The 65,503-nt window shown below is 41.2% G+C and overlaps 2 protein-coding genes across 2 annotated transcripts; both read left to right on the top strand.

The window, feature by feature from the left end:
- Positions 1-4,448: 4,448 nt before the first annotated feature.
- GLB1 (galactosidase beta 1) lies at positions 4,449-52,714 on the top strand. The gene is made up of 16 exons (XM_054191432.1): positions 4,449-4,571; positions 16,218-16,387; positions 25,869-26,019; positions 26,315-26,375; positions 27,214-27,308; positions 28,580-28,760; positions 30,024-30,082; positions 30,977-31,098; positions 31,195-31,235; positions 31,721-31,833; positions 35,238-35,312; positions 40,377-40,466; positions 42,391-42,504; positions 43,682-43,813; positions 47,318-47,557; positions 51,311-52,714. The coding sequence occupies exons 1-16, from the start codon at positions 4,518-4,520 to the stop codon at positions 51,569-51,571; spliced, it is 1,959 nt and encodes a 652-aa protein (XP_054047407.1). The 5' UTR covers positions 4,449-4,517; the 3' UTR covers positions 51,572-52,714.
- Positions 4,458-14,647, top strand: TMPPE (transmembrane protein with metallophosphoesterase domain). Its single transcript, XM_054191433.1, has 2 exons — positions 4,458-4,571; positions 7,436-14,647. The coding sequence occupies exon 2, from the start codon at positions 7,525-7,527 to the stop codon at positions 8,842-8,844; it is 1,320 nt and encodes a 439-aa protein (XP_054047408.1). The 5' UTR covers positions 4,458-4,571; positions 7,436-7,524; the 3' UTR covers positions 8,845-14,647.
- Positions 52,715-65,503: the final 12,789 nt, after the last annotated feature.

Here is a 65,503-nt window from a genome sequence, read left to right on the forward strand (position 1 = left end):
CATTTTCATCTAATGAAAGCATTCTAGATGATGGAGATCTCAGGACACCTTGTCTCTCTTCGTACCATACTTGTTGCCACGATGCCGCATGACCAGGAAGAAAATAGGAGATAGGTTTAGCTCTTAGTGGTCAGAGAGCAGATTGTCTCCAGGACATTTCCTTGGCCTGAGTTGACAGGCACGTTATCTTTATTGGAAAATGTTCTGATATGACTGTGCTTGTGAATACTTAGCCTGGTGCAACTATGACTCCCTGAAGGAGATTAATTTAAGGGCGTGTCTGCCTGTATCAGCTTGGTATAGTTGATAGATTATAGAGGTATAATCCTTCTTCCTTTTTCATCAGATTGCATTCTTTCTTCTTTTCTTGGGTACAGCTTTAGGTTACCCATTTTCTAAAGGCTTGGCTAATTTTTCTGGAGTCAAGTTATTTAATAAATCACTCAGGCCAATTACTATTTGAGTGAATTAACTTTGGTTCTTCATGAACTTCTTCCGGAATACAAATCTCGGTGGGAGTCATTGGGAATAAAGGAGAAGAAGATATTGCAGAAATACCAGGAGGAGCTGTGACTTAAAACCCCACTGGTAACACTGGCAGTGAGAGCTGAATTTGCCTGCCTCTTCGCCGTATGTCAATAATAACAACATTTATAAGGCCTATGTATTCAGTGCTACACTTTTGTTTCACAGCTAGAGTTTTCTCTAGCAAGTACGGAGTAAGCTTTTGGAGAAGCTGTAGGCTTCTGTCTGTTTACACAATCAGATTGCACAGGAAACTGCATCCTCAGACCAAACAATGTACATATGGTAAACCTTCGCTTTGTCTCTTACATAATCCTACTTCACCCATCAAGAAGACCCACGGTCCAACAGTGGGCCCTTGGAAGGTGTACATGGAACAACCATCGTGCTCGTGCTATCAATCAAAAGGCACATGGAAACGGAACAAGTCTTTGACTCTCGTTCTCTTTCTTTAACAAATGCATATGGACTGTTTTTCAAGTCTATGCAAGAAAAAGATCTTCCTGTACATTTCCAAACTGCACATAAAAGTCTTTGCTCTATAGGTGAAACATTTCTTGTACTGTAAGTTAATCAACAGGAAGAGCTGTACACTTCCAAGTATTAAACTTCAGCGGGAAAGTCAGCTAATGAAAACACCTATCATCAAGAAATCCCTCAAAATACCTAAGTCCACATCCTAGTAATACTACAGAGAGAACAGAGGTGGAAACACAGAACCTGAAAGGAGCCTTCTCGGGCAAACCAGGAAAATTCCTATTACGCCAGGCAGGCTAGCTGTATGATCTCTTGATCTTAAACTCCCTAAATTCATTCAGAATTACTGCCATTTGAAAGCTGCTTTGGAACTTTGCTTTTCTGCAATTAGTAGTTTCTCGCAACCAATCTGCAGCACGTCCACAGATGGTTCATATCCACTTGTTCTTGGGCCAACAGTCTTTTAGATTAAATGGTTGGTTTTTCCTCCTAATTTTTCACTTTCCGACAGCCTGCGCGTCAGCCTGACTGTAATGCAGTGGTTCAATGAATCCTCCAAACACCATGGCAAGCAAAAAGAGACGTCTCAGAGTGCCACTTTTCAAGAGACTCTTTTCCACCCCCTTGCTGGTATTCTCCTTGTGCCTGTGTCGCAGCGTCTTCTGCAGATGTCCACTTGGGAAATGGAACCCGTGAACCAACTGGCTCAAAACCAACCCATCAAAACAAGGCTTACTTTTTGGAAGCCTCATTTTGTTAGCCTGTCTAGCCAAGCTCTTCTAAGTCCTCCTCCTCCTTCTGCTCAAAACCAGACTGCCCAAGGACTGTCTCATCCAATCCTGGAAGCAACAGAGAGCATCTGAATACATTTTTCTGAAAGGTGGATCAGAAGTTTTATACATCAATAAATATATTCGTATTAGGCTATAGGACTAGATTTGTTGCCTCCTTCCCTGCAGATCACACCATTTTGGTGACTTGCTTATAGTTACTTTATTTCTTGTACCGAGAAAGCAGATCTATCATTTACTCTGACAAAAGATGCAGGTTCCACCTGTAGTGAATGCACGTAGGACTCAGTCTACTTAGTTTCATGTTGCTGATTAATTCTTTCCTTCACAAATCCTCTAGAGCCTCCCATACTACTGATGTCAAACCTGTTAGGCTACAGCTGCACAGCTCCCTGCCTCCAGTTCTTTTAGGAAACCTTTTCTGTAGTTCAGTAGGAAATCTGCTAAGTCAGAGGCAGAAGATGTCAAAAGTTCTTGCTCTGAGAGAGGGCTTCAGTTTTGTGGGTCGGATCTTTTTAAATTCTGAAACAAGTTCTTCTGACTCGTTTGATCCAGCCTCCTGAACTCAGTCTTTGTTTCCTCCTCCCATCTTTACATTAATAATCAACATCATCATTTTTGCTGAAAAAGGAGACAAAGGATTTGTTTGAAGGTAATCTGCATACGACTCAAACCCAGAAATCTCCCTGTCTGCCTCTTGACCTCCCTCCTCCCGTTCTTTTTGTATTTATGAGGCTGACGACTGCTCTAGTTAGATTTCCCTTAGTACGCCCGGCTGTTTGTGGTTCTAACAACTGTCGTTCTGTTCCTTACGTACTTCCTGTGACACAGCTACCCTGTCCCCTCACTCACCCACCTTCCTCTCCAGCCTCTTGAGTTCCTTAAAGAAGACTTTGGTTCAGAGATCTTCCACCCCCACCCCCCCTTTGGTCATTATAAGGACCAAGATAATTCTATCAATGTAATCAATCAATATAATGATTTAATACTGTCCTATTAAGCAAGCAAAGTGTGTTTGAATACCCATTGTTTTATCGGCTCCAATAGAATTGTGTATACACAAAAAGGCTTGCAAAAATCCTTCTTCCAACAGCCCTCTTATGAATGGCACAGCAAACGAGGAAAAAAAATATGTTCCTGCAGCGTTCTAGCCTATTCCGTCAGAAACTCGTTTATGTAATAGTAGCAGAGAAGTGTGCAAGGAAACTAGATTGACAGCCTCTTCTCCCCACTCTTGCAGCATGTAGATGAGTGGTCCTTTGATGTATTCGCACTAAATGACACCAGTGGGGATCACATGCTGAAATTCATTTTCTAGGAACTTCTCACCAGCTATGGTGTGATCAACTGTTTCAAGGACAGCAGTTAGAAGATGAGTCTCTTCTTCTGTCCTTGGTTTCGTTGAACCTCCCTCTCATCCTGAAATAGCTTATAGAAGTGCACATATTAAAACTACCAGCAAGAATCACAAGCACGTATGCACAGGCACTCTTAAGTTTGCATCCATAAAAGGTACCCTGTCATTTCAGAAAGAAACCTGAGAGACAACTACACCAAAGACAGACTTCAGTTCTAACATGAGCTCTTGCGGCTGTGCCGCTCTAAGTGTCCCAGCGCTGGAACTCTGCCAGCTGCCCTTCCTGGCTGTCCCAAAACTATGTGCTTCCAGTCAGCCCACAGGGTGCTAAACGCAAAGGGAAATCTCAGCTGCACTTTCGTCAAATGCCTGGTTTCTTTTGTGGTTTCTTTTGTGCTTTATGCTCTAGCTCTGTTTGTTGGTGGGCTGACAGGTCTCTCATTTTTTGCTTACTCCTTAAAAAAAGTTTTTGTAGAAACACATTCCTAAGTGAACTCGGTGGCTATGAGAAAGCTCCCTCCAGAGGAGCAAGCAGCAGCACAGAAACATCTACTCCCGGGATCTAAGACGTGGCAAAATGTCACTGTTGAACCCACCTGAATAAACACACGGTCACTCTCAAAAATGACGTAAAGCGTTTCCCCCTGCCTTCTTCCTATATTCTAAGTGCTGTTGGCGGGGTGGGGGGTGGGGGAAATGACATTCCTTTCATGAGAAAACCACCAGCAGGAGAAGGTTGTACGCAGCAGTTTGTAGCAGTCTGTACCTCTAGCAGGCCCATTCAGAACTCCCCAAGCGAGTGGCAAGAGCTGAGAGCTGGACTACAATCTGATCAGACAGACAACATCAACAACTGACACTAAAGGCAAACCCACCAGAGTGCACTGCTCCGACCTACTGCAAATGTGACTGAAAAGCAGTTTAAAGGGAGAGGGAGGGGTTTCTCCCATTTCCCTCTCACATCCCTCCCTGACAGGTATTCAACTGTATCAGAAACAGTAAAGTATTTTTTGGTTTTTGCTGCGATCCATACGTTGCAAACTTTCTACGTACCACAAGGGGTGAACGAACAGTTAAAAGTAAGGCAAGAAATGGAAACAGTTGTGGTGATGTCATTTTGGTATCCATTTACGGCTTTGAGAATGAGAGGAGTTCCCATCCACTCTGTTACTTACTCAAAAGAAATATTTCCCTGTTTGACACCTTCCTTCCTGCCTGCGCGCCGAGGCGGCGGCCAGCGGGAGCCGCGGCACCACGGGAGGCGGCGGGGCGGGGCGGAGCGGGGCGGGCCCGGCCGTCAGCTGACACCGCCCTGTCACGGGACGGCGGGTTGAGGAGAGTCCGTTTCGCTGCTGCCGCTTTCGGTCATGGTGCGGCTCCTGTTCCCGCTGGCCGCCTTGTCGGCGCTTCTCCGGGCAGCGGTGAGTCCCCTCGCCCCACCCCGCCCCCGGTAGCTCCGGGCACCCGGCCCTGTGGCTGTTGGGGCGGCCCCGAGCTCGGAGGGGGAGCTGGCGGGCGGGCCTGGCAGCCGGCTGGTAGGGGCCCTCCTCCCACCCCCCGGCGAGGGAGAGGGTTAACTTCGGGCCGTTTTTAATTCCTGAGCAAGTTGTGGTTCGTGGGTAGCGGGGCTGGGCCTGCGGCAGCGCCGAGGCGGGGAGCTGGCGGGACAGGTGCGGCGGCGGGGCTGGGGGGGGAAAGGCCGGCTGCTTCTCTTGGGCAGGCCGCCGCGCTGGGCCCTCGGCCTCGCCGTTTTGTACCGGGGAAGGAAGGGCTGGCGGTGCTTGCTCTCGCCCACCGGGCGGTGGGTGAGCTCTGCCGCCGCCTTCCGTGGGTGGTCGCCCGGCGTCGATGCCTGCGGGACGTGCGGTGCTGGCAGCTGTACTCCTGCCGCCGGTTAGACCCTGCTGCCAGAAATAATAGCTTACAAGGCAATACTAGTATATCATTAAGCAACCCATATGAGGGGGCATCGAGCTGCAGTTACCTGATACCCACACTCTATTAGCAGATCCCATGGGAAAACTGGCTCTTCCTGTGGTGTGTGTAAGGAGGGAAAGGAAGGAGATTTTCCTGTTCTGCCCAGGTTCAGCATTGACTGTCTTGTGGCTGCTTTGGCCAGTGGCACATGCCATACCACTGCCTAACCAGGGGCCTGGGCAAAATCCTTAGTCTTTGCAGTTGTCGTGGAACCGTGCCTTGTTGCTTATGCCATGAGTTTGAAGCAGCGTGTCAGTATTATCTTGATAGGTGGTTGCAATTGAATCGTGCACAGGTGGTTACAGCTGTGTGAAAAGTAGCACAGCCTCATGGGAGACCTTTGTCAAAGGGAAGTTTGGATGACAGTAAGGGGCAAGGTTATGGATGAGGCAAAATTCTGAAGGTGGCGAGTAAAAAGGAATGGAGAACCAATAGTCACCAAATTTGGTAGTATTAGAAGAGGGACACTTTGTGGATTTAGTAGATCAGTTTAAAACAGATAAAATACTTTAAAAGTACGTAGTGAAGTTCGGGAATTTGCTGCTACGGGAGCTTGTGGAGCAGGCAGTATTTAACAGATTCCAAAAAAGGATTAGCCAAATTAAAACACACCAGGTTCATAAACAACATCCGAAAATGAGTGGGCAGGGATTTGCCTTCTAATATTGCTGATGTAACAGCTTTGTCCTCTGGAGGAGTGTGAAGGAAGCAGATCACAGACAGCAGCCAGGGTCATGTCGTTTCTTTAAACAGCATTTCTTATTGCTGTTGTCCATACAGAATATGGCCTGACATCTAGAGGAACTGTGGACTCAAACCAGTAGGGCATTTCTTATACTCTTATCTTCCTAGCTTTGTTTGCTTTTTGTAGAGGCGTGTGTGTAAAATAGCACTGTTTTTTAAGAGTAGTGTTATAACAGCTGAGAGGGCTCGAGGCACGATTTCTCTATCAACCCACAGTTCCCTGACCAAGCAGTAACAGAGGAGGTCTTCTTAAGATTTGGTCTAGTCCTCAAAATATAGCAGGGTCCTATAATCACAGAGTTGCTAATGTTCTTTTAAATTAGCTTGAGAAAATATATGCTGCAGATAAGCAACCTGGCAGACTCGGATTTCTAGACTTCTGAGCTCAAGCTCATTGCAGAGCCCTGCAAGGCTGCTTTCATGCCCTAGTTCTGAGATATTTTTGTCTGTAATAATTGCTTACTTTTTTTCTAGTTAAGTGTGGACTGAGACAGGAAGTGTTTTGAAGACCATGCAGTGACATATGCTTACTTTAAATAAGGTAGTTTGTTGTCTCAAACTTGATCTCTATTGTATGTTATGAAAGACCATCTGAACTTTTCTCAGCTATAGTTAAAATAAAACAGTAGGTTTATTTTAAATAGTAATGTGCATACTGGGCACGAGTATGAACACTATGAACTCTGAGCAAAACAGGGAATTCTGGTATGATTCAAGCATAAGCGATGCTTGCTTATTTATTTTCAATCTGGGAGCAGAGATGCATTAGACTTAGTGCTGTCTTTACTTTTAAAGGAGTGCAGTGTGTGATGTTTTTCAACTTAATTGCATCCTGGTAGACCAGGATATGCTGAAATAGCTGTCGAGTCTTGGGAACTGTACATGCAGTGGAAGTGAGTAGCAAAACACAATGTGTGTTTCACTGGTTCTACTAATTTTGAGGGCTTTGGGGAAGTCTTATTCACAACTGTAGGCAAGGATATCTGCCAGTATCATCTGCAGTTCCTGGGATTGCAGTTGCATCTGGTAGTTTATTCCAGTGGGGATTTCACTGCCACTGCAGTTGCTTGTTAATAGAACCTGTTGCATTCAGTAAGAATGATTAGGGTGATACTTGCCTTTGAAATGAAGCCACCTGCTTGGGAAGAAGAACAGAAAACACGTGTGTTAAGTTGACAGTAGAAGCAGCTTAGTTACAGAACACGTACGGGGTTTACAAATACTATAATGGTTGTTTCCAGCACTCGTTGTATCATTGTTGTGATCTATTGCCATCTACTATAAAGAAGAGTTAATGAGGAAATAGCACATTAAAAAAAAAAAGGGCGTGTGGGAGGAATCATTGAGGAAGGCAGGCAGGGAGCTTGGAAGTGGACTGCCAGAATCCAGTATTTTCAGTTGTCTGATTTATTCCACATCATGAAATCTCCTCCCTGTCTTAGTGATTCTGCATGATTCGGTGGCCTGGGTAGTATATACAGACTAACAGCCCTCTGTTGGAGTCTGGGAAAAAGGGAATGTGTTGTAGTATTTTAAAACGGCTGATACTGGTTCCTGGTTGCAGGCTTCGTTGACCCAAGGCATCTCTTCATAACCACATTGTTGCCTACTGGAGACTTCTGCAGAACAGAAGGGAACGATCAGGAAGCAAAGATGATCTCCTTCAAGCAACTGCCTCTTGAAGCAAAGGCTGCAGTGGTTGCAGGATTGGTTTTCTTCTCCATGATGCTGTCGCGGAGTTATCTGGCAGAACAATTCGAGCTCAGGACGCGGCGTTGGCTTTTAAGGCTGCAGATGGCACTATTTGCTAACGCGCTCATGTTGATAGGATCTCTTCATGTTTGGAGAAGCACAGTCACCACGTTCTCCAGGTCTTCAGCTGCCAGCTCATTCTATTTCATTCCATGGAAAATAGCTGTGTTCATGTTTCTAGCTTTGGCTCACTCAAGCTTCTTTACGCTGCTATTTCTTGTCGCAGAAGAGCCCTATTTCTTTTCTTTAGCTGCTTACACTTGCCTGGGGGCCTATATCATTCTTATCTTCTTCCTCTTCACTCTAGGCTCTGTAGAGCAGGCTTACAAGTTCTTGGCTGGGAGAGGCACTAAGGCAGGTACTGGCAACAAGAACAGCAGAACGGCTATGAAACCAGTTTTGGCAGTTATGCTGACTGTTGTGCTGACTATTGTCGGGCTATTAAATGCTTCCCGGCCTCCCACTGTGAATTCAGTGGAGGTTCCAGTTCACAAGCTGCCCTCATCAATGAATAATCTGAAAGTGGTGTTGCTTTCAGATATCCATCTGGGGCCTACAGTTGGGAAGACGAAACTTGCCATGATCGTGAGAATGGTTAAGGCTTTGAAACCAGATATCACCGTGATTGTTGGGGACCTGACTGACTCTGAGGCAGAGGTCATACGACCTGCTGTCGAGCCTCTTGGAGAACTTAACTCCCCTTTGGGGACTTACTTTGTCACAGGAAACCATGAGTACTACACATCAGATGTTAGCAACTGGTTTGAGTTGTTAAAATCATTTAACATTCGGCCGCTCCATAATGAGAATGTGAAGATTGTTTCACCGAAGAGCACTGATGACTGGTTCTGCCTGGCTGGCGTTGATGATATTGAAGCAGATGTGTTGCGCTACTCGGGGCATGGCATGGATTTAAAAAAAGCTCTCAGAGATTGTAGCAGTGAGCATGCAATAGTGCTGTTAGCTCATCAACCGGTTGCTGCAAAGTGGGCCCTTCAGGAGAGACCAGACATAAATTTAATTCTCTCTGGTCATACTCATGGAGGGCAAATCTTCCCACTACACGCTGGGGCTTATTTTCTGAATCCTTTCTTTGTTGGCTTGTACAAAGTTGGGCAGAACACCTTTGTCTACGTTAGCCCGGGGACGATGTACTTTGGAATACCCATGAGGCTGGGCAGCAGAGCTGAAATAACGGAGATAATTCTACGTTCTCCTTGAGGACCTTTCCATTTGGCAGACTTCTGCCATCCTTTTTGGTCAGTATACTGGCTCTTCTGCTCTGAAGGCAAATCCTTTTTCAGGGAAGCCAGAGAAGATGTGTTAGGGTGGACTTCAGCAGGTTCTGTTAAGTTTGAGCAGAAAACACTAACTCTGTCTTGGGCCTATGAAACAAATTGGGGCTGTTAAAATACTGAAGAAATTAATTATTTGAGTTCATTATTATTGAGGTTCTGCACTTAAAGATAACACTGATGTCATGGAGATAATGTGTGTCCTGTGCATGTTTAATAGTATCTGTGTCCTGCAGCTACTTCCTGTTCCACTGTTTATTACCCATCAGGCACTGCCTTATCAGATCTCAGGCAGGTGAAGTTCTGATCTCTTGCAGTGAAATCGCACACGCATGTTTTGTGGAAGGGACTACAGAACTGAGTAAGCAAACTCTAAAAGCCTTATGCTAGAAATCTTAAGGGAAGGGAGCAGTTTTGATTTGTTTTTTGGTTTTGTTTTTTTTAATTGAGGCTGGGTGTCTTTATCCTGCTATCTGTCTGCAGCATGCACTAGAGCTTCCAGTCTGAGCTGCTTACTGGTACAGTAAGGTGCCAGGCATCATTCCTGAAATTCATTTTTTTCCAGTTAAAAAGCTGGGGAGATTAATATAAAAGGGTGAAAGTAGCTGTCTTTCTGCTGGCATTTCCCCCCAAATAACTGGGCATCTAGTAATTACTTACTGAAAATACCTCTAATAAAAGCAAATGAGAAAGAAAACTCGTAATTAACATAACTTATGTTGCTGTCTGAGCATACAGTACCTGCTGATGTAAAGCACAAAATCCAAAGCTGAAATACTCAGGCTCTTTTCATTCTGTATTTTTTTTAGTTAATGCTTAAATTCTCTTCTGTGACTTTTCTTTTAAAAAAGTAAGGAGATGCTATTTGAAAACAATGTAGATCGGTTAATGCTTGAATTTTGTTCAAGGTTTTAATATTTCAAGTAAACAGTGTCCTTTTGAAGAAGACTAAACTCTGCAGCGGGTGACTTTCCTTAATAGCATTTGTGCATCTATGTCCTGGTTGTCTTGTAGGCATGTAACAGAATAACTGCTGCAGGATAATGAGGGATGGAGAAGTTCTCCCTGTCTTTCCTAGAAGGGCTTAACATAAATGAATATCATTCTGGGAAGTCTGAGAGATTAGAAAATATTAATAAAAGCATTTTTACTTCCATGTCATGTAAGAAAGCCAGGATGTAAATTAATGTGCGTATATTGTTCAGATTGATGGAGTTACTTCTGTATATCTTCCTCTCTCCTCCCCTTCCATCTCAGTGCAGCTGTATGAAACTCCATGAACAATACAAGTCTGGGGATCCTGCCTCTGACTCTGAGGTCTCCAGCTGTAGCTTGCTCTGCCTTTCTGCTCACCAGTACCTGGTGTTCTCTTGGGCAGACCTGCGTGGCATGGGGCAGAAGAGATCAGTGCTTACATGGGAGGCTGAGGATGGCAAGACCAGAACTGCAGTGTTCAGTCTTTTCCTGCCTTCCTGTGTGTTCCTGAACCGGGCACACTTCTGTTTTATTCTTCATCTCCTGCTCTTGCTTTGCAGGAGGTGTGTGGGGTTGTATTTGAAGAGTACCATTGACTTTGTAAAGTTGAGATTTTTCTGGACGTGAAATTTTGAAGTTTCACTTCATCCATTCCCTTCAGCCCTTCCCCCAGGCAGAATTTCCAACTGCTAAGCTGTTTTTGTATCCTGTTCCTCTGTACAAACATCTTGCTTTTTTTAGTCTCAGGAATATTGAGAAATACTGTAAATGCATAATATGCGCTGGAAGGTTGGTGGAAAAGGTGGAGAAGTCAGTCCTCTTTTAGTCTGAGAACTGAGCACCTGACCAGCCAGGCTTTTCATGTGCTGGACTAGATAATTTCTGTTTTCCAGCATCTATAATTTTGGAAACTTTTTTTTATGCTTGTGCAATAATATCCACTTAAGTATCCTAAAGTTTCCATGTGTATTTAACACTGCCTGAATGGGGTCCTTCTGAGGTTCTTTCCCATCGGTGGCTTAGTGTTGAATGGTTTTACGTAGAGAAAATCTTGATAGCCTTGATACCCTCTGTTTACTTAATCAGCATGCCTTCAGTTAAAAACTGTGTCCTGGGTTTAATAGTGCAGAGTATTCTTTCTAGGCCAGTGGTCCAGGAGGGTAGCTTGTCATTTGTTATGCTGAAGGTTATTAACTGTGTTAAGAAGACTAATTGTTTAGCTAGTTTCCTAATCAGGAGGCTTTTGTGGGACTGGTTTTAGATGGTGTTGGTTTCCCGGCAAGTTGCTGGTATTCTTTTTTTCTTTTTTTCCTCTTACTGTTTTTATTTATCTCCTCATTCTGTCTAACTGTGTGCAAAGATCTAGCTGAAGTGGTCCTTCAGTTGCAGGGGGGCACAGATGAATTCTTCATTACTTTGTATGTGCTCAACTTTGAATATCTTTGTGTATTCTTTTAGGAACAGATACACATCCTTTAGGAGTGGTCATATTATCATTTCATAAATTTATTGAGTTCTTTCAATGTAACTTAGTTCTTGGTTTTTTGATTGATGATTCATTTTCACTTAAAATGTTTTCTTTCTGTGCCAAAACACTTCAAAGCCTTTTGTTATTTTGCTTTTTGAAAAAAACTATGAATGGAAGGTATCCTAGATCAGCTTCCTTTTTGATAGTATGAGGAATGAACCTTTTCTAAAATCTCTCTAAGACAGAATCCCTGATTGTCCTTTAAGGCTTTTCCTATACTTTTTCCAATTTGACTTGAATGTGCATGATTTAGACCTGCGTTCAGTATTCCAGATGAAAAAAAATAGCTGTGCTGCTTATTTTGTATTTTTTAAATATTTTTTGTATTTTTTTTTGTCTGTGGGGAATGTATTTGATCTGGAGAACTTAACTAAATGAATATATATTTCTTCCTATAAAAGGCCAGTTAATTGGAGAGGGGGAGTTTATCACAACGGAATAGAATAGCATCATCACTTTGTGAAAGTTATATTTATTACAGTATATAATCAGTATAGAGTGGATTTGAAAATATGTAAACTGTGGTATAACAAATGCTTTAAATGTTGGGATTTAATAAAACTTTATTCACTTATCAAGAAAGATGCCTCTAATGACGTTTTATTTTGTACCAATATTTATTGTAGCAGTACATGATGAATAGTTTTAACACACTAGTTCTATTTACCAACAAAAAGCTACTGACAATAAATCTGATTAGTTTTGGAAAATCTTACACGCATGCTGCTCAGTGAGACATGGTGGAAAGTGGGAAAGGTAAGGCCACTACTAAATTTACCTAGTGCCTACTAAGGGGACAAAGTGCAGGCTGAAGAGATGAGGATGTGATGCTGAGAAAAGAAGCACTGCAAGGGCAGAGAAAGGATACTAAGAGCGTTTTGTTCTGTTTTTTTTTGAAGAAGCAAAAGAAAACAAGAGTGGTTTGTGGTTCTCAATTTTGATACTTAAGCTTTGGTGTAGAGGAAGAGGAGTTGTCTGTTTGAATGGTCTACGTAAGAGATGCTAGAAGTCTTCATGGATGGAGAGGTTCATTGAGGATTTGTATCCATCTTTCTTTGCTTTCGAAATAAGAAAAAAACCCTGTTTTGTAAACTTGGAGAATGAGAGATCCTAGCCTCTGTTCAAGTTTTGTGTGCTGAAGCTATGATTATTTTTTTTCCTATGTTGAGACACATACATGTTATAAAATGTTGAAAGAGCATTAAGGTTGTAAAAATAAATTCTTACTTGATTTAAGAAAGGACAAATTCTTTAGTTCTTCCCTTTTCCCTGTGAGTATGTAAGATGCAACATTATACCATTGCCAGCTGGGCATTAATATGATGTGGTGTGAATGAACTGGCATCCTGAACAGCGTGCAGTTAGTTTGTGTCTGTTGAATCTGCTTCCCAAACTAGCAGACCCACTACCCCGTCTTCTAGGGAGATGCATGGAATTCATTCCCGCTGCGTATTCACAACCATGAGTACACAATATTGGCAGAGCCAGGCATAAATTCATGAGGACAACTGTTTTGCTTTTGTTGCGAGCCCTGATCTGCAAGGAACGGGTAGAGTCATGCACTGACAATAAAAGAATGTTGAATAATTGACGATGAAGGGAAGTCTGTTTACAATGGGCAATGGATGAGGTGAATCAGAGTAAGTACATGGGAAGCTTCCGCCCTCTTCTTGCCCCTGTAATAATACTGTATCAGGAAGTGTATGTGTAAGGAAGGTTATTTACGGTTATGGTCACAGCTTTAAAAGTGTGGCCTTTAAATGGTAACTGTTTCAATGATGATCGCTTTCGTAATTAATATCTTAAAACAATGAAAAGAAATTCTTGTTTCTCTGCCAGAGGTGTCTGACCCTTGAGGTTGGAGCTATCTAAACAGTTGATTCAATGTTCACCATCTCTCAAAACTTAATCTGCCGTAAATGGAGCAAGTGTCTTTTCCATAGGCCTCTTGACATGGTTAGTCTAAATAAGGGGGTTAAAATTCTCTTTCAGAGGGAAACAACAGCAATTTATTCACTCCCCTTTATTTCTAGGGGTAATGGACTTTTAATATGCCTTTTTTCCTAATGCTTTTCTCTGTCTCTTTTTTTTTTTTTTTTTTTTTTTTAAGTATTGCAGAGTTGTGTTGCTGCACCTGGGTTATGGGTTTCACTTAGTCAGGATCACTTTGAAGCACTCGGTTCTGTGTTAATGCTGCAGCTTGTCACAGTGCCCTAGAGTTGAAAACATTCGAAGAATGTGAAACGTCTGCATGGTGTTCTTTAGGGTGAATGATTTCCTTAGGGGATTGATACACACAGTACAATTCTATCGTAGTGCAGCATGCCCAGGAATCAAGATGCAGGTTATAAATTAAAGATCAGCAAAATGTCACTCTAGATTTGAATTAAAAGGAACATGAGCAGATGGTAGATACCTGTGCATCGTCTGCAGCGCTTTACTTGAGGTTTAACAGCCTGGAGTTACTACAACAACATAATTTCCCATGTAGAATCCCAACCTTTGAGTTATTTTTGTTCCAGAGCAGTTGGGTTGTATTTCTCAGATCTATAAGGGCCTGATTTTGTGGACACCTGGCACATCCATATCTTTGTTTAGTCAAGATTTTTTTCAATTTTCATGGAACTCTTTGTTAAGTAATGTAAAGAATGGGTCCATGTTTGTGGGATCAGGACTTACATAGCTTCCCCTATGCAATGCTTTGCAGACCCTTGCAGTTCTTGTTTCCTTGCCAGCTCAGGGCTGTATCTTCTCCCATCTATTGTTACATGTCCACCACACAGACAGTTTCACTTGTCCACTGTTGGCAGTTTTGGATTGTTTTGTGCATTTAAGACATTTTCCACAACTTTATTGTAGGCTTTCTGTGAAGAAATGCCTTTGTCATTGCAGTTGCAACACACTAGTCTTTCTCCTCCTTGGAGTTTGTAGTCTTCAGATGTTTATAGAGTGTTATCTCAGTTGCTCCATTTAATGGAAGTCTAGGCATGTTTACTCAGCAATTTCATCCTCTAGTTTTCAGGAGTGGTTTTTTTCCTTTGTACTATTGTTCTTTTGTCCTGTGACACACTGCACTGTCTCTTTTTTGCTGTCTTGTTGCACTAAGAGTATGATCTTGATTGGCAGTTGTGTCCAATTGTTGGCCAGGCATCTTGGTACTTGCAGCTTTATGGTTATACATGCCTGCTGTATTTCACTTTTTCTATTCTTTTGTCTTTACCGGTAGCTGTAGACACTACTGTAACAACACTGTTCAGCATGAATAGAAAGAAGTGGTTTCATGGGAAGGTTCTTCAAAACTATGTGTGATCTGTTGGTTCCTACTTAACCTTTGGGCAGATTTCCCCAGGTGGTGGATGGCTCTTGTGTAGTGGAGGTCACCTGAGGTTATATGGTGGCCTACATCTTTCTTACTTTTCTAATGTTGTCACTTTTGTTTCATGGAATCAATTTCCTAATTACTATGCTTCATTCTAAATATGGGTCAGGCCGAGGCTCACCTTTTCAAGAAGGTGGCCAGTGTCCTTCAACAGATTTTAATTTACACTACTGAAGGGTGTCGCTTTCATTTGGACTAGTGTAATGTCTAATGAATCATGGCAGTTGTTTGCTTGACTCCTGACTTATTTTCTGACAGGCATGGAGAACTAACCAATTATAATTGCTGACTTGGGATGTTACTTCATAAATCCCTACTGAGTTTTTATTGAAGGTTTTAGGTTTGGGGGTTTTTTTGTATGTGTGCGCTCAGTAATGAATCTAATAAAACACAAATGCAATGTCCTACAACATGAAGACAACCAACCAACTATTCAGTGGTGTGTGGAGGACGAAAGTAGTGCTGGTGACAGAGATGCCAAAGATATATGAGAAATGTAAGATGTTAAAAAATTATAAGTTAAAGGTTCTTAAAGGCATAGGACCATGCACTTAAAAAAATAAAATATTCTTTTTTCCTTGTTTTTGACAAGCAAAAGAAGTACTGCTATGGGTCATAGTACTTCAAATCTTACTAAGATCATAGGCTCACTTGAGACTAATCCCATGCTCTTGCAGTTAAGGTATTTTTCTTATGGCTAGGAAATGCATATTCTTATTCTTCATTTAGCTGCTTCTTGTTTGGGGTTCACGGGTTGGGTGTGCTTAGCTGCAAAAGTATTGAAAGTAGGACTTTCTCCAAAAATTACTAATCTTTAGTGACTTACATAAATGTATGCAGTTTGCTAGACTAATCTATCAAACAGTTTTATACCTACTAGAAATTGGGCTTTGAAACCTGCATGTGTCAGTGCTCTGGAGCATTTAGAATGTGGTATTTGTTCCTCAGGAGCTCCCAGCTGGCTTTTGCTTCTAGACTTGAGCATGACATTAAGTTGTTAAGGGTTAAAAACGGTTGTGTTTTTCAATAGTTTAGTAAGTTGAAGCATTGAGTGCAAAGCATTGACGCTCATGGTATCTCCCCTAATTAATTCCTCATCATTTGCACTGGTGTAAGGATCTGCAACATGTATCACTGTAGAAAGATGGTACTGTTGTTAAAAGTGGAGAATGCATGTGGCATATTTTGGTGTAGTAGCGAATCCTGTTGAGTGTTTGGCAGAGAGATGTATTGTAGTCCTTTGGTGTGTTGTGCTGAGGTGGGCTATATGTAGCTAGTGGAGGGCCATTCACCATCAGTTATTTTAACACCACTTTACCTTCTATTGTGGACAACCCACAGATGTTGTATAGACTGTTCTCCATGTCTTTCAAGGCAGAAAAGATTCTATTGTCTACTTTTTTATTTTTTTGTACAGAGTATACCCCAGAGGAGTTTTGGGATTGATTATGACTGTGGCTGCTTTGTCAAGGATGGGGAACCTTTCCGTTACATCTCAGGTAGCATTCACTACTCACGAGTGCCCCGGTATTACTGGAAAGACCGCTTGTTGAAGATGAAAATGGCAGGACTTGATGCCATTCAAACGTAAGTAGCTGTTGACTTTCAAAGTGATTTGATGTATGAGAGGTAGTTAAGTGTAATGCTAACATTGGTTTATTAATTTTTAAGTAATAGGTGAGAAAGCTCCAGAGAAGTGAATGGTAGTACAGGATGACCTCTAACACTGTAAACTGGGACAACTGGGCAGGTTATAGCTAACAGTCCACTTCCCTGCTGATAGGCAACAGCTCTTGCTTCACGGCCAGGAGTACAAATATGACCTAAAATAAATTGTTGGACTGTGAACTTTGGCAACTACAGAACAGTTGTATGTGCTCTGCCTCTGCCAAGGGCATTGTATTCTCTGATCAAAAAGCAGATGAGGTGAGAGGGGACAGTAACTTCTTAATACAGCCTGGGTTGTATTGCCCTGATGCTTTTAAAATATTGGCAAAGGCTGCAGTAATATTTAAAACTATTTCACCAGGAGAGTTTAAATTTAGAAAAATGGTGGGGAAGTAGGTGTACTTTTTAAAAAAAAAAAAAAAAAAAAAAAAAAAAAGAAGACAGTTTAACCAGCTTTCAGTTGGGCGTACCAAACTTTTAGTCCATCTTTCTTGTCTTTCCTACCTGGTTGTGTACTTATTACAACAGGTGAAGCACAGATTGAAAAAAATGCAGCTTACTCTTGTTTTTGCCAAAGCTTCCTTGACAAGGCAAGAGGAATGGTAAAAAAGTGGTAGAATGGTAGAAAAGTTGAGGAGGAACTTCTTTACTTTGAGGGTGGCAGAGCACTGGAACAGGCTGCCCAGAGAGGTGGTGGAGTCTCCGTCTCTGGAGACATTCAAAACCCGCCTGGACGCGTTCCTGTGCGGCCTGCTCTAGGTGACCCTGCTCTGGCAGGGGGTTGGACTAGATGATCTCCAGAGGTCCCTTCCAACCCTATGATTCGATGAAAAGTGTAAGGCACAGTCTTTTCAAGCAGTGGTTGTAAGTCCCAGACATTTTTGTTTTTCTTTCCTAAATCATTATGACTGCCAGGCAATGTTGGTTCTGGCAGTGCAGCGCTTGTATAACAGGGTGCTTTCCTCAGTGGGAGTGTTGCATCATCTCTTCTTCCCCTCCCTTGAAATCTGTATTATGTTTGACCTGCAAGTTGCAGGGTTGCCCTGTACACTCGAGGATGTGATTAGTAAGGGTTAGTATGTGAAGAACAGGTGGCAGGGAAAGAAGAAAGAAAAGAAGTTGTTTTTTTTTTTTTTTTTTCCCAAATTTAGGGTTCTCTGTTTTTTTGGATGTCTTAAAACCCGTCCTCGTGTTGTGATGTGGTGACTTTTTGGTGGGTGGTTTTTGTTGCTTTCTAATAAACCAAGCAAGTTCTGTCTTCCCTCATTTAAGAATAAGGGGATTAAGTAACATCTGCTCAGGACAGAGTTGCTGGAATTGCCCATGTAATTATTTTTTGCTGCAATAAAAGTAATCTCAAATGGACCTGAAAATTATACCTATTGATGTCTGTCTTGAAGATGAGCCTGGGTCCTGGTGGTGGCTCTGTGACTCCTATGATTCGTAGTGTCTCATACTTCCCTTATGTCTCTTGATTTATTTTCCTCCTCCTCCCAACACCTATATATCTTCAGTGCCCTCTGAAGGGCTGAAAATTTCCAGCTTTTTCAAGCAGTCCCTTCCTTTTTGATTTGAAATTGCCTGTTTATGTATCTGCTGCATCACTGGTCTTTTGAGACAAGAATCTTTTCTTTCTCATTCCCCCCATCACTGTTGTTTAATGTCAAAATTGCTGCAGGGCTGGAGTTGTTTTCTGGGGTTTTTTTTTGTTTGGTTTTTTTTTTTTTCCCCCTGTTGCTTCCTCCTTCTTCCTTTGTGATCTCCCACTAACAAAGTTTTTTTTTCCCCTCTTTATTTTCTTTTTTTTTTCCCCCCACTTGTTGAGATCTATTACTCTGCTTTACTGTTCTCTCTGTGTTGAGGTCTCTTACTCTGTGCTTTAATGTTCTGCATTAGTGTCTTTCTGCTGTGCAGGAAGGAGTGGAGATTGTCTCGCGTTGCTGGTGTTAACTGGTCTGTGTTGGTCTTGGGAGAGCTGAATTGTTTCTGTTTCAGCACAGAAGGTATGGTACAGATAGCAAGTGTTGCCATGTGGTTATGTGACCTATGGCCTTAGGTGTTGTTGCTGGATCAGTGATGACAGGTAACAGGTTTTTTGCAACCTCCTTTTCTTTTAGTAGAGCAGACTGGGATTCTTTAACTTTCTCCCCCATCATTGCTTACCTTTGGATTTTTTCCGCTATGGTGAAAGATAGCTCCTAAATGTGTATCTTGTAAGCAGAAAGTGCCCTTGTGCCTTGCATTTTCTACAAGAATGAAATCCATGCGTCTTTCCATTTGACACTGCTCTCTCTCTCTCTCTCTCTCTCTCAATGCTAAAAAATAAAAACAAACCACCCACAAAAACCCTTTTGTTTTTCTTTGGAGTTTGCAGATAATCAAGCCTTACTGCTCTTGATTATTTGAGAAAAAGCAATAAATTTTCATGTTACCCCAAATAACTCTGTGGTGATTTTTGCGTGGTTTTGGTAAAAATGGAAATTGGTCTAGATGGTTATTTAGTCATGTTTTTGTTTTCTCTTCTTCTGTCTACTCTTTCCTGGATCAGTAGAACTATTAGCAAGGAACTGAGGTACCAGTTGTGTGAAGTCATTTTGGAATGGGCAGCAGTACTGCCAGACCTTCTGGCAGAATGTGAGAGTTGAGCTCTGAACCTTTGGGCCACTAGTGAAGACTGTGATTCTGCTGCTTGGCGTTTTTCACCACGAGACAGGGAGGGGTCTTGCCGTAATTTGAAATATAGGAGCCTGCCTTGTTCATATCAAGATGCTCCCAGTGAGGCTTACCACTTCAAGGGAAACAGGATCCTTTTATTACAGGATGGTCCTCATAAATACCTTGTGGGCAAAGCAAGCCAGACCTGCTCTCCTTCCTGTTCTCTGCAACCTCATTTCCAAAAGATTCCCTATGCCTTGATGCATCGTTCAACTAATAACTGAGTCAGCAGCTCATCTGGGACTTTTGAATGGGTGAAGTCAGTTAATGTGTATATAACCATCTGCACCTGGAAACATCTTAAGCAATAACGGAATATAAGAAAACAGGTGACAAGAAGCTTGACCTTACATTAGAGCTTAAAATATAAAGGCCCGAACATTCCAGATAGCCGGTTGAAATTTGATGTTGTGGTTGGTGTGACATCCCAGAAGATGGTGGAGGCGTACCTAGGAGCTCCACTCCTGACCTCTGCAGGTAGCAAGTAGAGGTATCTGGTCACACAAAGGTAACTATGCTTGTTTTCAGTTCCTGAACTGTGTCTACCAAACAGAAACAAATGCTATCAAAGACACATGAGAAGGACTGAAAGTTCGTGGTTTGTTTTGGGTTTTTTGGTATGGCGGAGATAAATAAGTAACCACTAGATGGGGCTAAATATTTACAGGATTGCAGATTGGTGGAGAAGCTTCCTGGAAGAATCGTCAACCTTACAGGCTCATAGAGAGTAAGAAGAATGATGAGTATTTTATTTGTTTTCCTGTAGTTGATTAATGAGCAGAAAACTGTAAACCAGTAGAAACTCCCTCTAAGAAAGAGCTGCTTTTTAGAGTATCTATTAATTAAACAATAAGCACAATTTACTTTTTCTAAAGACTCATAAATGTGTAATAAAACTAGCATGTAGAAATGGTGCTTTAATGTTTATTAAATTAGTACAAGCTATTGAATGTTACACTATTTTATGGTTTGAAGACGCCACAACAATTTATTGTCATTTATTCTACCACTGGATGACCCCTCCCCATGCAGGGAAGGGGAATCAGGGGAAAAAACAAAGAAACCCGAGAGCTGAAATATAAACAGATTTAATAGGACAAGACTAAATAATTAACACTAATAATACTAAAGAACCAGTATTGATCCCAATAACAATATAAAATATACAAGGATCATACTCAGCCAATTCTATCAGTAGGAAGCTGTGCACTCCCAGCAGTGGACAGCAAATTGTCGGACACTGTGAGTGCTACGGCTTCGGGAGGAAGGGAAGGGCTCAGGGGTCTGGCACTGGGGCGAGGAGTTTTCAGGATCGCAGCCATCATGGAAGAGGGAAGAATCCTCAGCAAACTTTCTACTTTATATCAAATGTGACATTGGTGGTATGAAATAATCCTGTTGGCCAGCTTGGGTCAAGTGCCTGAGTCTTGCTGCTTCTCATCCCTGCACCTGGCTAGGCTCAAAAACACTGAGACTTCGAAACCTGCATATCATAGCTGGCTATAAAGTAAGTATTTTTACAGATTCAGACACTAGAGTCTTCTAAAAATGCAGTTTTCCCTAGCATTAGAAGATAAATTAATCCTGTGTTGCTCAAACCGGGACACACTATTAAAAAAAACTCAACCCTGGTATTACAGAGTATTATCTTGTATATTAAGGTAGTTAACGTGGGTTTTTTTGCCTGTCAACATCTCTCTGAAATAGTAGAGGAAAAATGAATTTTAAAGAAAAGGAGGGTTTGGGATAAAGCTTAGAAATTGCGTGTAAATGGACAGTAAATTACCTATGAAAAATACCAAGATGTAGTGAAGCTATGCAGGGTGAAAATTAGAAGGGCCAAAGCTCAAGCTCTGCTCTCAAGCAGAACTCATCTTGGCCACCACGGTTAAGGATAACAAGAAGAGGTTCTTTCAGTATATCAATAGAAAAAGGAAGATTAGGGAAAATGTAGGCCCACTAACAAATGAGATGGGCACCTTAGTGGTGGAAGACACAGAGAAGGCAGAGCTACTGAATGCCTTCTTTGATTCAGTCTTCACTGCTAAAGCTGTCCCTCATGAATCCCAGGCCCTGGAGGCAAGGGGGAAGGTCTGGAGAGAGGAAGAGTTTTCCCCAGTAGAGCAAGATTGGGTTAGAGACCACTTGGCCAAACTGGACATCCATAAGTCCATGGGCCCTGACGAGATGCACCCGCGAGTGGTGAGAGAGCTGGCAGATGTTATTGCTTGGCCACTCTCCATCATCTTTGAAAGGTCATGGAGGACAGGAGAGGTGCCTGAGGGCTGGAGGAAGGCCAATATCGCTCCAGTCTTCAAAAAGGGCAGGAAGGAGGACCCAGGGAACTACAGACCGGTTAATCTCACCTCCCTCCCTGGGAAGGTAATGGAGCAACTCGTTCTGGATGTCATATCCAAGCATGTTCAAGTGCAGGAAGTTATTGGAAGTGGTCAACATGGATTTACCAAGGGTAAATCATGCTTGGCCAATCTCATAGCCTTCTATGATGTTATACCTGGTTGGCTGGATGAGGGCAGAGCAGCAGATGTCATCTACCTTGACTTCAGCAAGGCTTTTGACACTGTCTCTCATAACATCCTCCTTAGGAAACTGAGGAAGTGTGGACTAGACAAGGGGACAGTCAGGTGGATCGGGAGCTGGCTGTGTGACAGGACTCAGAGGGCTGTGATTAATGGAGCAGGGTCGAGTTGGAAGCCTGTAACCAGTGGTGTCCTCCAGGGGTCAATACTTGGACCAGTATTGTTTAACATATTCATCAACGACCTGGACGAGGGAAGAGAGTGTATGCTCAGCAAGTTCACTGATGATACCAAACTGGGTGGGGTGGCTGACACCCCAGAGGGCTGTGCTGCCATCCAGTGTGACCTAAACAGGGTGGAGAGCTGGGCAGAGAAGAACCTAATGAGGCTGAACAAGGACAAGTGTAGGGTCCTGCACCTGGGGAGGAAGAATGTCAGGCACCAGTATAGGTTAGGGGTGGACCTGCTGGAAGACAGCTCTGAAGAAAAGGATCTGAGGGGTCTTGGTAGACAGTAAATTATCCATGAGCAAGCAATGTGCCCCTGTTGCCAAGAAGGCCAATGGAATTCTGGGCTGCATAGGGAAGAGTGTGGCCAGGAGGTCAAGGGAGGTCATTCTCCCCCTCTACTCTGCACTGGTGAGGCCACAACTGGGATACTGTGTCCAGTTCTGGGCTCCCCAGTTCAAGAGAGACAGGGAACTACTGGAGAGAGTCCAGCGTAGGGCAACAAAGATGATTGAGGGATTGGAGCACCTCCCTTATGAGGAAAGGCTGAAAGAGCTGGGACTCTTTAGCCTGGAGAAGAGAAGGCTGAGGGGAGACCTTATTAATGTTTACAAGTATCTAAAGGGTGGGTTTAAGGAGGGTGGAGCCAGACTCTTCTCAGTGGTTCCCAGTAACAGGACAAGGGGTAACGGGCACAAGCTGGAACACAGGAAGTTCTGAACAAATATGAGAAAAAACTTCTTTACAGTGAGGGTGACAGAGCACTGAACAGGCTGCCCAGGGAGGCTGTGGAGTCCCCTTCTCTGGAGATTTTCAAGACCCGCCTGGATGCAGTCCTGAGTAATGTGCTCTAGGCAATCCTGCTTTGGCAGGGGAGTTGGACTAGATGATCTCTGGAGGTCCCTTCCAACTCTGAAATTCTGTGATTCTGTGAAATGCTATTACTCAAATACAGAAAAAATATCACATTTCAAGTTTGAAAAAGGAATGTGGCATTCCTTTATAAATTCATTATTCTGTAGTTAAAGCAGTATGACATTAACAGCTGATTATAAATTTGTACAATGGTATATAGGAATTATACTTGTGAATAATAACAATTTCAAAGTAAAATGATTTAATTTGAGGCCATTGTGAGCTGTAGAAAAGATATTAGGGGATTAAAGTGTATTAGTAACAATTTTTAGACCAGTATTTAAAATACACTTATATCATGATTCATTCTGTAAGAAAGCATTTCACATAAAATTTTTTTCTTCACTTTCTTCCCTTCTCTGCGAAAACTTGCTTTTTTTTTTCCACAGCCATGTGGGGAAGCATGGGTCATAAATTAGATCTGTTTCTGGAAGAATTTTTCTGTCTTGAGTGTAAGGGAGCTGGAGAAACCCTTTTGTCCTCACCTCAGACAGTATTAAGCATATTTAGATCTTCAGACTTGGTTCTAGAACAAATTCATAAAACTCTCTAATGAGTATATTTTCATAAGTAACAGGTTACGAGGTGTAGTTAAATTGCAGCTAAGAATGCTTGTCTCATATTAACCTGTCGTTTACTTACCGGTTATAAATAACTTGTTCAGTAGCCTAAAGAGAAAGGAGTATTAGCATTTGTTGCTGAGTATAAGCAGTTTCTGTAGTAGTATTTTAGGCAGTGAGAAACTGTTATGAAGTTAATCCAGTCATCTTTATTTAGCTCAAACAGGTGCAGCTGCCTGCTAGAAGCATTTTTCAGTGAATGAGTTGCTACATCAACATGCCTTTTAATTCCTCCCAGAAAGAGCTTTGTCTCTTACTGCAGTGTCATGTTGGTGATTCATAGTCAGATGGTACTTTTCAGTGGAACCTGCAGATCCTTTTCCTATTAATACCACTTCCATATGTTGTCTTTCTCATTTTGTATTTTTTTGCCTTTTCCTGTGCTAGAGAGAATTAAAATGTGGTAACTCTTAATTCCTTGTTGATATCAGACCATGTTGTTCATTAGTTTTTTCGTTTTTCCTAATCTTTTAGGCAAGTTTTCCTGTGAACAAATGGAGTTAGGTTTATCTGTCCTTGACAAATTCATAGTCACATTATATATATAACTTAGAAGAATTCTGTATTTCTAAGCAGTAGTTTTGAAAATAATTTAGCTATTATGGTTTAGAGCAAACTAAAATTATTCTGCAGTGATAATCTGGATAATGGTACATGGAAAAGGGAAAGCAAGCACAATACGATACTCTGGTATTGGCTTCTCTGAGGTAGGTTGGCAATTTGTTTTAAATAGTTTTCTGTTTTCTCTACTTTGATCTTAAATCATAGATGTCAGCAATCAACTTGCTCATCTGCAAATTTAGGCAAAGCACACACAACTAAATTAATGTTGGGTATATTTTTCACATGATTCATATATTCATTACATGCGCATTTAGTTTGTTCTACAAGTGAGTTAATTGGGTGCTTTGGAAACAATTAGAGCAGGGTGACAAATAAAATATACTACATAGAGGGAAAAGTCTGCATTTTGATGTCTGAGTGTGTCGACTCCATCCTGGCATACAAACTTTAAGCTTTATCTTTTCAAACAGAGAATTAAGGGTTTGACATTTGTGAGGCTATAATATAAACTAATGATGCTGAAAGATCATAATTTTTGTATTTTTTGTTCATGTGCATGTATTTCTGAGTGTGGCCATTCCAGTAGTGTGCTCGTGTGAGGGTTCCTGTTTTTCTTGCTAATTGAAAGCAGTGCTTTCTGCACTTTCTTTCCCTCTTGGGTAATTCTTACAAAATTAACTCTGGAAAATAGAAACAAACCCAGACAGTAAGAAAAGTGTTGCCTGACAGGGTCTTTGCTTGACTAATCACAGTTTTGATTTTACAAATTTTTCTCAAATTTGTTTTCTCTGGAACATTGGCAACAGTTCTCTTAGGGGGATTACAAACCTGTGTGCAAAAGGGTAATGCATGGAGAATGAGTTTCCCAATTCTCTTCCATCCTTGCTCAGGCTGTACCCATCCCTAATTTTAATGTCTGTCTGTGCTACAACTGCCACTTAGCACCAGGCCAAAACTCACATGGTTGTCACGCAAGGGCCATAAGCTACAATATAACGTGTAGTAGTCGGTAGATAATGTGTTTCTTTGTTGTCTTGCAACCAAGCGTATTTTTATCTTCTGAGAGGTGTTCTATGGTGAGGTTGTGGTTTCCTAAGTCCTGGAAGTAGAAGAGAGGTGTTCTCAAATGGTTATCTGCTTGTTTGGCAGCTTTATTACTTGATTGCAATGAAGTTTTACTTTGTCCAGGCTCCTGGGCACCTTAACATCCTCTAACTCGTCTGTTTTTTCTCATGCTGGTTTTTCAGAACCAGCATTGCTTCTGGTCAATGAAAACTTTCAGGACCTAGATGCAATATCATTTGAGGCTTAAACATTTTTAAATTTTTTGTAGTGGCAGCAGCATGGACCTGTCAGCCTAGTTGCTGTTCCCTGTGCAAGCTGTGTGATGCATTTGCAAAAGGGTCATGTGCTGTTTTGGGCAAGCTTGTTCTTGACCACCTCCTTTGTGTGTGGTTTACAGTATTCATCTCTTCACAAACCTCCCACCACTATAGATACCACTGGCAACTAACTCGCTAATGTCAAAACTGTTAACTGCTTAATTTCTGGAACAGACATGGTTTCTAAATGGCATTACCAAAACCTGTTCTTGAATTATATGGACTCCTGCAGGCATATTGCAAAGTTTAGTATTAATTTTAACGCCTTCTACCACATGAAGTACCTCAAAGAAGAAAGACCCTAGAGTTACTCTTCTCTTTTACTGAAGACCAGTTCAGCATTACAGATCTCTGGTGCATGTAGCGCAAACAGTTGTTATTCAGAGTTCTGGTTTAGTCTCAGTTTTCTAATGGAAGGTGACCTTCTCTCTTTATAGGTATGTGCCATGGAACTACCACGAACCCCAGCTGGGCGTGTATGATTTTTCTGGTGACAAAGATCTAGAGTATTTCTTGCAGCTTGCTAACGACACTGGTTTGCTGGTTATCCTGCGAGCTGGACCTTACATCTGTGCAGAATGGGACATGGTACAGCCTTTTGTAACAGTTATCTCATTTCTAGGGTAAATCTAATGCAAATGTTTGTCTTAAAGTAGACAAACATACTTGGTGTATGCTTGGACAAGACTCCTGGTTTAGTGTATTAAAATCCATGCATCTGAAGTGACTTATTACAATACAAGCTTACTTTGTATTTGTATTTCATTGGGAATAATTACTTGTAGAAAATCAGTCTTCAGGTCTCAGTATATGGTTTGATAAAAGGCTGAATTCTTACATTTCCTAGAAATGGTTGCTGAAGTGGTTCCCTTTCTTTTCCCAGGGAGGTCTTCCTGCATGGCTGTTGGAGAAGAAATCTATTGTTCTCAGATCTTCTGATTCAGGTAGAGGCATCAAAAAGGACTAGCAAAAATACACTTCAGCAAGGTGATTTGCTGTTTGAGGCCATTACTAGATAATTCATATTTCAGCTTAAGTTATTTTGTGAGTAAAATCTTCAGTAGTTTTAATAACAAGTGGGCATTCAAGAAGTATATAGAACAAACAAAGTAGGGTGGAAAGTTTCCAAGGTATTGGCAAGTTTCATGAAAACTGGTGCCAAGAGGGAAATCACTGTCACCACTGAGGAAAAAGCAGGTGAGCTCTCAGCTTTGAGTTTTTTGATTTTGCAGTGGCCGTCTGGCTACTCATTGTTGCAGTCCTTTCTGGCTGGTCAGTGTGCATGTAATTCCAGAACTAGTTACAGCATTCTTATGTGCTACCTTGTCATGGACCAGACATGGAGGGATGAGATGAGACAGGAGATTAATGTGGTTATTGGAGTCTGTATTAGGGGACAAAGATACATGTCTGACTTCAGTTCTGCTCGTTGTGGGATAAATTATCTATTTGGGATAAATTATCTGTTAAAAAATAGTAAATATAGCAATATTCAAATTTGTTTTCCTGTTGAAATGTATTAGGACAACCTGTGTGAGACATATTGAAGTCTCTCTGGCGATTTTCAAAGTTCGTTGGTATTTAAATGTTTTATTATTTAGTAAACTGTACTGGAAGCTGACATTTATGAACAAGCATAAGAGCACATTGGTTCATTAAATGCTGTTCTGTTATACTCTACGTACTTAGTACACTAGGTAAAATCTACCCGTATGTACCTTAAAACAAAACCTAGAAAAAAAGCAGAAAAGTTGTGAAACATTTATACTTTGTGTATCACAGATTACCTGGCAGCAGTAGAGAAATGGATGGGTGTCCTTTTGCCAAAGATGCGGCCTCACCTCTATCACAATGGAGGTCCAGTCATCATGGTGCAGGTAACTTCCTGAAAATCAAATGAACCCAAGCAGCATGATGCCTACATTGCTCTTGCAGATGCTCCGTTGATGGTGGGTAGTAATGTCACAGGTGTTCCTTAATGGTTTCAGGTAGCTGAAAGATTCTCACAAAATCTGTTATCCTAAAGAACACTGTTCCCAGAATTCAGAGAGCGCTCATCTGCACCATCAAAGTTGTTTCCCACAACTATAGAAAGCAATAGAGGAAACTTGTGGAGCTTTTTAGAGCTGAGTTTCATACCAGTTCTCACATAAAGTCAAAATACATTACAATTACCTGGAACCCTCTGACATGAAAAAAGGGAATAAGGATACCAGAAGATAGAAGCAAAAGCAGTATGGAGTAAGCCTAAAACTTGTGACAAAAACGGCCTCAAAATTTAGGTTTTTTAGTTCTTAGCACCTAACTTAAGCTGTAAATGTTTCAGGACACAATATTGTGTGTTCATGATGAGTAGCTTGTCTCTTAAAGTCCTTCTAAGTGTGCAGTACTCTTAGTATTTGACCATAACAAGAGCTTTGTTTTCTTTTTTTTTTTCTTAAACTCCCTGGTTGGCACAGGATTGGATAGGAGACCCTTCTTATAATATGTCCAAGAACATTGTTCTTGAATAATACATTATGCCAATTAGCAAAACCAGTGGGCAAAATTATTCCTTGGCAGAAATAATATGCTTATAACAGGATTTTCATAAATAACCTTCAGGTGCGCATGGCACTGTATCTGGAGCTTGAAAGTCCATCTCCTTAAGAAAAGGGCAAGATGCATACCTCTCAGTAGTAGCAGGGTTGTCCTCCTCCCCTCAGTCTTTTGGGTCTGTTGCAGGCCTTTGCTCTTCATGTGAGCCCTTTGTAGGTGTCTCTGTTCTGGAAGTCCAGTTTTGCTGCAATTTTTATCATGTCACAACCTGTTCTATGGTTTTATTGTTCTGCCTGAGAGGTGGATCATAGCTCTCAATTTTTCATAAAGACTGTTTTGATCACTTGCCAGGGTAGAGATTTTTATGTGGAGGGTGATTTTGTAGGAAAATTACTTATCTCCACACAATGATTGCTCCACTGTAAGATACAGGTGAGAGGAATGAGTGCCTAGAAGTGTGTCTTCTCTTACTCTTTGGGTCTGAAGTTAAAATGAAATTTTTAGCATTGCTGTCAAAGGAAGGGGGCAGTTGAATTTGGACTTTCCATCTTTCTTATTAGATGCAGACTGAAATTGGCTGCTGCTTTACTGATTTGCTTTTGTTGTGCAGGTAGAGAATGAGTATGGAAGCTACTTTGCTTGCGACTATGACTATCTGCGTTCCCTTCTGAAGCTCTTTCGCCAGCATCTTGGGGATGAGGTAGTGCTGTTCACAACTGATGGTGCAAGCCAGTTATACTTGAGATGTGGAGCTCTTCAGGGTCTTTACGCAACAGTGGACTTTGCTCCAGGTTGGAGACTGCGGTTTGTTACCAAAAAATTCTGTTGTGTATGCATTTGTGGCAGGACAAACTGACTTGACTGCTTGACAAACCTGATGGCTTTGTTTAAATGGGGTAGTAGAATCATAGAATGTCTCAAGTTGGAAAAGACTCATAAGAATTATCGAGTCCAAATCCCTGGCACTTACGTATATTTGATGTAGTCTTAAATGTACAAGAATCACCCACAAGTACCCAGTTAGAGAGTCATAATCAATTCCTTGCATCATGAAATCATGAATAAACAATTTACACTGCTCAAAGGGCATATCTCCAAACAATTAGCAGTAATAGTTGGCATTGATTCCACTGGGGTTTTTAATTTTTTTTTTTTTGCTGAGGTTTTTTTGTTGTTGGATTTGTTTGGTGTTTTTAAGGTCCTCTGTCCCAGAATCCAACCTTCATAGTTCATTTCTTTTTAAGGCAGTGGTTACTGGAAAAAAAATTAGTGCTGAAGTTTATCATTAGAAATGTGCACACTGCTACAGTTTGCTCTGATATAGGCCTGAAGAATGGCTAAGCAACCACAGTGTGTTCAGAAAATGCCCTTTTGATAGAAGAGAGTTAATGACGTAGATGTTCATATACTGCACGGACTTAGCAAAATAGGCTTAAGGCACAAGAAACTCCAAAACAGGTCTTTCCATATTTTTTTTTATGTCTGGCCTCTCTCGTACATTATTCTCTCCACATTCAAAGATGTGTGCTTAGCAGGAATCTGTTTTCTTACATGTAAATTGAAATTGTGAACTCTTTCATGTGTCTCATTTATGACATGGTGAGCTACTCGTGGAAGTCGTTATTTCTAGTCCCTATGGCTTGAGCCACTAGGACTGATTGGTAGTGAAAGTCCTTTTTAGAGATTGCCTGGCAACTGTTCTTCCCCGTAGTCTTGGTACCGCAACCCTAGGCCTAAACTTTCCAATGACCAAGTAGCAATTCTAACACATCTCAGACTTTTTGGTGCCAGGATGTCATTCCTGAGAAGATCTGGTCAGAAGATGTATCTCAAAAGCAAAGACATACATGATTGCATTCATACATGTATGTATATTTTTAAATAAGTTCTAGATACTGAAATCAAAGGTATTGATTCCTGTGTTTTCTGAAGTAACTTTATTTTTTGGATTTTTGCTAGGTGTTGGAAAGAAGGTAAGACAGCTATTTCAATAAAATGAAGGACTGAAAAAGTCATGGATGTAGCAACTCAATTTTACTTCTTTTTGCTTATAGGTGGCAATGTCACAGCAGCATTCTTAGCTCAAAGGAGCAGTGAGCCTACAGGCCCTTTGGTATGTCTTTTCACTTAAATTTCTTGTACCATTCCTTATCCTATAGTGGTTAATAAGAGAGGAGTTGACAACAGTGTGTTGGGCAGTTTTAGGGATGTGTTTACGAAGACATAATTTCCAAGTCAGTTAGAAAAAGTGAACAGAGGAGCTTCTGTGTGTATTTGTCAAATCCATATTAACTGTTACTCTGCAAATACTATTTTAGTCTCAAAAGGTATTGATTTTGTTTTAGTATTTTTCCTTGCCAAGATAAATGTTTACAAAGCAGCGGAAACAGTAAGTATGATTAGACGAGTTAGTGAGGTATGTGTGTGGGTGGAAGTTAAAAGCAAAATTAAAAGGGCAGGTTAGAAGTTGCTTCCTGTTTTCAGCTACCCTGGAGGTTTTACACAAGCTATAATGGGATGTGAGATCACTGGTCGCCATTTTGACAAAGGGAGAAGGCCCATTGAGGGTACAGGATTATCTCTGCTTTGAAAATGTTCAGGATGCAGTTTGAGCATTTGAAAGACTTATTTTCCATTACATCTAGCCTACATATGCTATTCTGAAGAGTTTGTATTGGCTCCATCATTCGAATGCTGAGCATCTGGAATACGTTCGTTTTGACAGGTTCCAAGGAAATCCATGCTCTTTGGTACTTAAGCAATTATTTTCAAAGTGTCCTTATAAAATTATTGAAACAATCCTTTAATTTCTTTGACCACTTATCTGCTGAAAATGACTGACCTAGTGTATACATTGCTGTATTTATAGTAGTCTAAAAACGGCTCAAATGAGTCAAGGTGCCTTTTTTCCTTCCCCGGTTACAGTTAGTAAGCTTAAATCACATTGTATTCTGTTCTTGTTCCCTCTTTGTATTTTCCCTTCCTCTTTTTCCGTTCCTCCTTTCAGGTTAATTCTGAGTTTTATACTGGATGGTTGGATCACTGGGGGCACCGTCATTCTGTTGTGCCCGCACAAACTGTAGCTAAAACACTTAATGAAATCCTGGCACGTGGTGCTAACGTTAACCTGTAAGTGTGTGTTCAGTAGAGGTTAATTTTGGGGGTATTTTTTTTTTCCCAATTCAGCAATACCTGATTTAAGCAGACGGCTTTTTTCCTTTTTAGGTACATGTTTATAGGTGGGACTAACTTTGCCTATTGGAATGGTAAGAAATTATTTAAACAATACTAATAATGTAGGAGAGCTGTTTATGAATTAGGTAGTAATGTATTCTGTGAAAGAATAAGCTTTGCCTGCTTTCACATGGCAAAAGATGACTGCGCTAGCTGTTCTTTGTGTATTGCCAGCGTGTTGTACTAAACCCACATGCTGTTTATCTTTGCAAAGGCTGCTTCTGCTTCACTCAGTCCTGTGAAATGGTTGAAATGTGGATAATTTTTTTTCTCTTCAAAATATTTCTGAAGACTGTATAACAGAGCAGTGTGAGGTCAGAAGGATGTTGTCCTCCATCAGGAATAGTTTCTCTATGCCAAATCCCAAGGTCTACATTGAATCTAAAAACATAGCAGAGTCTGTCTGTGATTTGAAAGAATTCTAAAAGTTGATACTTTGAAAGAATTCTGAAAGCTGATACTACCCAACTCTTTCACTGTTTCCATTGCTTTTTTTCTTTTTCCCCCCCTCCCTTAGGTGCTAATATGCCCTATATGCCACAGCCCACTAGTTATGACTATGATGCTCCACTGAGTGAAGCGGGGGATCTCACAGAAAAATATTTTGCCTTGAGGGAAGTCATTGGTATGGTGAGTGTCCCTAGAACATGTTTAGCATGGGTCTTTGAAACATCCCTGGTGTACTGCAAACTGTCTTGCTCTTATGTTGGTATAAGTTGCTTCTTCTGAATTTACTATTTTCTGCAGGTAGGGGAAGTGAAGTAGAACAACGCGATTAGGCCAACCTGACTGGTTGTTGTTACAAAAGGGGAAAGATCTGGCACACCTCTGGCTATCCTTTCTGTCCCGATGGCTCCCTCCTTCCTGTCAGAGTTGGGGATACAGGTGCAGGTCTGACAACGAAGTGATTCAGCTCTGCTTTTTTGCTGCATTTGTTTTCTTTTCAACTCAAGGTTGGTCAGCTGAATTGTCTGGCTCAATGAGATGAGAGTCAGTGCTGGCACAAGGGGAGCAGAGGGAGGCAGGAAGGGTTTGTCTGGCAGTAGAGATGGAGGAGCAGTGAACAGAGGTTTTCCCTTGCAGTGTCGATCAGCCATTCAGTCTGCTCAGGCTCATCACTCAATGGCAGACTGATGTGCGCTACAACTTCAGAGGGCTGGAGCACATCTGCTGTGAAGACAGGCTGAGAGACTGGGGGTTGTTCAGCCTGGAGAAGAGAAGGCTCCAGGGAAACCTTATAGTGGCCTTCCAGTACCTGAAGGGGGCCCACAGGAAAGATGAGGGAGTGTAATGATAGGATGAGGGGTAACGGTTTTAAACTGAAAGAGGGGAAATTTAGATTAGATGTTAGGAAGAAGTTCTTTACTGTGAGGGTGGTGAGACACTGGAACAGTGAGACTCTTGCCCAGCGAAGTTGTGGGTGCCCCTTCCCTGGAAGTGTTCAGGTTGGATGGGGCTTTGAGCAACCTCATCTAGTGGAAGGCGTCCCTGCCCACGGCAGGGGGTTTGGAACTAGATGATCTTTAAGGTCCCTTCCAGCCCAAACCATTCTTTGGTTCTATGACTCGTGCTTTGGCTGTCTATATCCCAAGCTCCATGTTATGGTTTTGGGCCTCTGTGAGAAGGAGCGCGCTTATCCAAATGAATATGTCTTGGTTTTGTGATGCCACAAACTGTAGCTAGTGAGCGGGACCAGCTTTGCCTTTGCTGTAAAAATGTACAGGAGTCCTACAAACTGGAGATTGAAGTGAAAGATAGAACGTGTATTTAGATTTTGAATAGCCTTGCATTGGAGGCCATTCAGGTAAGGCTTAAAAACAGATTCCATGGGAATCCCAAGACTTAGGCTTGTACTCTCTGTCCTGTTGCATGCGGGCAACATTCCTATTCACTGAAGACTTTTTTTTTTGATGGGAGTATATCTCCCAAAAGTGTATTACACTTAGGGTTGAGCACGCCTTTATCTCCGTACCTGTGGAAGGCCTGCTGTGGATCATTTTCTTAAATTTTTCCATTATCTCTAAGCTTTCCATTAATGGGATCATTTTGATGGCCTTTCAAGGGGAACTTCCTGTCTTGATACAGCTTTTCTCATAGGAGAAATTCCCGGGTTTGAGTTGTTTTCTTCAAGGCAAGATCCCTATCTGAAATGTAAGTAGTGTTCTAGTAAATGCGAGCACCTTGGTAAGATCTGAAGTGTTCAGTATAACCTAAGGTGTGTTGGGTCATGGTACAGCTTTTTTTGGTGTGGTTTGTTTATCTCTTACCTTCCATATCCATAGGATCTCAGTGAAGTTTTCCTGTCTCTGCTTTGGGTTCTAAACCCTGTAACAGTTTGTCTACTCAGTTGCAGTTTCAGGTGGAGCTGATGAAAGAAAATTAAGTTGCCTGTTAGTTACTTTGTTCAACATGTTGCAGTGCTACAAGGCTAACACATAATCTTCCTTTACTGTTTCCTTCATTTAATAAACGCAATAGGGAGGAAGGATTTCAGTCTACAGTTTCTTTCAATTGCTGACAGCATTTTCTAATTTTTACTATTTGGGCTGAAGTTTCCTGGTTTTGACTTCTCTTGTGTGAATATAGTTTTCTTTAAGCCTGAATACTGTGATTATTTTCAAATACAGAAAGGAAGAAATGAACTTGTTACTGGAAGTATAAATCAGGCTTTCATCAATCCAGAGTTGATATTTGACAGGAGGGCATTGGGAATTATACTGCTGTGGTCTCTTAAAAAAAAAAAAAAACCCACAACAAAAAAGCTAACTAAAAAAAGCCCCATGTCTTGGTGCAGAGGTGAGCTTTTGAGCATGAGTTTTATGCTGGATATACTATGTGTAAGCCCAGAAAATCATGCCTTGTGCTAAAACTTTCAAGCTGAAATCAAAGTAAAACCTCTTAAGAAAAACGCCTTTTCAGCCCCTCACCAAATTTATTTAAAAAAAGAACTAGGAGCTGCCAAAGTAAGCACTCAGAAGTCACCGAATGTGCAGATTAAGATAGCCTTCACAAGGGTGATCATTTGTGCATGTGTATTAAAATGTAGGCTTAGATTGCTTGATCATGTTGCTATGTCATCTGCAGAAGTGTTTTCTCTATAACGTGCACTATTTCAGTGCTATCAAGAATGGACATGTCAGGAGACAAGTAATGGCTGGAAAGGGAGAAGGGGATGATGGCAAGGAGAAAAGAAGCTTGTAGTCTCAGAAAGGAGGAGGCTAGGGTATGGGGCAGAAAGGCACTATCTGGGCTTGCCACTTCTCAAAGGTGTCCAAGAAAGTGGTGGACGTCCTTCACCCCTTCTCTCTGCTGATCTTGGGTGGTTCTTCCTAGAGATATAGGGTAAGAAGTAAACAGAAGTAGCCCGGCAGTCAGAGTGTTTCCTTGTCATGGTTTCCTGTGATTGGTTGGGCAGTTCTCTAGACAAGGACCAGAGAGAGGAGCTAATGATGGGACCTCAGGGCTTCATGGAGCTGTGGAGGACGCTGTGGTCTCAAGGCCTGCTTCTCAAAGAAACCAGCCCAGGCAGTAATGGAGTAGCAGGTGGTGGTGGAGTATAGTAACACTAAAAGGAAAGGCACAAGAAGCTAATAATTCCCATGTGGAAGTGCTGCTAAGGAAGGTTCACGTGGAGGTACTGCCCTACAGACTTGAAAGGGTTAACTCGAGCCCCCATGGACTGGGGAGACGACGGCAGGAGGGTTGTAGAAGACAGTAGCGCAAGCTTTAGACACAGGAGGGCTGCAAGGGCCCTGTGGTTCTTTGGCAGCTCATTTGTTCACTATGCTTTTTACCTATTACCTCGAGTTGAATAGTTATTAAAAATTGTTTGCCATATGTGATCATCAGATGTGTTTTTTCTTAAAAAACCCTTCAACTTAGACTAGATGCAGCTGTAACCCTTTAGCACAGTGAGATTATCTACTTTTAACTAAAGTTCTGCTTTTGTAACTTGTGAAGTGAAAAGTGAGAATTCAGTTAAAGCATATTTGTATTTAAGTTTTTGGTTTTTTTTTTCCTCCTCCCCTTTCTAGTATAAGCAGTTACCAGAAGGTCTTATCCCTCCGACAACACCTAAATTTGCATATGGGAAGGTTCGCTTGCAGAAGGTAAATTAACATCTGTAATACGCTGTGTATCTTTCTGTAATGCTCTATGTTTACTTTTTGCAAAAAATGTTTATGAATGTGTCACTACAGTCTCTAAATACCATAAAAAACAAAGAGGAAAACCTTGAAAGCAAACTTTCAGGAAGGAGGGAGCAGAGCTTGGGAGCTAGTAATCATGCCATGGTGGAAAATGAGAAAGTGTATGTTACCTGGATATAAAAGATAACTTTTACAATATGCAGTATGTGCCTGAAGTTTTACTAAACTGAAATTAATATATTATTAACACAAGAGAATCATAGATGTTTAAGGTAACTCACGTATGAGTAATGTAGCTGGGGGAATACTAGCGTGAGAGCTATGCGCAGAGTGTTTTTGTAGCTGGTAATGCCTCTGAAGTAGAAGCAGCAGGTAGGATACGTATATCTTTTACATACTTCTAGGTGTTTAAGTTTTGGATGTGGGACATTTATCAATAAGACTTCCAGATTTATTGAAAAGTTTCTTAAAAGATTTGTGAAAATCTGTAGCTGATGAGAGAAATTAAGTTAGTTTCCTGACAAGGCAAAAAGCAGGCAGAACTTAGCATGCAGAACCCAGCATTGCTATGTCCTGTCTGACAACAGTGGTGTAACTGGTCAGCACATGAGTAGCTGGGGTTTTCTCCGTAGTACCACCGTTTTAGGACCACGTTTCTGTGAAATGTGATTGAGAACTAGGTGCCTGCAGTGAGCGTAGAGGATGGTTTAAGGGGAGATGGAAAAGACAACAGGTATGAACTTGGCTGCGTTCATTATGCTGGGCACATACAACTTTTTTTGGGGTGGAAGATTACTGCAGTTGGTGTACTGTGTACTGTAATTCATAATGCTTTGATTTTATACTTTGGAGCCACCTTTCCAATCAGCGATATATCTGATCTGTTACACACTGCAGCTGGAGTTCTGTAAAATTTGGTAGTGATAAGGCTTTGCAGGTGTTTTCGTGTAATCCCACTCAAGTGGTGGGCAGAAATACTTCTTGTATAAAAGTGATTCACCAGTGAAGTTGAAACAGATCTATATCATTTTCAAGAACCTTTGAGTATCTCCAGACCTTTTAAGGCAGGAGTTGCTACATGATGTTTCACTGAACTGGCTTATATTTGGTACTGACTAATTATATATTGTTATCAGTACGCCCACCACTTCTTCTGCTATCATGGGTTGCTAGCATTCGGGAGCCTAGCAATCAGATTTTGACTCTATCTTCGCATGGTTCATGGCTCCCAGATAGGGCTGTTCAGTTTCACTAGAATGATGAACTTTATCTTTTACACCTTCAAGAAATGAATGCTGCACGGTGCCTATCCCAGACACTTGCCTTACAAAGGAGGTGTCAGATGACTAAACTTGCTCAAATATCACAGCTTTGACCGGGCCATCACACTGGGAGCCCTATTCCTGCACCTTCTCGCCTTCTACACTTCCTGCTTTTTTGGGGGGAGGTGTTTTACTCTCTACCCAGCAGTTTTAGGAATCCAGATGGCATGCCTAAACTGCCAGGTGTGAGGTTCCTGTCATTGCCCGTACATATACTGCCATCTGCACCGAAAGCCTCTGGAATCGTTTTCTGGGAAGAAGGCTACTTTTTGTTCTGTGAACCCACTGCTTAACTTCAGCAGCAGTTTATTCCTCTGCTTGGTTACCCTGCAACACAGGATGAGCCTCAAATCAAAGAGGCTTTGTACCATCCCAGACAAAGCCATCCCCTCAGCTCCATCATGCCTTCTAGCCCCTGCTGGGACCAGGTCCAGTGCACCTTGTTGTACGGAGAAACCTGAACGTATTTGGGTGAATAGCAGAGAGGGAATAGTCTACATGTAACCGGAGCAGGCTGTTCTCTATTTTTTTTTTTTTTTTTTTCCCCCACAAGGTGTTCTGTGACAATTCAGTCCTTAAGTACCTGATCAGCTGCTTGGGACCTATGCTTGAGGAAAAGAGATCTTTGCCCTTAGCAGTGCTGCCTGTCGTATTCGATGGTGTTTTTGAGGCTTGCAAATAGGTTGCCCCAGATGAAAGTAACTAGGGAACCCAGGCTAGTTGGACAGGGAAAAGAAATAAAGAATAATAATAAAGAAAAACTCCCCTGCTGTTCACTGATCAGGCAGTTGTTCATTTTGAGGTATTGAATTATTTTAAAGAATTCTCCTGGGTGGGGGGAAAAAATATAATTTCTTAAAAGATGCTGGGGATGCTGACATTGCTACAGAAGAGCAGAAAACAGGGAAACAGGCCATGAGGAAAAAATCCTATTTCATAGATACAAAAGAGAAGTGTTGAAGGTGAGGAATGAGGGTGGGCAAAGGCAGAACGGCAATAGATAGACTCAAGAAACGTGAGCAAGATGACAGGGTTTAGGGGTTTAAGATCCAGAATGTGGGGAGCATCCTTTCCAGAGGGAAATGAATGAGTTCTAGTGCCTGCAGTGTCTCTTTGTGGCTGTGCAGGCTTGTGAGCGGGTGGTAGTGGTCACCACTTGGAGGGCCCTGAGGAGTGCTTGGTCACAAGGAAATGCCTGTCCCAGCACTGCAACCTGCAGACTCATAGGTTTTGGAGTTCTGTTCAGTTCTTAGGATGTGGAGAGCTCAAGCAACAGTAAATAGTAGGCAACGCTGATATGATTTGGGTGTAGAAAGGGGTTAAGCAAACAGGGTGCTGCCAGTAGTTGATATCATTCCTGTTGGACCTGTTTTGTTTCTTCCTTTTGGGTGTTTGGTTTTTTTTTTTCATGCTTGATCTTACAGTTTGGTTTTGAAGACCTTGCTCTGGAGGATAAAAAGTATTGCTGTTTTTTATTAGTAGTCATCTGTTGTTTTATGGGTTGAGTTGTTAAAAAATTCTTGATAGCATTTGTACTTTTTAAATTTACTGTTAAGTTTCTGTTGTCATACTGATGACAACAGTCAACAGGACTTCGACTAAGAAGCGGTCAACAGGAACTTGCAGCAAGAGTAGATCTTGTTTTGTTTGTTGTTTTTTTTGTACGCACCACTTAAGAGTGAAAAGCTGAACAAAAATAATCTACTGAAGTTGCAAAGAAACGAGCTTCTGCCAGCCCAGTCCATAAGTGATTCATACGTGGTCGACCTGTATTCAGAGCAGAAGCCCCCTTGGTAGCCGGAGCTTAAAAAAAAAGTCAAACAGGCACATGTACAAGCTGCTAATGCTCAGTTCAGCAAGGCACAAAGCAGCACTCACTGCTAATTAGTAGCTCATTCAGGTGACCGGGTGCGTCTTAATACCGCTTACGCTTATTTCTAATTTCATTATCCTCTTGGGGCCAAGACTATTAATGCTCATAGGATTGTTGTTTGGTTCTAAAATCAACTCTGTCAGTATCTGTACGAAGATACTCATCTCTTGCTTCATGGCTGTTGTACAAGACTCAGCAGTTTATGTTGCTTTAACATTACTGGCTCCCTTGGAGGAGCACAAGATAAGGAATGGAGCACTTACACAGTCCAGAGCATTTAGGGAATCTTACTCTATGGAAGCTGATTGTTATTTTAAGTACAGTGCTTAAACTGAAAACATAAGAGGAAACAGCTTTCATCAAATGTTTGACAGCCATCATTTGACTGACAGACTTCTTTCCAGGGTGAACACACTTAAAAGTAGACTAGTGAGGGTGTCCTGGCCATGTCCCCTCCCAGCTTCTTGTGCACCCCCAGCCTACTTGCTGGTGAGGCAGAGAGAGAAGCAGAAAAGACCGTGATGTTGTCTAAGCGCTGTTCGGCAGTAAGAAAAACATCCCTGTGTTTTCAACGTTGTTTTCAGCACAAATCCAAGACATAGCCCCATAAAGCCACTATGAAGAAATTTAACTCTATCCCAGCTAAAACCAGTAGTATACTGAAGAAATCATTGCGTGTACGTAGATGATTCATGCTGACTTGTCACATACAGGATTTCACACAGTGATGTAAATTTTAATATATAATTTAATATTTCAGCACTACTGAATTTCATGTATGCTCTGCAAAAATACAATAATTCTGTTACCGAAGTAGCCTCAAAGGTTTGTATTGCTGTGGATGCTCTTACAATATACAGTTTTACATGATTTTCAATGCTTTTATTTTTTTACCTTTTTTCACTCAAGCATTTGAAAGTAAATCTGCATTTGAGAAACATTTTGATTGTCTGATGTGTAATTACCACTGAATGGTGACATTACTTCTGGTGAAACAGACTGACGTCTTGCATGAAAAATATGAATGCAGTTGATTCTTGGAGCTTGTAAGACACTAGGCATGTTGTGTGCATCATGACTAACACAAAATTGATAGTGGGCTTTGAGAGAGAATTGTAGATGAGTAGAAAACTCTGTGATCGCAAAAGGAAATTGCAGATGGCAACAAAAGGCAATTTAATTGTACACATCTAAGTCCATATCCATCAAGGTACTTATGCATGTGACTAGCCTAAATCTTGCTCCCAGTCTCCCTAAAATCAGTCTAGGTACTTATGTGTGACACTAAATTAGAGCCTTGGGGTTTCTAATATCATTTAAGACTAAATAAGGTAAATTCATCTTGGATAACTCTTGATGGAACCAAGTTGTATCCCTACTTAGCTCAGAGGATTCCAGAGTAACTCACTGGAAATCAGTGGCATTTTCCCTAGATTGATTTTTAAGTATAATTGAGCAAAATTTAGATAATATAGTTGTTTTGTATTAACTGACCAGAGTAGTTGTGTTTGTTTATAGAACTTTTGTGAGAAACTCATGGGTTAATTCTCATTAAATAGTAAAGAGTCACTTTTTTTATGAACGGGTAACAAATTTAGAACATCTGGATTTTTAAAACATTGCTTCACGTGTAGCATGTTTCTTTTAGGGTTCATCAGTTCTCTGTACTGTATTATACTATTAATGTGTCTGTAAGGATGATGTAAGGGCTTAAGTTTTCTTTGCTTTCTGGACAGATACAGCTAGCTGGCTAGGTGACTCGGTATGCAAGCTGTTACATTTGGATTGAAATTTACTCACTTTCATATATCTGCTTTTTCTATGCTGCAGGTGGGCACTGTGGTGGAGGTTCTTGACACGCTGTCACATGAGGGACCAGTGAAAAGCACTTACCCATTAACCTTTGTTCAGCTAAAGCAGGTGAGTATTTCTTCGGTAGTGCTTTGCAGTAATTTTGTAAAGTTTAATTTTACAACCCTCTGTGGTATCGCTCTTATGTCCAGTGTCTTACACCTTATCTCAGCAAAAAAGTAATAGTATTATAAAGGTATCTAGGATTTTTGCATTGGAGACCTTTCCATGTTGTACAGTGCTCCTGTTTTGCACCTAAGGTTTTCCTCTTTCCATGAATGTAGGTATATATGCTGTCTGGGCCTTCACCTTTATCTCTCTCCCCTCTGAAGTATTGATTTTCCAGGTTCTTAAGAGACTCTTTTTGTATCCACCTTTTTTTTTTTTCACTAATTATCTTCCTTATCCTGTTTTTTCTTTGCCTCCGCCCACCTGCTACCAGAGTGACACTGCTTTTGCATACAAGTCAGGGGGCCTGGAGATTGGGGAATGCAGTCCATTTGACACTTCTGTGGGCCTCCTACATATTTGTATTCCTTTTCTTTTACAACATGTATAGTGAGGCAAGAGAATGCAGTGAGAGAAACCTTTGGGAGCAACTTCTTGAAGTTGTCGCAACCCACTGTTGAGGTCATTCACCCCACTGATTGAGATAGGAAAAATACCTGTCTCTGTATTTTCCTGTGGCTTCTACTGACTCCCACTGTCTTTTGTGGTCCCTCTCTGTCAGTCTTTGCATCAGTTTCTCTGTCAGTTTTGGTGACTTGCCATATCTTCCTTCAGCGCCAAAGATCTTTCCCTTGCTGCTGAGGGATTCTGTCTTTCCATTAAGGTTACATGGCTCCTTGATCACTTCTGTGCCGAGTTCCACAGACTGAAGCATGGGTGCTAATTGCCTGCAGCTAAAATAAACTATCTGGAGAGAATGTGATGGTGGTAGTAGCTGCGGGAGGAAGAAGAGGAGGGAGCCATTCAGCAGATGCTTGGGATATGGCATTAGTCAAGTGGGGGTCAAAGCTCAGATTTTTCCTTTCCAAGCCACGAATACAGAGGTATGAGAGAAGCTGCAGATAATGCATTGCGGCTGGATGTAATTTCTAGTGGGCTTTTCTCTTTCGTCCTCTGGCCTTCCCACCCTTATTACTCTGCTTAGGAAAATTCCTGAGAGAATAGGGCAGCCAGGGGAGCTTCCTAGCATATTTTTAATTTTTTTTTTTTCTTTACCCCTTTTCTGGGCACCTTGTTGCAAATGTAATGCAAATATAATAATTATAGCAGAATCGAAATGGTTTACTCTCACTTCTTCCCGCCACAGTTATGTTCTAATCCAAATCTTGAAGATAAATGGTTTTGTGGCTACTGAGTGAATGAGATGATGCATTTTTTTGACCTGTGTTTAATTTGTTTCACTTTGTGATGAGAGCAAATCCGATGACTGTGATTTTTTTTTTTTTTTTTTTTTCTTTCCTGATTGGGAACTTGGTGAAAAATATTTGTAAATGTTCCTGATGTAAATCAGGTAGTTCTTAAAATAGATAATATCAACTTGATGAACATGTCAATTTATGGGCACTGGATGACAAGTGAACTTTCGAGTTTGCTATAAAAACTCAGTGATGAAGGGATTTTCCAGCTATCTTCTCATTGATTTTAATGAAGATATAATACTGTCGGTCATCAACAGCTTTGTTTTTATTGAGGAAATATCATAGCTAAGACCCTTATCTTTTAAAGTTACATAAATATTCTGATGAAACATTTAAAAATGGAAACTGTGTGGAATTTACAACCATTACTTAAAGGTCAAAGTGAATTGTAATCTGAAGCTGGCATCTGTGATAGATGCTATCTGAAGGGAATGGAAGTTAACATTTTAATCTGAGTGCGTAGGCAGGAATGTGGGATATTTCTAATTCATGACCTGAACTGAAGCTATGGAATGACTTGGTTCACTAATCTGTTTGGGTTTTTGTCCTTTCTTTTCTTCTCTTAGTATTTTGGGTTTGTACTGTACAGAACTACGCTTCCAAAAAACTGTACGGAGCCAACACAACTGTCTTCAATTTCAAATGGAGTCCATGATCGTGCCTATGTCTCTGTTGATGGGGTAAACATCGTTTGCTGGTATTCATTTCTGCTATGAGTGGCCTTCACAAAAGTCATGGATAGAATCTACTTTTTTTTTTTCTCCTTTCTCCAACTTACCAAACAACTTTTTTAGACAAACTTATTTAATCAGATGGAGGAAGTAAGGAAGTGTACAGTTGATTCATTCTAAATGTTCATATTTCAGAAAATATGACTATTTATTATTTCTAAGGAAAATGTAATTGTTTCCATTTTTGAGATATTTGAATGTTAATACAGATTCATGACTTCAGGGAAAAGAAAACCACACTAAAACAACCAAAGCCTAGAGGAAGGCTTTACTTACAGGTTCATGAAATACATTAATGAATTTTGTATGCTTGGTGGCTTTCTACAGTGTTTCCATAGATTATTTTTTTTTTTAATTTTTATTTCATTTTAGTCTTTTTTTTTTTTTTTTTCCTTTGAGGGTGGGGGGAAGTGGAAGCCTGAGCCTATGTCTTACCTTATGAAACCGGCTTCTGACCACAAGTTTTTTTTTTTAAAAAAAAAAAAAAAGTAGTGTATTGTACAGGATGTGAACTTTATTTTTCCTTCCCTTAAGTAGGGTTTCGTTCCTGCTTAATGCGAATTAATATCAATTTACGGACTTTTGTAGCCTATTCTTTAATTATACTTTGACCTGTGCTGACTCTCATCATCTTGGTGTCCAGGTCAAGGTCTTCTTTCCTTATGTTGTGGCAATGGGAATAAATAAAGCTTAAATATTGATGTGAGCTTAATTGGAAGATTAAGCCCCTTTTAATCACTGATATTGCCAAAATCTTTATAGTCACTAAACTAAATTTGGGAGCTTGCTTTTTGTGAATCAGATGCATCAAAAATACTAACAGTTCTACGAGTTCTAACAGTTGATTGAGTTAGTTGAATCCAGCTAAGGAAAGAGATGGTGTCAGTTAGACAAATGCTGCCTAGTAGTACATCCAGTTGATGTTTTGACGTGTGAATATTGACATAGCAGCACTGTGTGTGTGCTCCCATGCAAGAGGAGGAAAGGAAAATTATTTTTTTTTAACTCTTTCTGTTTGTTTCCTTTGTCCTCTTTCTTTTCTTCATGCAAGTTGAAGAGACAAATAACAGGATTTTGTTGGTTTTCAATGGTTATTATTTTCTTTCTCTTGGTGTAATTCATATAGGTTCCTCAAGGTGTCCTTGAAAGGGGCAAATCACTTACAATAAATATAACTGGGAAGGCTGGAGCAAATCTGGACATCTTGGTAGAGAACATGGGCCGAGTCAACTTTGGCAGATACAATAATGACTTTAAAGTAAGTAAAATCAATTGAGTTACTGGATTACGGTGGCTTTTCCACAGGTTAAAACGTAGTGGGTTAGAAAGAGCAAAAGGATCAGGATTACACAGCTGTAACTTTACCTAAAAATATAATAACTACTCAGTAGTTTTCATTTGAGTTTTTCCAGTCACCGAAATCAAAGTGCAATTAAAAACTGACAGACATCTTTTAATTTTTTTTTTTTTATTGGTTCACTTATGTTGTCAGCCGAAGCGTTGCCCACAAGACTTTCAGGTTGAGATGAGCCTGTAGCTAGCATTTGAAAATGTGCAAAGCTGTTTGGATAAACTCCAAAAATGCATTGGAAATCAGGTTAAGTCTTGGTTGTACTTCAAGGCTTGTGAATCCCGAGGTTGTATTTGTGTGTGTGCATGTACACACACACTGTTGTGTCTCTTCCCATGTCCCATTTCGTTTGTCAGCAGCGTACCCTTGCAATATTTGCAGTGTGTCTAGAAAAGGCTGTCTCATGAGCACCTTTCCATGCAAAATTGCCAGTTCAGATTTGGACTGATCAGGTGTTAAAGATAATTATCAGAAAGCTTCTGAATGCTTCTGGGTCCATGGTACACTTTGTGACTGTCACCTACCCACATGAGTGGCTGTGGTGGGTTGACCTTCGCTGGGTACCAGGTGCTCACCAAGCCACTCTACCACTCCTCCTCCATGAACAGGATGGGGAGAAAATACAATGAAAAGCTGGTGGGTTGAGATGAGGACAGGGAGGTCACTCAGCAATTACCATCAGGGGCAAAACAGACTTGACCTGGGGAAATTGATTTAATTTATTGCCAGTTAAACAGAGTAAGATAATGAAAAATAAGAACAAACCTGAAAAACACCTTCCCCCCACCCCTCCCTTCTTCCCAGGCTCAACTTCACTCCTGACTCTTCTGCCTCCTTCCACTGAGAGGTGCAGGGGGATGGGGAACAGAGGATGTGGTCAGTTGATAACAATCTCAGCTGCTCCTTCCTCCTCACATTCTTTCCTGCTCCAGCATGGTGTCCCACCCACAGGGTATAGTCCTTCATTAACTTCTCCAATATGGGCTTTTCCCATGGATGCAGGTCAAGAACTACTCCAGCACGAGTCCTTTCCATGGGCTGCAGTCCTTCAGGAACAGGCTGCTCCAGCACAGGTCCCCCAAAAGGTCACAGCTCCTGCCAGAAAACCTGCTCCTGCATGGGTTCCTCTCCACTGGCTACAGCTCCTGCTAGAAGCGTGCTCCAGCATGGGCTCTCCACAGGCTACAGCTTTTTTCAGGGCATATGCACCTGTTCCAGTGTGGGGTTCTCCACAAGCTGCAGGGTGGATATTTGCTCCACTACGGACCTCCATAGGCTGCAGGGCGACAACCTGTGTCGCTATGGTCTTGACAGTGGGTTGCAAGGGAATCTCTGCTCCAGCACCTGGAGCATCTTCTCCCCCTCCTTCACTGACTTTGCTGTCTGCAGGGCTGTTTCTCTCCCGTTTTTTCTCACTCCTCTCTCACAGCTAGCTACGTGGTGGTTTTGTTGCGTTTATTTATGTATTTAATAACAGGCCAGGTGACAAGGAAGCCTATGTGCTTAGTGCTAAATTAAGGTAACAGAATAGAGGGTTAGAGGCTGGATTTGGGAGGTGCTCAATGTTGCTGTGGTTTAGCCGAAATTCACACTTATACCAGGGTTTCAACCTGTTAAAGATTTAAGAGTGAAAGCAAGTTTAGGAGACACATTCTTTGTGAGAATAATCCTCTAAAAGCAGCATCCCTCCGTGTGGAAGAGGCAGCCTTTCTTGGGTAACTTTGTAAAACATGCATTGCTTCTTCTCATATAATCCCTCCCTCGCGCTGTTCTTGTGTTGATTTTGAAAGCTGGGATTAACCTTGGGTTTTAGCTATTTTGTGCTTTCAAAAATAACTTCAGGGAAAGAGGTTCCTACCTTGTGAATTCTTGCATTTTTAAGCAAATAGGGTAGCTTTTCTGGGTTTTTTTTGATTTTTTTTTTATAGCATTTTTTAGCTTGAAATTGAGCTAGCCACCTAGCTTTTGGGAAAGAATCTTAAAAGGGTTTTGGTTTTAAAACATCCTGCTGATCTAAGTCTTGTTGTTGAAGGACACAAAGGAAGGAAGAGTGTGGTTTCTGTTTTTTCTTTTTTTTTTTTTTTTTTTTTTTACATACTCACTGCCACCTATATCTTTGTTTTGCTTGGGAAATTTATATCCATATCTGGACTGTTGAATATGCATTCTTATGCAGACCAAAGTAAGAATGCTTAGTACTTCATCTCATCTGAAAAATCACGCCATTCATAGTGCCTAAAGATGGGCTTAGGGAGGCAAATCAGAAAGTTTGGGCTAACGTTATGTTGCATTACTTCAATTGATCGCTAGACAGTAAAGTCTAGGTTGTATGGAAAAGTTTTGCCACTTAACTCTGTGCAGATATTTTAGTTTGATATAAGAGAAACAAGTTCCTCTTCTGTAAAGTGGGTGCCTAGGTAAAGAAGAGAAAACCAATTGGTGCTTGTACTGATGACGAGTCAGTGCCATGCTTACTAGACATCAGAACAGACACACGACATAGTATTAGGCCATTGAAAATGTGGTTTTGCTTGTTCCTGTTCGACATGTGGTGTTTGCAACAGAACTTAAGTTGCACTGAAAAACAGCTTCTATACAGTGTCTATTCAACCAATTATATGGATGTAGCAGCATTGGTTTAAAATCAACCCCTTGCATTGCACTGAAACACAACTTCAGAAACTATTATTATAACACAATTAGGACATGTGCAGGGGTAACTTAATGTTCCTTTCACTCTTAAATCATGAGCTTGCCTTGCTTTTGCATTCATTGTGCACGTGCCCTGGTGTGCTGCACACATGGTTCCATAGAAATGAAACAGGACTCCGTGGGCTTGAAGCTGACTGTAAGCTTAAAGTATTTCACTGAATCAGGGTCACAAAGCATGTGCCTTGATTTTGTGATACTGTATCTTAGCTGTAGAAGATTTGTAGGAAGTAAATACTGCTTTCTCCGCTATTGTGCAGGTTAATGTCTTGGGTTAGTGACTCAGTGTTACCAGATATCTTGATGGTATCTCAAACATATGCTATTCAGTGCTTTTTCTGCTTTTTGTTTAAGCCCCAGGTTTTGGAATCAAGCAAAACAGACATTTTCACAGTTATGGGAAAAAAGTTTGACGAAAAAAAAAAAAACAAACCCTTGGGCATCAGTGAAAGCTCAAAACTTTGAAGAGGAACAGATCTTCCACAGAGAATAAACGAAACCCTTTATTCTTAAGCAAAGTTTGTAACTTGGTGAAGACCAGATGCTTGTTTTTTTCATACAGAGATTGGCAGCTGTTGCAAGTAGTTTGATTCAGTTTTTATTCCTGACTGATTTATAGTTGCAGCCAAGTAACTTCAATAACATGAAGCTAAATATGTTATGTTTTAGTGTTTTGTTTTGGTGTTTTTTTTCTCCTCCTAGGGTCTAGTTTCAAATTTAACTCTTGATGAAGACATACTTGTTGAATGGGAAATGTATCCTCTAGACATAGATGGAGCAGTGAACCGTGACATTAATGGCCATGTTGACCTACCAAAGAGATCTGTTGGCAATCCACTGAGTTATGAAGCACCTACTTTTTACACTGGTAGACTGTCAATTCCTGGAGGGATTCCAGACTGGCCTCAGGACACCTATGTCAAGTTCCCTGGCTGGACAAAGGTACAACTTTTGCTGTAAAAACTGCTGTAAAGTCCACTCGGAAAGCTACTGAAACTTCTATGGACAATCAAAGTCCACCTCTCTTGGATGGGTAGAAGTTGGTTGTAGTGGTGGAGTGTCTCAAATATATTTAAACAACTAGGAAATTGATTCCTTGCTTTAAGTAAATCTGGAGATAAACCATTAAGAGAAGGAAAACACACTCAGAAGATACCTGGTATTGGTCTAGAAAGTGCCCATAGGTACAGATCCAATGCATGGAAGATGTTAGTGCTTGTCTTCTGGAGGCTACCTGCACCTGGACTGAATGGATCAGAGAGCACTGCTGTGAGAAGCTTGTGGGCATATCTCTGTTAATGGGAACTTCTTATGGGCCTGGAGCATAGCTAGAGCAGCAAAGAGTGAGTTTTCACAGTGCCATGTTTGTAACAGCCAGCACGCAGGATGGGCAAGGACCAGCTCAACTAGCTGGTGCACAGAGGGCAGAATGTGTGCACTGAAGTGCCACTCCTCTTGGAAACCTAAGCATTTAAGTCCAGGCTTCAGGGAAGTGCCTGTGTTAGATAGCAAAATTATTCCTTTCCGAAACAATTAATTTACTGCTATTAAAATAGAGTAGGAGAAGGAGTTGCTTGTGGCCTCTCTACAGTACTGTAGTGGTTAAAGCACTTCCCAATATGCAGTGATTCATGGCAGGCACTTAGCGTTACTGAGCTTGGATGAGGAAGTCTGATTTAGTCCCTGTACCGATATATGTGTCTATCTTACAAAGTCACTGAATAAAATCCAAAAAATAGCTTTTTACACAGGAACTGGAATCTGAGACTTTTGCAGTAAATTTTGTGACCCAATGAATCGTAAATCTTCAGGAAGCGAGATGACAATACCTGCCTGTTGGCAAACTCATCTTTGAAATGGCAAATGAGTCCAAGAAGTCTCATATACTGGTGGGAATCTTTTTTCTCTGATCTACCGAACACAGAAACCTGTTTTACGTAGTTTGTACACCCTCTAAAGCAGTCAAGGTGAAGAGATCCCAGACAAACTGTAAGTAGGGTTATTGAATTGATCCTTCAAGCTTTACATGAATTGGACCAAAGTTTTAAATAAGATACCTAGGAGTACTAAGATTGAGGTGATAGTGGGTGTGGAAACTGAGACTTCCAGATAACTTTACCAATGAGAAATACCTTTAAGGCAGAAGGCCATAAGGGTTTAAATTCCACCTGGGTCCCGCCGAATCTGGGTCTTAATTCCTTTAGTGGCACTGTATAAATTGCTGATGCCAAGGTGCGGAGAGGGACTTTTAATAAAAACCCACCTGGTTTGAGTAGTTGGAAAACCATGGAAACAACACTTACCAAGAAAACATGTAATTCTAATGATCATCCTGCCTTTGCATATTAAGATGAAGAATATGGCATGGTGGATTGCCTGGAAGAAGGGTGGAGCATTAACAGTCATGACCTATGTTGTAGCTCGCTTGCCTTCAGTGGTTTCTAAAACCTTCACTATTAATAAAACTTCCTCTACCCTTGCTTGAGGAAGCACAATGCCCTTAAGCGTACATGGCCCTGAATGTACGTTTAGATTTATTTGGCTGCTTTTCTTCAGCAGAAATGAGGATTTGGAGTCAGAACTGTTCTTGATTTCTTTGGAATCATAGGTTTTGGTTGCTGACCCTACTAAAGGAAATCTTGTAACTGAAGACAGAGATTCCCCCTCCTTTATTTTGTCTAGGGCATATGTTTTGGTAGTGTGTATAGTGGTGTGATTTGCTGGTTTAGGGCATACAAATTCCTGAGTGTGCAGTCTTTAGGGACTGCAATGTTAATAAGGACAGTTTCGAATTGAGAAACTGAGTTCATAACTTTACTGGAAAAATGAGTTGCAACCAGTGGCTGATTCAGATCAGAAACGGCGACCTGCCTGATCATACCTGCTGCGTTAGAACTCTAATGCAGTTGATTCCTACAGTAAACTCCTACTTCCCCCAGGATTACAGTCACTCTCTGTAGTATGTAGGCTACTGTCTGGTGGGTACACTCACTAATTTATGTCGTAGCGGGGAAGGTTGCATTAATGCCATGTTTTCTTCTAAAACTACCACAGCAGCAGAGTAGCGAGCTTTAATAAATAGCTCTTCCCTTGCCTTTTAATACAGCAAAAACAAGCTATGAAGATAAACTCAATTAAAAAAAAACTAAAAGAAAAAGGAAAGTTTGAGGTCAAAGTTTATTAGCACCTCGGCAGAACTGTACAAGATAGGAATCTTATACCCGGGAAGTGAATAGAGAGCTGAAATAACTCACGTGCATTTACACGTGTACCAACTTATTATAAAATTTCTCTTGCAAGATTCATAAGGCCTGTTTTCCTAAATACTTGCAAAAGAAAACACAAGAAAAATACCTCCAAAGCGTCTTGAACAGCAACACTCATTATATTACAATTGTGCTTCTGTAAATCCTTTAAAAGTATTATTCAGATATCCCAGAAAATTGTAGAAATGACCAAGAGTGCAGTAAAAGTCCTTACTTTCCACTGATTCAGACTATTTTATTATTTTTATCACTGCACATCAACGCCATGAGTTAGCTTGTTTTCCTCTATATTCTGATTACCAAAGGCCAAAGCAGGAGGGAAAACACAGATGCAGTTATCTGTTCCCATCCCTCTTCTTGTCCACTGAACTCTCGTCTGACATATGGTGAAAAGACATTTAGGAGGAGTAAAAGCAAATTATTTACCCAAATGAGCTGTATATCCTCCCTTATGTCTTGTTTAATGAACTAAGATTCAGCTCAACTCAGTAGAGTCCATTTACAGTTTTACAGAACATTCTGCAACTCACCAATACATAGACTAGATAGATAGACAGACTTTTGGAAAAATCTGCATTTGTTTCACTTCAGTGTGTCTGTTTTGTGGTGTATAAATGACTGGTCTGGCTTTTTTCTTTTCCTCTTGCCCAATTTTGTTTTATCTTTTGAACTTAAGGTCTTATTTATAATTTTAGAACAGTATTTTGTATTAGCAGTTCTGGCCACCTCCACAATAAAAATAATTTAAAGAGTTTGTATGGCATGTTAACCACAACTTCATTGAACTTAAATTAATGCTCGCAGAGCCCCAAAGATTTTAATGCTTGTAGGTAACTGCACCAAAATACAGTACTCTCTTGAAGTGTGATTTCACATGTTCTTTTGTTGATTGAGCTATTACAAGTATAATAGACATCTGAATTTCACGTGTCTAGACAAGCTGTATCTTTTTCATGAACTCATGCAACATGAAGGGGCTACCAAGATAATGTAGTCTTATGCTTGTACAGACAGCCACAACAGAATTAGGGTCTGTTTTTTTTCTTTTCTGAGTTCTTTCTCCTTTTAACAATCAGCTTCAAGCAAATAGGGTTTTCAGTTTTGCTTTCGTCTGAAATTTGGTGCAAAATTCAGTGCCAGGAACCTGCAATTCCATTTTCCTAAGAATTGTCATATTTGGAATTACTGCAGTATTTGACCACTTTCTTTTTAAATATTAATGATGGCTTTAACTCATCAGGGAATTTAGATTCTTTTGACTGTCATTAGCACTTTCTTGAACAGATTTTTTTTTATCCTTGTGTTCTATCAAACTGGATAACGGAGGAAATTCAGTTACTATGTGAAGAGCGTTATTCTTAAAGCTATTTCATCATTTTATCGCTGTCAAATTATTAAAATGTCATTTTTTTTCTTTCTGCCTTAACAGGGACAAATTTGGATCAATGGCTTTAATCTTGGTCGCTACTGGCCGGCCCGTGGTCCTCAGCTGACCCTTTTCGTTCCCAGGAATATACTTGTTTCATCGGTGCCAAACAACATAACAGTGTTGGAGCTGGAGTGTTCTCCTTGCAGCACCCGAGCATGCGAGATAGAATTTGTAGACAAACCTAGTATCAATGCAACAACACAGTATGAAAATGATGCCCCCCAACTCTTTGTTAGAGACACGTGGCTGAACCATCTATAATAATTTGAGTATTTTCTTATCTTCCCCCAATTTGCTTCCCTTTTCCTCAAACCATACTTCCCTTTTTTAAAGACTCAGTGTTTATCAGTAAGTTGTTTAGCTGAGGCAACTTCTTAAATTCCTCAAATTCCTGCCAGATTTAAATACTGACATTCTCTGAAAAAAATAAAAGCTCTAGCTTTAGAATTTGCTTTGGACTGTAAAATTTAACTCAACTGGAAGATAATGTTCCTATCAGTCTAGTAAAAATGTAGTCCTTGTAGCAGCTTATATTACAGGAACCGTCGTACGCTTTTCTTTTTTTACCATGTTTTGCAACTGGAGAGGAGCCTGCAAAAGGAGTGCACAGTCTCGCTAGCTTGCTGTTTATTCACATGGGCTGGTAGGTCAGAGCTGCCAAGAGACTAGACGCTTTCAGCTGATTTTATCATCTGGTTACTATCAGTAGTCTGAAGAGGCTCACTGCCAATGTTGGGCAGACCTCAATTTTTTCACCCCTGTGCAAGTGACCTTAGAAAAATTTCTATTGGTTTCTCACAGGAGCAGTGAGAAGAACTGTGAAAGAAAGCACTGAAATACAAGCTGGTCCGAACAGGAGTAGTGTGGAGGCACCTTGTAGTCCGCGTCTGTCCCCTCTTGGAAAGCCAATTTACTGCTTCCCAACTTATGCTATCTTTGAAGACTTTAAGTTGATAAGTACAAGGACTATGTAAAACTTAGGCTGTTTTGGTTGGACCATAGCCTCTGATTAACCTGCCTGCATAATTTAGTCTTAAAATGAGCCACATTTCCTTTTAATGGATCCTATTTATTTTCTCTTTTTTTTTTTTTTCTCTCCCCTTTAATGGACCTGGAGTACTTGTTTTTCATAGGCCAGCACCTTGGAAGTGGAAGGCTAAAGTTAAAGAACTTCAGTTCTCTTTTAGTCATTAATTCACATCTTCTATTTTGTTCCAGTAAATTGATGATTTTTGTAAGGGCCTGGTATTTGCAAAGATGGGCAATCTCTGTCAGTAAAACTGACTTTCTACAACAGACTGAGTTGTCTCATTGATTCTAATGGGTTTGGTGTCAATCATGCAAACTCCTTGGTGAGATTTAAACAACAAAAGATTAAGATAATGGAATCAAGTATTTTCATAATCTGTGGTTTGTTTCTTTGATTTTTGTCTGATATTATTAAAATGGTTCTCTAAAGATTAAATCCTCCCTGTGCTTGCTTGGGAAGGGAAAAAGGGGATGAGGTAGAGTTATGAGGAGTTACAGCATAAGGGAGAAATGAGGTTGTAAAGTCTCTATGGAGAAGCAGTTCTTCTTGGTGTCTCACTTGTTTTCTGTGGTATGAAGATTTGTGCAAAGTAAAGCAAAACAAAGTAGTTGTGACAGGCTGTGTGGACCCCAGAGGTGCCACCCTTTTCTGAGATGGCCAATGCAAAAACTTATTTCTTCTCAGCTGATAAGGACTACTACTGTCACCTGAGGAGCGAGCAAAAAGGACCACCACTCCCTTGAGTATCTACATCTCTGCTATGTCTGATGCATATGATGGGCTTTCAAACCAGACACATGTGGTTTACCTGAGCCAGAGAGCTGCTACTCTTTAAATTCTCACCTCACATGCAAAATCTAATGGCTGGGGACTGTGTGTTCAGTACCTGACACACTTCATTCTTGGAATAAAGTGGTCTGTCCTGACCCTAAATTTGTTTGGTTTTTTTTTTTTTTTTCTTGGCACAGTCCCTATTCAGACCCTGGAACATGCTCTGCAGTCGGTTTATTATGAAGTATTAATTACCTCAGAGCCAGGCCTTGAATGTAAGGAATGGAACAGAGTTAGTTTCATACCGGTTGTGGGTTTTGTGGCTTGAAGTGTGCAGAATGACAGTACTATTTAGGTATTATTCCTACAACAGTTCAGTGTTTTAACAGCCAGGAGTATTTTTAATTTTTATGGCAGTTAAGTGCTGTGAGGGGAGTGGAACTCCTGGCGCTCATTCTGACTTCATTTTGTTTTACGTCGTAGTTGTGAAAATGTAGTGTAATTGATGAGACTTCACTTTTTGCCACAACTCTGTAATATTCCAAGCAGAAAGGCTTTGCATCAAGGATTACAAACATGCATCTGGTTAGATATAAGACTAACAAGAACAACATGGAAAAAAAGAGCGTAAAGTTTTTCAAGTAGGGCTTAGATAGCTTGATTAACACACCAGCGTGTTTTCTGCTTTCAGTGAAGTGTTCTCTTGTTTACAGAAAGGAACTGAAAGTTGAAGCCCTGATTCCTAATTCTGATCTACCTACATGAAAACACTGCTAGAGGTTGCCAAGCAGTGCAGTATTTATTTGAGTATGCAGAAGGGAGCAGTATTTATTTGAGTATGCAGAAGGGAGGCCTCTGTGGCACAGGGCCTCCACAGTACAGCGCTACTAAGAAGAACCTGTTGCCGCTTGCTGCTGCTTTACCCAAGGATGCGTCTGTAGGTGCTGCAGGAGGATGTTCTGCCCTGTAAATGTCTCATACTGGGTTGGTGTGCCCACACCACTGCTGATGCTATGTGGCTGGGGCTTACCCTAGGTTTCCTAGCTTTGGCATGCAGTCCTCAGACCAAGTGTATGGTGCAGAATGGGACAGCTTTGTCATTTTGCTCCTTTGCAGTCTTGAGCAGGTCAGTTGTTTTAATCTGTCCTCAAATGTGGTTCTATCGTCTGTGTCCAGGGGTAGAAATGAAATCAGGAGAGAACCTTCTGACTGAAGACCAAATGCATAGGAGAAGAGGGGTGTGAGGATTTAGCTGGCTCACCTTGACCAAGTTTCAATTTGGATTTGAAGGACATGATGTGAAACCATTGTCAGACCCCTGGTTAGTATCTGTAGTGTAGCTGTGTGATCTGTTCCAGATGCTGGAACTCCATGGGATGGTCTGTCTGGAGCCAGCTGCTCCTGAAGGCGTGGCAAGAAAGAATGTTCCTAATGCTAAAATTGTGGCTCCTCAAATACTCCCTCCTGCCTGTCCTTGGGAATTTGGAAGTGCTTTGCTGGCACAGTGTTCCCTGCTTTCAGCAGACCAGTGCAAACACGGTGTTTGGTCAGAATTAGTGTGTAAAGAGAAGTGGAGCTGTTACACTGGTCCCAGCTGGAAGGTAGGTGTGATCTTTACACTTCTGTAGGGGAGCGCCATTTCAAATCTGCACCTAGAGTGTAGCTGTAGAGGCTCAGCTTAGCACAGATGGGGTTTTTTCAGCCATGGAGTGAGGTTTGTAAGCTTAGACTGTAATACTGCCTGCCCATGAATGAAGGCCTTTTAAATGTGATTACTTGGGATGAATGAGCAAATAGGTGAACATGAACTGGTGAATGGTGTGCAGTATATAGTTGAATTCTCTTTCTTAATCTACGTACAAGACTAGTCTTATATTCATAATATAATTCTCTTCCTAAGTGTTGACCAAAATTTCAGTCCCTGAATCACTTGAAACTTGACCGTGTCCATGCCTCTTTAGACTCACCATGCCCTTCGTAATTCGCCTGTGCAGGTAGTTCTCCCTGTCTTTCTGCTCTCCCATCTCTCTGGGGATTCCACAGTGCCTGTGGCTTTCTTTCGCTGTTTTTTGATGAAATACTCGTTTCTTTGCACAGTTTGAATGCTTACGTGAGCCTGGCTCTAAAAATAGTCCTCCCAAGTGGACAGCAAACCCTATCCACCTGACAAATGTGTCAGGCATTCAGAAATGGCAATTACAGAAGAATCCTGTGTTTCACAGTGCGCTCTGAAGGAGCTGATACTGGATTATCCAGGCTGAGAAGGCAACCTGTTAACAAAACACTAAGTTTGGACTGCAAAGGGAAGAAATATACTCTCTTTGGATGGATTTGGTCACTTTGATATAGTTGGATGACTGACTAGACTGTTGCAGTCCCCTTCTAATCTCATTTCAGATATATTGAGATCACTGGGAACAGTAGCATCTCTCCATGTGTAAAATGGATATCCTGACAGTTTTCCTAGGATGCTCTTCCTGGAAATCCATCCATATTTGAGCAAATAGCTCGCAGTGCTGACAGATCCTAACCAGAGCCTCTGTCAGCAGCTTAGTTATTTACTGGGCATTGTTGCCTCTGTATCAGCAGGAAACTACTTGAAAATGTTTTTCTGTTACATGGCTTTGCAATCACTCATCTTCTTCCTTTTTTTTTTTTTTTGCTTGCAAATGCTCTAGCATAACTTCCCAAAGGAACTGCTGATTAATGTGCAGTCCCCACATTTTTGGTTTAATCTCTTTTTGCATGTATCTTTTCCAGACTGCAGACAGCATTTTAACAGGTAATAAAAGATGAAAGGTTTGTGAGAGATGATCTAGCCCTATGCCTCTCTTTCTGAAGCCAATGTTATCTGTGTCTAAAGTATTCCCAGTGTATTTGTGTAACCTGTTCTTCACAGTTTCCTGTGATGGAGACCTCACGCTTCCCTAGGCAAGCTCTTCCAGTGTTAGGAAACTTGTCAACAGCTAATGGAAGTCTTCATTGCTGCATGCACACCAGTCACCAGTTTCACTGTTCACAGCCAACATGAAGTATGTCTTTGTGCTCTAAAACTGTTTTGTGCCCTCTCTGTTATCTTCTTACCTCCCTGATGGACTGGATTTACAGAAATTTTAAGAGGTGCAGAGCAACATGGAGAAGACTCATCAAGGATGTGAAAAGATGGTGAGGTCCTGAATGACCTGGTCCAGGTGCTGCAGCAGCTTTATTTGAAAGAAATTACTGAGTTGCAAGAAAGCTGTCTTGCAGGCCAGGACTTAAAAGCATGGTAGCCAGCCTCAAGGTCCTGTCTGGAAGATTTCATGACAAAGGGAACTGGAAGCTACAGAAGAATGAGGTCTAATGGTTCTCCGTCAATGAGAAGGCAAAACTGTGCAGGAAGAGATGATCTTGAGACTTGATGCAAAGGGCTGGGTGGAAAAACGTTGGAAAAGATGTCATGGGGGATCTTTGTCATGCTTGTGCTGAATAAACTACGTATGTTTAAAAATCCCTTTTCAGAAGGTATTTTCTGTTGCTTGTTATGTTATCAAACATGGGAGTAGTGAACCAGAGTCCCTAGCTTTGGGGGAAGTCTTGAAGGGGTGTGTTACCTACAAGAGGTTTCACAGTTGCAGTGCTAATTTCAGGCCCTTGGTAATGCCATCCCCTTTCAGTAGGATTTGTGGCCAAGGAATCAGCAATGTATTCAAGAATTCCTGTTTTGGACTTCAGCACATACACCTGTCCCTCAGGAGCCAAGTATAGATAGGACTCCAAAGTCAGGGTCTTAGGAAGGTCCCACTTTTAACTCTGCAGTGCTGTAATGGGCAGCACAGTCTTGTGCATGGAACTCCCCAGCATGCGTTCAGAGCAGGCTCTGCAAGCGTCTTGTTAAGATCAGTATCTTGCACTTTGGTAACACGCTTACAGCTGCATGACCGTAACTTAGCCTTTTTAATTTTTTTTTTTTTTGTTGGTAGACAAGGGGAAAAAAGACTCCCTAATGGAACTGTGAATTGAGTTTGAAACTCCAACAGAAAGGGCCTTTGTTAAGTAGAGCTGTTGAATATTGGTGCAAATTCAGTAGGAAAATGCAGCCAGTATCTATGGTTTGAAACAATTTTGCTGTTAAGTTTCTTCAGTCCTTCTAAGTGTATATGATACTGTTTGTTTTATTTTTTTTAAACTTGGTGCTTCTATACTAATATTAACTGAGCATTTTCAGTGTTGTGTGTGTGTGGTTGTGGGCCAGAGCACAATGTGGGGAAAGGCCTAGCAATTGCAGGCCATCCCTCTAACGCTACAGCTAAGAAATTACTCTTCTCTGTTTCCTGTTTCATTCTTCCCTAAGCGTTCCTCGTTCTTCCTTTCATACTAGGGAAGTCTTATGTGTAGAGAAACTAAAAAAATTTCCTTCGATGTGTCTTCAGTTGTCTCAAGCGGAGTTATCTCCACCCCTTCCACCTATCCATCATTAGTTTGCAAGCTGGACGAAGATGCCTTTGCTTCCAGCTTGATTATACCTTCCTTCCAAATCCCATTCAGAGTTTCCTTTTGGCAAGTCCCACAAATCTTGGTCAGGTGTACAGAGTGGACACTCTTTATGGATCTGTAGTCTAAATTTAGCCAGAAGTCTCCCCTGGATGTGGAGCTCTGCAGTAGCACTTGCCTTGGGTGAAAGTGAACAGTTGTGTGCGTGGTGGCTGCAGGATCTGGATGTGTTCCTGCACTGTGGGTGAAAGAGCCTTCTGAAGCATAGGTAGAATTGTTGAGGAGAAGGAGGGAAAGAAACTGGTAGCTTACTCTTAACCATGCCCTGTCTGTTGCTGAGCTTTAGACTGTTACCTTTCTCCTGTATATTGAAAGTGTTGCTGTTTTCAGAGCAGGCACATATGGAAGAAGAAAGAAGCTGCGCAGGAGGAAGACTTGCACTCCTTTCTTGCCTCCATGTTAAATTTTCTTTCTGGATGTTGAAACACTGTGCTATACCAGTGAGGTTTCCCAGAAGACTTTAGGCTCTGAGAGATGGGCCTAGATCCTGCACGCACTGTACATAATCTTCTTTCAAGCTTTCTGACTTCCCCCCCACCTCATTTTTAGGATGTGGTTTGCACTAATCATGAATAGGTAGATCTGGTGCACTGAAGAACCTGAGAACCCAGTACTGAACTCGTGAAGGGTTAGCATGATTTCCTGCAAAATTTTGTCAAAGCAATGACTTCTGCTACAGTGCATTCCGATATTGCTCTTTTGGTCCTTTGATCCAGAGCAGTATCTACTTCAAAAGCTGAAGTTAAAGCAATGTGAGTCTTTTGACTACAGTCAAACATAGACACCTGCAGACGTGACTTTATTTAAAGCCCTGAGTCCTCCTAGCTTGTGTTGAAATAGAAGAAAATTGCTGGTGGTTGGTATCTGCTGAAGCAGCTTTTTTTTTTTAACTTTTTCAAGTCTCATCTCTGAGGTCTCTTTGCTTTGACTCAAAGGCTTCCGAGGTGTTGAAGAAAACCTAGAGCTTCTACGAATCCTTTCTAATTTTATCTGTCTCATGCCGAGACAGTTGGTGTTTTAGCATTAGCCAAACTTTGGACTCCTTTTAATGTCTTTTATTGGAAAAAAAAAAAAAAGGGATGCATCACACCCCACCCCCAAAATCAAGCTTGATCACACATCCTAGGAAATAAAGAGAGCTTGGACAGAAGGTGTGAGTAATTCAGACACAAGAGTAGAAGCTACCTAGGCTACTTTATTTTTTTTTTTTTAATTCTGAAAAACCCAGTCTTGCAAAGGCACTGAAATGAGATTAGAGTAGTAGCATACTTGACTTGCAGGAAGTTTGTTTCTCCTTCGTACTGTACCTACAGAAACGGTGCTGAAACAGGGGATGTTTAAGCACTATGTAGGTACAAGCAAACAGTGTTAGAAAACGTGATCTGGATAAGAAGCCTTGTGAAGACTGAGGGGAAAGCATAATAATGTTTCTGGTAAATAGTGAGTTGTTTGTTGTTGTGTTGTTTGGTTGTTTTTTTGTTTTTTTCTTTTTTCAAATCCAAGCAGGTTGCGGTGGAGAGGGGAGAGAAAATAATTTCCTGTTTGGTGCCTCCAGCCACCACGAACCAGCTACAGTCTGTGGCCTTGCATCTCACTGAACTGGCAAAAGTGAATGATGCTGAGCTCTCTAGTTTTCAGATTTTCGTAGCTACAAGTGGAAAATTTTACATGAAAGAAAGGAGGTGAAGTGGGGTGAAGATTCAGCTCCCCTGGCTGGATGTGCAGGGTGGGGAAAATATATCCAAATCCTAACAAAAATCCACCTAGCTGCAAGGTTGTGAATACCTGTAGCTCTGCTGGCACTTGCTCTCCAACCGCTTGTCACCATCTTGTCTTCCATGTTATCTTTGCAATTCACGGTAGAAACCATGCTTTTTCTGACAGTCCTTGATATGCATCACGTGTTGTCAGTTGTTCACAAAATAATAGGGCTAGATGATGCCTGGTTTGGTTTCAGTGCGGTTTCTGGTGAGCAAGTACCTTCTTCAGGAAGACAACCACACTGTTGTACTTGTCCTGCAAAGTGGGTGAAGGAACATTCAGGGATTCCCACAGTTTCTTCTCTCTCTGCATAAGGGGTTTGTCAAGGGTCTGCCTTATTGGCACACAGCACAGGAAAATGCTTTTGCCTGAGGCTGAGGGCTTCAAAAATACACAGAGCTCAGCTCATATTATTTGTTTTCTGGTTTCTTTTTCTCATTTAATAAAAAGTGTATTTTTTCATATAAGAAGAAAGCTACAAGTTTGACTAAGGTCCATCTACCCCTCTTTTCAAGGTGAGCGTATCTGATTGTGTCTGAGTTTCAGCACCTGAAACTTTCAGGTGAAGTCTTTTTTTCTTACTAATTTGAGCTGGAATTTCAGTGCTTTTAAAGCCTTTTCAGTAGAAGAGACTGAGGTTTGACTGATGATTCAGCTGCTTGCTCACTGTAACTCAGCAAAAAAAAAAAACCAACCAGCTCTGAACTATAAAGCTCCCAATCTGCAATGCAATCTGGTGTACAGCAATTGAGATGATTTAAAAGCATCGGCTGTCTTTTAACAACCTTGGTCTGTGCTCCAGAGAGTATTTTGATTTTGGGGCTTACTCATTTATTGTCAGGCGCTGTGCCTTTTGATGCGAAAATGTGATGCTGGTTTGGCTTGGAAAGAATGTTCCTGTTCTGATGAAGTACTTAGTTTTTTTCCTGCTACCTGTTTTAGGGTGTTCATGCAAATTGGTGAAACCCCCTGCTGATTACAAATGTCAAAACGATGAAGTAAATCAGGCAAGCAAGTCTAAAAGGGGTAGGGGTTTTGTCTGCAAACCCTCATGATTCAGGACAACAATCACCCATTGACTGAGAAATGTTAGGAAGAAATTGCTCAAAACCAAAGGCGCTTTTTTTTTTTTTTTTTTTTTTAAGAGAGGAATGCATTATGAAGTTATTTTCGTCTTCTGTGGAAGGAGATGAAACTTTTTGGGCTGTGAGTAAAAGAGTATGCATGTTTCTTGATGTCTTGAGACAAGGCAAGAAATCTAGCAATGAATGTACAGATTTTTGTCTCTATAATAATACTTAAATTTGTTGTAGTACTTTTCATCTGCAAAATGCCTTGCTTTACAAAGGAGGGCAGAGTCCTGATTTCCAGGTAGCAGATGCAAGAGCTGAATTGACTGAGATCCCTGGCAAGGCTGAAACTGGCGCCTTAAAAAAGGCGCTTTTTTCTTTTTTGTTTTTTTGGTTTTTTCTTTTTATCTTTTCAGGGAGAATTAAAGGAAAAGGGTGCTATAGTCTCTTTCGGGCATATCATCTCTGGGTGAGAGGTAGTGATGGACATGTTTCTGCCTGGGTTAAGTCTGTGGCCCAATACAATAAGGAAGCCAGTGCAAGCCATCTAGTAAACTGCAGGTAATAAAACATGTTTTTTTTTCTTAAGCACAAGCATTGTCCGCATGAACACAACCTGGGGCAGTTGTGTTCTACCATGGTCTGTCTGCGTGGGACTCTCTGCGTTTGCTGTCACAAAAGAGAAGCGCCCTTCCGCTCAAAGGGCACGTCTGGCTGGTGGGTCTGTAGGAGGTTTCACGTCCCTGGTCCTCAGCCACTGCTCTTGTTGGAGTAGACACGTCTAGCTTGTGCCATTCACTGGCCAGGCAGTTGTGGCTTTTGCTGTGAAGGATCTTGCTGATTTTATTATTATTTTTTTTTTTTTACTGTGTTTTGTTTTGCTTTTGCTGAAGCGATAACTTTGTGTGATCTTGTGGCTTCAGGTCTAGAAAACATGGCAGATTTTGTTAGGAGGTGTCACTAAAATAAACATTGATACTAGCTACCTATTTGTTCCCTAGTTAGGGAGTATTCAGCTTTTCTACAGCTATTTCTGTACGAGTAGTTGACATTTCTAGAGCTCTTTTTACATTTTTCCAGGAACCTGGACACCTATACGTACCCAGTGGTTTATGTTGGCATGGCGGTTCATGAATTGGGCCTGTGCCCTCCTGAAAAGCCAGGCCACATTCAATCCTATCATATTATGACTGAGTTTTTTATTGTGAATTACCTTACAGAAAAGGTGAGCTTTTTTTTCTGTTTCTGATGCAATTAGTAGTTACCCTGCATCTGTACAATTTAAAAAAGAACAACAGCCCCACCCCAAAAAAAAGCACACAAAGAAAAATTCTGCAGAATCTTGTATATCTAGTGCTGACCTTTGCTTTTCCAGTCCCTCGCACAAATTTTTAAATAATTATCACTTAAGAGCTGACCTTTCATAAATGCTGATTTGAGGTTTGATTGTTTAAATTTTGTTCACATAGTCCCATTTTGATAAAGTTTATAAAACACTGTAGGTTTTTTACACTATAGAAGCAACGAAAGCTTATTTGCTAGGCAAATTCTCATGAACTAAGTCAGTAGCTTTAAAAAAAAAAACCAACAAAAAACTCTTCCTTTTGGTAGTCTTCTACAATAACATTCATCACTTTACTGACATTTTGCTTCTAATGCTAGCTTTTTTCTGAATTCTGGCACTTTCCTATGGATATGTGGAATAAACTACTGATTAAGCAATGCGGCATATTTATTCAAGAAGTTGTTTACAAAAAATATGTTAAATAAGATAAATCCATGAGTTCTATCTACAATTTTTGATTATGTGAGGACTTTCGGAATTAGAATAAAATTTTAATAAGAATTCCCAACAGAATAAAATTTTAATAATAATTCAGAGCCAAAAAATTGAAATATTTGATTTCAATAACGTTGAAAAATAGGCCGTGCTTGCTCTAAAATAGTTTTAATCCGAGGCTGAAACAAAAAGCAAACAGCAGCGCCGGGTTAAAAGGTGTTGATCGCTAGACAGTGCGACTGCCACCAAAAATATGTTCTCTCCCATGTTCGGATTTTCATGAAACTGCCTCTTCAAATGCCAAATCTTCTGCCAGCGCAGTCACCAGACAGACATCCGACTTGCGTGACTGCTGCGTGCGGAGAACGTGAGCTGAAGCTGGCGAGGAAATGAATGGATTTGCTCTTGGCTCCATGTGACTGTGGGAGAGGGGGCTGCAGCATACCCATTCACGCAAAAAGCCAGGAGCAGATGGGTGCCAGCCTCCCCACGGGGGTTTTTGGGGGTTCCCTCGTATTTCTGAGGAAAGGAAGCGAGTACTGACCTGTGTTATGCAACGATGGGTTGATGAAGCAGAACTGGGGAGAAAATGGCCTAAATCCAAACTTCCCTTTTCGTTCCTTTCGTAAACTCTTCAGCCCATTCTCTGTAGCATTGCAGGCTTTTGTGTGACACCTTGTGCTACGGGTTTCACTCTTCTGGAAAGCGTAAACAAGATTTTCGATAGCAAGGGCAAACTGGTGCTCTGCAGCTTCTCAGCACTGCTGCTCCGCAGGGCCTGCAGACAGCGTTGTTCCTTGCAATCAGCCAGCCTTATTTTCTTTCCATTCCTGGTGCTTGTGAGGGAGCAACGAGGGCATAAGCAACAGGAAAAGCCATCCTTCTCTTTCTTCTTTATGTGCTTTTTACACCTTTCCCACATACTTTGGTAGCGGAAAAGACAAGTCACTCCGTCTGCGGTCATGGTCTTACTTGTGGTCAAATTTCAGTTTACCAGTTATGAGCAAGTACAGAGATCTGTTGTGGTCTTTTTTTTCACTTTGATTAAGATACTCTTGTGTCTTTGTATTACTACTAGCTGGTACTGCTCTTTCCGTTTGCGTGTGATGGCGACAGGTGAGGTCAGGGAGAGACCCGCTCTTTAGTCTGTCTGCCCAAACCACAGTACTTCTATGGAGATATTTTAAGGAGTGCAAAGTCCCTGTGCAAAAGAGACAAATACGCTTTTCAGGCAGGGACGTCCGCCTGTTGTTCCAGTCACTGTCCCGGGTACAAAAATCTCTTCCTGAACTTGGCCGCTTGGAGCCTCTCAGAAAATGCTGATCAAATGCCAGTGGCCTCTTTTGAGCAGAAGAGTGGATCTGGTAAAATGTCAATCTTTGTTCAGTCTTTGTTGTCTTACCGTTTGCTAGCAGCACCGAGAGTACCTTTTATGAGGTTTTCGTATCTGTGGAAACAGATCACATTCTTGCAGATCAGATTCTTGATTACTCGCTGTAGTCGTTAAAAGCAAAAGCAAGGAAACAAACATCTTCTTGGAATTTTAAAAAATTTGTAGTGCCTTAGTAGTTTTTATTTTGCAACACCTGAAATCATAAAAAGCTTGCAGTGTGCAGTTACTGAGCTACATGTGCTGAATGCATGCTGTTACTCTGAAACAAGAAACTAAAACCCAGAGAAATGTCAACCTTTCCAAGATGACTTGAAATTAAAATTTGAAAAAACAAAAAACAACCAAATGAAAAAACCCAAACAAACAAAAAAAACCCGACACAAAACCTAAAGGAGTATGATGCACTGATCAATCATCTATTTGGGCTGCATTTGTACAGAGGATGCATTTTTTTCCTCTTCTGGTCACCTGTGAACAGGAATCTTGCTCTCTGGTGTTTTAAGACACATAACATCCTCTGTTATCTGCGCCAGTGAAGAACATCTTTTATTGGAAGACGGTGGTAGCTGTTTTATCTTCATCCACTTGCCTTCACATTAACCTGTGATGGTCCTCGCAGAACCTGGATCCAGATGGAGACTTTCCTGGCTGGGCCATTTCAGATTTGGCTGCCAGAAAGGGCACAGTATGGGCAGCTCTTACCTGGAGTTCCCCTCACCGAGCTGAAATGCGAATCCTCCCCAAGGAGAGCTAGAAGGGCCCAGGGATTCTGTCAAAAACGTGCGTTGTGCTCGTAATGTCTGAGCTCTTGCTCCGTGCCTCGGCTCCCCTAGCTGCAAGGCAGCAACTTTTTAAAAGTAAGGTCAGGCGGCCAGTGATGCAGAAGAGAAGGCATTAATTACTCTTTTCAGTAAAGATGTCATATGCTACCATTTCTGAGAGTTCAAAGGAGGATCAGAAATAAATTAAGACAAAAGCCCGAGCGTGACCTGTGAGCAGTTGTCTTTTGAGCTGAGCACGTGAGGGTGATGTGGAGGGATATGGTCCACCAAGGGAGAGAGAACAGCCGCATGGGTCAGTCATGCCAGTGCTCCATCAGGGAGTTGGCAGAGGACTTGGATTTTGTTGCTCTGGAACAAAGGACTTTCCTGCTTTTTGAGCCTCATTTCTGTGAGAAGTGTCTTTGACTCAACAACTATCCCATAAGATGGTTGTTTTGGTTTTTTTTATTTTTCTGATGGATGTTGCTGCTGAATGACTATGAAAAAGAAAATAATCCTGGAAGTATCTGACTTAGTGTGTCCTCATTGATAGTGGCCGCTCCATTAGGAGTGATTTCTCCATGACTGCCAGTGGCACCTGCATACATCATCGCTGTATTACAGTAAGATGACTGCAGATACGACCAGTACTACATCACCTTTGCATGGTCTTATCAGTTATGCAAATGCCAGAAATCTTACCACAGTAATACGACTATTCATTTCCAGTCTTCTACTTAAAAGCTTCTTTTATGGAGTAGCAAAGTCCTGTTGAGCTCTGTAGGCATTGCCTTAAGCACCATTTTAATGATTGTTTTCATGGAAGTTACTAAATGGCTCTTGATTTCTAACTGTAAATCAAGCCAAATGGAGTTATTTGCATAAGAGATGGGAGTTGATGAGTGTCCTGGTTTGAGGTAAAACAGAACTAACTTTATTTTCAGTAATTTTACTTTTCAGCTAAGCCAAGCCTCTTCTAACTAACTGAACTGTTTGAAATTAACAGCGTATTTTTCAGACGGCGTCAGCTTCCCGAAGAGATAAGCCCTGATGTTTATAAATAACAGCAAGTAATGGTATGCGGAGAGGCTCTT

The sequence above is a fragment of the Rissa tridactyla genome, chromosome 2, assembly GCF_028500815.1.
Source record: "Rissa tridactyla isolate bRisTri1 chromosome 2, bRisTri1.patW.cur.20221130, whole genome shotgun sequence".
NCBI lineage: Eukaryota > Metazoa > Chordata > Aves > Charadriiformes > Laridae > Rissa > Rissa tridactyla.

Excerpts from the sequence above, each read along its gene's own strand:
- GLB1 (XM_054191432.1), top strand. The coding sequence starts at position 4,518 with ATGGTGCGGCTCCTGTTCCCGCTGGCCGCCTTGTCGGCGCTTCTCCGG. Across the intron at positions 4,572-16,217 it reads CGGCGCTTCTCCGGGCAGCG|AGTATACCCCAGAGGAGTTT; the intron begins GTGAGTCCCCTC and ends TTTTTTGTACAG. Across the intron at positions 31,834-35,237 it reads TGAGGGAAGTCATTGGTATG|TATAAGCAGTTACCAGAAGG; the intron begins GTGAGTGTCCCT and ends TCCCCTTTCTAG.
- TMPPE (XM_054191433.1), top strand. The coding sequence starts at position 7,525 with ATGATCTCCTTCAAGCAACTGCCTCTTGAAGCAAAGGCTGCAGTGGTT.